Source organism: Anas platyrhynchos, chromosome 6 (genome assembly GCF_047663525.1).
Source record: "Anas platyrhynchos isolate ZD024472 breed Pekin duck chromosome 6, IASCAAS_PekinDuck_T2T, whole genome shotgun sequence".
Lineage (NCBI taxonomy): Eukaryota > Metazoa > Chordata > Aves > Anseriformes > Anatidae > Anas > Anas platyrhynchos.
This window is the reverse complement of record NC_092592.1, coordinates 22993833-23059745: the sequence shown is the minus strand read 5'-3', so window position 1 is coordinate 23059745 and position 65913 is coordinate 22993833. Positions and strand designations below refer to the sequence as shown.

General features: G+C 45.4%; 1 protein-coding gene and 1 long non-coding RNA gene across 2 annotated transcripts; both read left to right on the top strand.

Moving 5' to 3' along the window:
• Positions 1-9966: 9966 nt before the first annotated feature.
• On the top strand, positions 9967-27604 carry CXCL12 (C-X-C motif chemokine ligand 12). The gene is made up of 5 exons (XM_027459880.2): positions 9967-10127; positions 14276-14393; positions 17754-17840; positions 21490-21587; positions 23683-27604. The coding sequence occupies exons 1-5, from the start codon at positions 10067-10069 to the stop codon at positions 23712-23714; spliced, it is 396 nt and encodes a 131-aa protein (XP_027315681.1). The 5' UTR covers positions 9967-10066; the 3' UTR covers positions 23715-27604.
• A 181-nt stretch (positions 27605-27785) lies between these two features.
• Positions 27786-30039, top strand: LOC140002840 (uncharacterized). Its single transcript, XR_011810374.1, has 2 exons — positions 27786-28939; positions 29650-30039. It is a non-coding gene; the product is annotated as an uncharacterized lncRNA (long non-coding RNA).
• Positions 30040-65913: the final 35874 nt, after the last annotated feature.

Below are 65913 nucleotides of genomic sequence, written 5' to 3'. Positions count from 1 at the left end.
ATATTGCTGCTGCCTTGCGTATGTGCAGGCCAGAAACTTTAGGTTTCCCTGTAGACACCCAAGATACTTTCCCAGGGCCATTGGATGTAAACTGCATAGATCATTGCAACATGCCTTGCCCTGCTCCCCAAGCATGGAACTAAAACGAAATTGGGCTTAGGCAGAGCTGAAGGTGCACAGCAGTTAAATGGTACTTGCTGAGCTGTATGAGTAAATGTGTGTGTGTTTGTGGGGGTTAAATGTACGGTGGACCTGATCAGGGCAAGTCAGTGCAGTAGGCAAGAGCATGCATGCTCTATGTGTTTTTGCGGGGGCTTGGGGTCAGTTCCATCATTTGTAGTAGGTAAATGGAAGACAGGATATTAATTACCTCTGGCAACATCTGCAAGTGTCCCAGCTTTCACAAGAAGCTATTGTAGCTCCAGATCACTGCAGCTATTGCAGTAAACTGTACCGCATGAGAGTATGGGCTTTAATACAGGCTTTCTGTGTAATCTCAAATTCCATAAATAGCTTTCGGTGCCATAGCACTCCTCCAGCAGCTGTTTGCAAAAAGCTGGAACAGTTGTACCAAAACCCGAGGTCAGCTGGAGCCAGCAGCTCTCAGCATCTTCAGCAAGCAAGGCTCAGTGTCCCAGGCAATGCTTCCCCCAGAACAAGAGGACGCTCCTGCAGCCATTGTCCAGAATAGCGACCTGCCTTGGTTCCTCCATCCTTAAAATAGGAATAAGAAGCAAGGACAGAGTCCTTTGGGTGAGTTTTCAGTGCTTAGATATAGGCTTCTAGTGTCACACAGGCCTACGAAGACCAGATGTCCATGTGCAGGGAACTGACCCCTTCTCCTAAGGTCCATGAGGTGCTAAGACATTCCCATAAGGAACCCCACTGTGGTAATGTCTAAATAAAGATACATTTTATATAGCCAGCCCAGCTGATTTCTTCTTCACCTGTAGTGTAGACACGTCTCAGGCAGGTTCGCTCTCACTGGCACTTGTAGGAGTAGTGCAGAGAAGCATCTGCTACCACTTTTTTTTTTTTTTTTTTCACAAATAAAAGCTGGGCCCAAGGGTTTTTATGACCTTTAAACAACTCAGTCTTGCTCCTGCATCCCAGCTGCAGGCAGTCCACCTGGTCAGGGTGTTTGCTTGGGAGGAAGAAGCTGCCTTCTGTAGGAGATCTGAGAGGCTTTTGTTTCCCCATTTCTGTATCAGATCTGCTGTTTGAGAGCACATGCAACACCTCCACAAAATGTAAAAGGGAAAACTACAGCCCCCCACAGAATGAATGAGGCTGTAAATCCAGGGAAAATCTTCCTGTGTCATTTACGAGCCTGCACATCAGATACTGGCCTCTTGTGCAGAATTGCTTGGTCCAGACACATTCCTTCCTCTCCTTCCCCCAGTTATAGGAGCAGAGAAAATTTTCTGTGTTGCTGTTCTGGGAAAGGAGATTGCAAGAAATAGCATTTATGTCCTTAGATGGTCACACTGAAGAAATTCTGTTTGTTCTTTGCAGGAAAAACTGGTTAACTATAATCTGCTGTCTAGTCATAGGAAGAAACTCCATCATAATGCTCTGGATTTAGTATTTTTAGGACCAATTCTGCAAACCTAAAGCCTTTCTCTGATGTGAATTCCCTGTCTTTCTGGTGTATGCTGTCCAGGTAACTCCACTATTTTAGCTTTTCCCATGAGATTATCAATAAGTATTTTATTGCATAGGGATACTGTAGTCAGCTTCTGCTGGAAAAGCAAAGTTCAATATCATTCTTATCTCCAGGTATTCCTGACTTTATCTTCCAGACAAATATTTAATATGTCCATAAATGCCTTCTGTGGTTTTTCAGATAATGCAGGAGTTCAAAAAAATATTTAAAAGTGTGTGGGGGGGGGGGGTTGGGGAGGGGGAAATGAAGCGTTGAGTTGTTTTTCAGAGACAGTGGAGCGAAGTCACAGAGTTCCTTATTTTTTATTGAAGTTTCTGATGCTGTACAGAAATCAAATGATGTGACACCTGCTCAGAACTGCCAAAATCCATGGCAATTCAGGAGCTCCACATCCTCATTGAGGCTGAGCCCAGAGTCTTGGCCACGTGCCCAGCAGGCACACTGCAGGCAGTTTCAGCCATGCTTGCCCTCCACCCTTGAACATCTGCTGTTGACCATTGCTGGAGGCAGGCTTCTGGGCTACGCAGACCTTTGATCTGAAATAGTGTGGCCTTTGTGCTGCTCTCATGCATCTTCCTCTGGGTTCTTCATAACCGTTGTAGTGCGAGTTAGCTAATTGTGCTCTGTCACTGGTGTCCTGCCCCCTGAAGGCTGTAACACAGCCAGCCTGGGGCCAGCACCAGTCCTGCCCAAACCACCACTGAGGGAGCTACAGGGCAGGGTAAGAGCTAAGGCACCAGGTAGACTAGCACTGGGTTCCTCATCACACGGGGAATTCCTGCTGCGGAGCTCAAACAAATGTTGACGCCTCTGTGCTGTGTTTGCTGTGTGGAGGCAGAGCAGAGCCATGGATTGGGCCCTCAGCCTGGAATACGCAGGCAGAGCTTCGTGTACATGCTAAGTTAACACACACCAAGCAAGCTGTAAGTCAACTGTGATACAGATGTCGGGGAACTGATTGTATACATGTGTGAAGGGGGTGGCCATGCCAAATTTAAACACCTACTTTACTCCCTCGTGGGAGGCTGATGTTAGCGTTTAACTTAAGGTATATGTCATGAAACAAGACAACTCTCACATTTCTCATAAGAGCGAAGGTGCAAGGGTGAACGTACATATGAGCACTTTGAGCTGTCTCCTTCCTGAAAGTGTGAACAACAGCATAAATGAAGAGTAAGGTGAAACTGAAGTATTTTCTTCCAAATTGCCTTGTTGTTTTCATTTCAGTGTTTTTTACTGAATGGCGGAAGTCTGGAGGAACCAATTCCTGCACTCATATAGTTGTGAATATGCTGTTTTTTTCTGAGGTCAGTGATTTTGAATTGACTGCAGCCCCTACAACTGAGATTACAAGAGCTCATCAAATGTTCATCATTTGCACAACTGTATTCCAGTCTGGTTAATTAAAATCATAGGTGAACTTCTTGGCATGAAATTCAGACTGGATGAGTTCCTTACCTTAATGCTCTTTGCCTAGTTGAAAATAGCATGCCAAACTGCCTTTGGTGAGCTAGCAAAGACACAAGTGCTTACCGCCTGCATATCAATAACTGTCGGTCCCTGTTTGAGAAATGAGATCAACAAAAACATTTTATGGACTCATGATATAAGATAATGAAATGACACTGACAGTTATGATTTGGTTGTGTTAGTCAAAGAGGAAATAGAAAGCATCTCCAGAGACGGATTTTGTAAGGTAGTAAATGAGTATAAACAGAATTTATACACTCCAGGAGGGAGGAGTGAAAAATAGAGACATTGGGAAAAAAAAAAAAAAAAGGAGGTACAGTCTGTGGGACTATAGAAAGGACTCCCAAGGGAAGAAATAGAAGCTGTATCTATAAAAACTTTTAAGAACAGATTGAACACAATGCCAATAAATATTCTAGCAGAAACAACCCTGCGCTGAGACAAGTTGGTTAGACGGCTTTACTGTACTTCTCTAGGTCTTGTAACCGAGAGACTCTTTGATGTTATTTGTGGATGGTCGAAGTTTTATAAGCACCTGGGGATCCATTAGGATGAAAGATCTGTAGAAGCACCAACTGGTCCCATTCCCTCTGTGTTCCAGGATGTATGGTGATAATCTCTTGAACCCAGATTCTGAGGTAGTGAGGAAGAATAGCTGCAGCCACAAGACCAGACCTACTCAAAAGGGGAGAAACAAGGAGCTGATATTTCTAATATACTGGGAGAGAGTCAGGTCATGGGTTTGTACTTCAGGGACTTATTTCTGACCAACTATTTCCCTCCAAGTGAAGAAAAGTTTTAGGAGATGGCTTTGAAAACCTGGGTTTACACAGTCGGCTGTTGGTTATGAGATCTGGTAAGGCTCGGAGCAAAGCGCACATCCAGTGAGTGATCAAACGATCAGGATTTGACACATCACAGCCACACCCCAGTTAGCTCTGGTCCTGTATGACACATGTCCTTGTCCTGTGAGTGAGACATATGTTAAGTGATGTTAATGAATGTTTGTTACAAACTAAACATGTTTACCATCTGGCAACTCTAGACGATGAGTGTCAGAACAGTTCCAGCAAGTGAGAGGTTTCCATCACCACAAACAAGCCATTGCTGGACCTCACTTCAGTGCAGGAGTAATTCAGCTGCCTGTAGCCCAGAGAACAACTCTGTAAATGCAGTATGGATTTAGTTACAATATCTGCCTCCTCAGCCCTCCCTGTACCTGCTGCCTGAGCACTACGCCCAGCTGCTGGCACACAGCGTGCCTTCCTTCCCCTTCCCCAGACAAAGCCTCCTACCTGATTTATTTTTTTCCTCGCTTTTATCTTACCTACTAATCTGGGCTTTTATGTGATATAACTCCATGGTTACTCTTTTCTTGGATGGCTATTATTCAGTTTTAATAGCTGATAATATTTTTTAAAACACCACTAAAATAATGGACTTCTTAAATGATAAGAACGCATTTAAAAGAAAAAAAAATTAATTTTTCGACATTTCCTGAATATTAATCGAAAGAAAAAAAAATCAAAACCAAAAGCAGAAACAGAACGAAAGTTTGAGTCTGTCTCCAGATGCTGCCAGGCTTTGTATGATGTTGGGTTTTCAAGCAGTGCCTGGTGTCCAGTCGCTAGAGGGCACCAAAATACACCTAAACCGCCGGCCCCCGCCTCCCCGAGCCGCTGCAGCAGCTCCGGGCGGGTGCCCTGGGGATGCAGGTGGGTGATGGACCTCGGCTTTCTTGGCCCTGGGGTTGCACTCACGTTAGGACTTTAAATGGGATCAGGAATGTACCCTTGGAGTGGACGTCCTGAAGCCATATCCCTACTTACTTTGCATCGCAGAGTTGTCTCTGTGTCTTCAGTGTGAACTGCTCTGCGTTGGGATGAAACAAAATCGGGAAAGCTGCTGCAGAAGGGCACGTCCTACAGTCACTGAGCAGGCCTTCAGTCTGGGACCAGACTACAACTATGCTGAAATAAACTCTTGAAATGGGCTGGAGTGACTGCTTTGCTCTCTAAGTCTGTTCTTACTACACCACACAAGTTGCTAATGTAGACAAAGCCATGAGGCCCCTAGACCTTGCTGAGGGAGAAGGCAGCTGGAAAGTTTGTTTCAGAGCCTGAAAATCCCTGTGGTGTATAGATATTTGGGTTATGGCTTTTTGTTCATGCCTATCTTAAATTAAAAACAAACTTAAAAAGTCCCAAGAGACAGACGACTTGTATTTGTGCAGTCAAGGGAAATCCTAAATGAAATGAGATGGGTGCCATAGGACCTCTGACCATTTTGATCTGGCAGTTGGGCTTAGATCTTTTCCCTTCAGACACAAGTCTGTTCTGTTGTGATGCTTTGGTCTTCTCTGCACCAGTTTCCCATGGAGAGAGCATAAAGGCAGCACTGAGCTCGGCCCTGGCCAAGCATCCCAGGTGCCTCTTCTTGCTGGGAACAGCGAACCTTTATTGCTGAGGTCTAGGTTCCTTGAAGTGGCCTGCAAGCTCAGTGAACCTGAAAACTCCAAGCGAAACCCAAGCAAAGCCACACAGTTTTAAGCGCTCTTGGAACCAAATCCCCTCCACAGCGTCGGGGAGAGGCAGAGCACGCCAAACTTGGCTCTGCTCTACCCCAAGCTTTCAGGAAACTCCTCACAGTGAGGCCAAGAACGATGTTTGTAACAAAACCTAAAACCAAGCAAAATTTATCACGTTTTGAGTTTCTTCATGAAAGGTTAGACCATCTTGGGATGTGCTCTGCTGGGATGAGAGGAGGGATGAATTCTGCCCTTAAGGGCCAATTTCACATGCACTGGAATCACATGCAAAGCTCCCAGGGAAGCAAGCTTAAACCTTTTAAACTGTTAGAAAAGCAGCTACCACAGTTCTCTGTCACTCTAGTTAACCAACTATAAACAGTTACTCACTTGACCTCTATTTGATCTCTCCCTCTGCCCTCCAAGGAATCTTTTGGGGCCAACACGCGTTATGGATCTCTCTGCATACACGAATATTTGAGGCTATTCTACTGCAATGAGAGCAGACCTCTTGCGATTCTGTTTGAAAATTGGTGATCTGGGGAGATTATTTTTTTTTCCTTCTGCAGGGCAGACAGATCCAACAAATCACTTCTTGTAGTTCATGCTACTTTGCTGCAAATACTTAATACTAAAAGCTCTGTTCACATTTGTAAAAGAGGAGGCTGGAACCTTGACAGGACAATAGGGAGGGAAAATAATCTTTATTTTAAGCACTTCAAACAAGAAGGTCAAAGACAGGAGTCAGGAAAGATCTTCAAGCTACTCCAGAGTTGTCCTCTTATGGCTGCTGCTTGAGTGCTCAGCAATACTGGAAAGCTTTCAAGCTTTCACCTGGTTACTAGTGCAGACAAAAAATATCACCCATGTAGGAAAGTTGCAAAAACAAGGCTTATTTAAAAAACAAAAGAAATCAAAACTCTTAATCAACACAAGAACGACAGTAAGCAGTAAGATGGAGGTAAATGTAAAGATACATAGTGAGTAACTAAAGAAGAGCTTTGTGTGGATGCTTTTTTATTATTATTGTTTGAAAGTATGGTAACACAAGGAATTTCAGTGTTAGATTGAGTTAGAAAAGAATATAAACACACAGAAATATCAGAACGCTGAAATTCTCCAAACACTCTCAGCTCTGCACTCTAAGGATGCCATGCAATAGTTAAACAATTTCGATGTTAACATTTTAGCTTCTTTCATTTATTTTCTGTCACAGCTTCGTAGCATGTGGAAATAAGCAGTTTAAACATTCTTTAAAAAACCGTGCCTTGAAAAGAATCTGCATCAAAGATACTAATCTGTGCTAGTTGTTATCGTCAGGGCTCTTGCATGATGTTACAGCAAAGCAGAGATAAGGTTGATTTGGTATCTTAATTGTGCAGTCCCACAGCCTAATACATAGAGATTTCTAAATGTAAATTACCTTAACTCTAGATCACTGAATTTCCTGGGATTTACATGCTTGATTTGTAATGTATTTTATTCTCAATTGCTGAGATGCACAGTGAATCTTAACTCCATTTAAACAGAAATCCTTCATGAAAACTGTGGCCATCCAAAAAATGATACGTTTAGTTACAGATAATAAGCCCAGGAAATATTATGGGAGATCACAGTCAAATAGCATTAGTGAGAACAAGATGAAATCAGGGATATTATTTTCCCAACTCAAGGACACTTAGCTTAATCCTTAACTCACAAAAAAACAAAACAAAACAAAAAACAAACAAACAACAACAACAACAAAAATTAATAATACTGAGTGGTGGTGTACTGGCCAGAAATGGCTTACTGTGGATATAATCTGTGGGGATCTAAAGCGAGCTCAGACGATAATGATTTCAGTGCTGAGTTATGCCAGTCTAAAATTCTAAGCAGCAGAAATGTTATCATCTTCCCGTTTAAGAAGAAATGTAATTTGATGCAAATAGGCTAAAAATTTGTAATATGGTATTATTAGAAAAGGCTCTTAAGCTGCATTGAAATCACCAGCAGGTCTATTTTTAAGATTTCTGAATTCATCCTTTCTTTGTTAGTGTTCAGATAAGAGATTAAAGTTAGTGACCGCCAGGAAGCTCTGGCTGCCGTTGGTTTGGGAATGGGGTGGGATTCGGCTCACCGAGGGCTCAGGCTGCCTGTTCTGAGCCTTCAGAAGAGCATGAGGTACTTCTGTGGGGGTTAACATGAAGTTAAAACGAGCTTTTTGTGGGATTTAACCCTTACCAAGTCACTCAACTTTCTTTTCAGTGTATAAATCATTTAGATTTCCCTGAGATCATAGTTTTAGATTGGGGGGCAAATGACAAGACCCTCATTGAGTTTCTTTTTTCACTTTTTGATTTGTTTTGCTTTGTGTTTGTTATTTTCCTGCTGCTTAAATCTTAAACACAGAATCGTTGTGCTGTAGGTAATGATTTGTTCTCAGTGGAAAAAGTATCGCAGCTTGCACAAATTGCTCGTTGTTCGGGTGAGCTCAGTTCTTTTACGAAGATTTTTTCTTCATCCCAGCAGCAGGACTGCATCGGCAAAGCAATGCAGGCAGCGCTGGGTGCGGGTCAGCTCCCCCAGCTTGCCCCTGCAGCCCGTCTGGGGGAGCTGTTTGAAGCTAACCGTGGGTGGAGGTGTAGGGGACCCCTGTATCTGTGTGCTGCAGCTCTTGCAGTCGGCTCTGAAGGGCACCAGGCACCTCCGAGGGTCCCAGCAGTTTTCCGCTTCGGCTGCAGCACATGTGCGTGTTTGGGGGAGCAGGGGGGAGGGAGACCACTACTCAGATGTAACTCTGAGCTCACTCTGTGTCCATCCAGCCCCTTCGATGAGATCCTGGGGCTGTGTGTTTTCGCCGTGCCGGTAGCAGCTGCAGCAGACACTCGTTTATGGCATGGTGGACGTCCCCGTGTGCCAGGCGGAGCGCTGGCGGGACAGCAGTGCTCCTAGCAGTGTTTGCGCTGGGATTAAGCCTGCACTTCTCCCATCCCTGCAGAATGTCACAACTGTCAGAGCACCCGCAGCGAGCACCAGTGGCGATTATTGGCCCCTTCAGTGCTTCGGGTTCCTATGCTACTGTGCTATTTCGCCTAGGGAGAGGGGGAGAGCAAGGATCAGCCTGAGCAAATTCAGGGCTCCTTGGCAAACAGAGCCAAGGAAATACAAATAGCTAGGTTTAGGGGAGCTGGGTGTGAGAAGTGCCTTTCAGCTTGTGTCCCGGTGGAGGAAACCAGCCCGGTGTCAGTGCAGGCATTTCCCTCGGGCCAATGCCTCCAGCCTGCTGTGCTGTGGCAGAGAGAGCTTTACCCGGGGTAAAATCTGACTGTGCTGCTGGCTTTGGTGCCTTCGTGGACCTGTCCTTTGAACACCTCCAGGCCAGGATTAGCTTTACCCGGTGGTCCCCTCCCCATCCCAACCTTTCTGAGGGCGCCTGTTTTAAATGCAGCTGAGGGGTCCCAGCTCAACTAAAGCCTCGATGTTTATTTGAAGTATTGAATGCCAACAAACAGGGCCCCATGGTCTCGGACTGCAGGCAGCGAGGACATGCTTAGGTCAATTACACTTGACAATGCTGCGATAGCTCAAGGGAAGCGCACCCTTGGGACCTCGGGGCTCTCGATGCTCTGGGGGTTTTCAGCCGAGGTGCCAGGGAGCCCAGCAGCATCTGCAACACAAAGGGGGCGAAATGGGGCAGCAGATGGAGAACTGGGACCGGCTAATACGGTGAAAAGGTGGTATTTAGAACTAAGCATGCAGAAGCAAAACTGAAAGCTTCCTTCTCTTTGACCCCCCCCCCCCAAAAAAAAAAAAAAAGGAAAAAAAAAAGAAAAAAAAAAAGAAAAAAAAAAAAGAAAAAATCCCCGAGAAAAACTTCTTCGAGGATACTTCATATGAGGCGCTGGATGTGATGTCCGGGGCGCCGGTGTAAGCCTAGATTCTCGCCCACGGGAGCGAAGGGGGATTTTTCTCCTCCGGGTGCGGAGGCCGAGCCGTGGCAGGATGCGTCCCCGGGGGGAGCCTGGCGGCTCGGGGCCGGGACCTGCCGGGTCGGGACGCCCGGAGCCGGCCGAGGCTGGGGTTTTGGAGCAGTAGCTTTCTGCCCCGGCCCGGGCTGGCTGCAGTGCTTGAGATCCCAGCCCCGTCGGCCAGGATGGGGTGGGGGGGAGCGGGGAAGGCTCTTTGCTTCCCGGGGAGGGGGGAGACCGCGGTGCTGGCGGAGCGAGAAAGCCCTCGCTCTTTTTTTGGTCCCTTTCCAAGCATTTTTTAACAGAGGAAGGATGTAATAACATGCCACGGGCAATAAATCATAGGCTGGCTACTCCCCCTGCTCCCCTCCCCCGGCCCCTCTATAGAGGCAGGGGAGGAGGGGACTCGCTCAGAGCGCGGCCGCCGCCGGGACGAGCAGCATAGCGCCCAGCATGGAGCTCCGCGCCCTCGCCCTGCTCGCCTTCGCCCTGGCCCTCGTCTCCCTCTCGGAGGGTAAGTGGGATGCCGCCGGGACCCCCCTGCCCGCCGGAAAGCCCCCGGCAGAGCAGGAGGGCGAGGGGATGCGGGGGGTGCTGGAGCTGAGAGCCTCCGACAGCGCTCGCTCCGCAGGGAGGCGTTTGGGCTGCAAAATGTGCGCCTTGATTTCCACTAAAGAGAGAGAAAAAAATAAAAAAGTTGCAAGAAATGAGAACCAGGCGGCCGGTCCCGTGCCTCGTCTGTCCCCGTTCCCTCGATCGGGGCAGGGCTGAGCAGCAGCGGGCGCTCGGAGGGCATCCCCTGCTCGCTCCCGCAGCCCCGCGGGGAGGTTTTGGGGGGCTCTGAGAATGAGGAGCAAAAAGGGGACCCCGGACTGCACCGGGACTATACGGGCAGCACACCGACGAGCGCCACAGGGCACTGCCACCGCGGCCGCCTGTCCCCGCAGGGTCCCCGGACCGGGCGGGGGCTTCTGAGCCGCGGGACCCCTGCCCGCAGCCTCCGAGGGTCTCTCGGCCTCGGAAACCCCGGTCCTCCCTTGGTACAGGTGTGCCACATTTGTCCCCTCTTCGGCACCGAGCGTCCCCAGCAGCCGCCGGTCCCGTCGCGTTGGCCCGTTTCGGGGACCGAAACTTGGGTGTTCTCCCCCCCCCGGGGCGGGGAAGGGTCCCCTCCCAGTGCCCCTTTGTTTAGCCGGAGCGAGATAATTGCTCCCGATGATCCCAATAGCTCGGTGCCGAAGGCGGGGGCAGGCCGTGTGGCCGGGGCGCTCCGCTGCGGTGTCTTCATGGCAGGGCGAGCGTGGGGGGCCCGGCTGCTCGGGCGAGGAACGGCTTAGAGCTGTCGGAGAAAAACTGGTGTAAGGGGACTGACACCACAGGCTTGTGGTGCTAACAGCTTTTTGCCTGTTTCTTTGCACATCAAGTAGTGCTCTCAACCCTGATCCAGATGCAGGGCTGTCTTGTCCTGGAGGGCAGGTGAGCTCCAAGTTCTCGGCTGTCCTGGTAAAGCTGGTTTTGCCTATCCCCATCTTATCCCCCAGGGAACTGGAGCTGTTCTGGACTTAAAAAGTTGTCAGTCCTCTCCTGATACCACCAAATGTAGTCTTGGATGAACAGGAGTAAAACGATGCTTGCATCATTTCAAATGGTTTGTCTTCTCGTGCCCAGCCTGCTTTCCTGGTCAGAGCTTCCCTCGCTCTGACCAGCCAGCCTTGATAAGCGTCCACCCTGCAGGGCAGATTTCAGTGAGCACATCGGGTTAGAGAGAATTTGTCAGCAGGGGTGGGTGTTCAGAGCCAGCAAAACTCAGCTCTGGGTCAGAAAACAGTCAAACTATTAAAAACATAAGTCCTGCTAGTCAAGAGCCAAAAAAGTTGCTTTCTTTTTCTTTTTGTCTAAGGATGTGTGGCTGCAGGAGTGACAGTGAGGTGTCTGAATAGCGTCTAGCTCTTCTGTCACCCATTTCAAGCGAATGTGCTAGACAGATAAAGTTCCCAAAAGCTTTATGCACAATCAGTTTCATGAAAGCCAAGCTGGTGTTTTCATGTAACAGTACAATTAACAGACCATACAAGAGAGTAGCCTCACCTTGTGCTCAGTGTTCATTAGACATCGGGGAACCCATGGAGCATCCACTCCTGCAGTACAAGTCCATAGAGTTACTGGCTTAGTCAGCTTTACTACATGTGGAACAATTTGTTTCAAATTTTGAAATGTGATAAAGAAATATGCGCTTGTCAGCCACGGGGCAGGACCAGCAGTGTCCCGTTTGCTTCTTGCTGTAGGGGTTCCCGTGTCGGGGAGCACTGTGTGCGCTGGGTTTCCCTGGCAGGAGGTTTGCTGTGAGCACAGTGAGCCACAGCCACACTCCGAGAGCCGGGCAGAGGCAGGGGATGTCGGCTCCCTGGGAATGGTGCTGAGAGCTGCCCCGGTGCCTGTGCTGCCATCCCTGCTGATCCATGCCTCTTGCTGGTCAGCAAGCAAGGAACACAGAAATGCCAAAGGGATTCTTGTGCTGGCATGGGAACTGTCACTGCGCCTTGCTTTGGGTGACAGAGCACCCGGTGCTGGGTACCCCCTCTGCCTCGCGGTGCTGGATGCCTTTTCCTGGGCAGGAAACAGCTTCGGGATTTAGAGACATGTTGGTCATGGTTAAGCTTTCTCTCCTGATTTCAAGTGAGTGGGATGGGATCGAAAGTCGCTCTCCTGGTCTCAGAGAAGATGGGATTGCATCCTCAAGTCACAGATCTGAATGCTGTTTAGGGTAAAGCTTAAACTCACTTCGTCAGTACGAGCCTGCAGAGGTGCTTCCTCTTCAGCTGTGCTGAGAGTTGCTATATGACTGCATGCAGTTTCAGCCTCCCTTTCCTATATACATGTAAGTGCACTGATGCATAGCTCTCAGGCACAGATAAGCAGTGAGAAATCCTAGTGCGCTTCTCCCTCCCTTCTTCACTAGCACCGGTCCGTATAGCACTTGTTTGGGGGCTCACCCTGCAGCCCTCCTGCTCCCTTCACATGACAGACGGGAGCTCCTTCTCCCATTTATTCACTCATAAATGATATCGTTATTTGGACTGATGTATTGCCATGAAACTGGTGGAAAATGTCCTCCAATTTTGTTAACTTCTAGTCCTGGTTCAGGTGTGAATCTGGAAGAACCCCACTGATGAATTTCTCTGTGTTTGCCTGTCTGCCAATGGGATAAAACCCTGGCTCTTCTCTCATTAGAAGTGCTCAGGAGAAAAAAAGGATTTTCCTTCCTGAGGACAGGGTAATGTCACCAGGTTGTCTGTGGTTATGTGTGCTAGGGACAGGTGTTAGTAAATATATATGTGCAGATCAGTTGCACTTCAAAAAGCTGTGTCATTTCTCACCTTCCTAGAAGAGAGCTTAGGGATTCCAGGCCTTTTCCTGCTCTTTAGCTCTTCATCTAACGGAGCAGGGCTTGGATGCTGCTAGTGCTCCCGTGTGGCTACATATACAGGATGGCAGATTGCTGCGTGGGATCTAAAGCTCTGTCAGATACAGATCTGACCATCAACACCATGAGCCAGACCTCGTGGCTTAGGACCTTCTCTATGAATTCACTTCTTCCCAGAGGCTGAAAACTGCTCCAGTGTTACCATTTAAAATGTTAGGCGGCTCCTTCTAGACTCCTAGGCAAAGGTGCTGTGTTTGTGTTGTATTGCGCATGGGGCTTCGAAGCTTCCACACAGAGCAAGGACTTCATTTACGTGCACTTGGTTGCCAGTGATTAAGTCCTTCCATGGAGAAATCATCTAGCAGGGCTGCATCATCAGATGCTGTGTTGAAAGCCAGGCAGCTTTCCTCAGTTCTGCATGCATATATATTGCTGACTTTTAACCCAGGGGATAAACTTAATTCTGAGCCTCGTGATGCTGCTGATGAGACTCTCCTCCAGCCCGGTGGTCCCTGATGAGTGCCCGGGGAACTCAGCGCCAGATAGCTGTCTCCTCGAGTTGCTGTTACTTTGCCATGGGCTGGAGGAAGTTCAAAAGACCCCAAATCTCTCCTGCAAAACCACTGTGATCCTACGTCTCCCGCTCACACCTCCTTGTGCGAGCATCTCCGAAAGTAAGGGTTGGCTGCGGTGGGGAAAGGTCAGCCACCGGGCCCTGGGAAAGGCTGAAGGACTCGGGGCTTTTCTGTAGCAAGTCCCTCCTGAAAGCCTGCACCTGAGCTGAGCCGGTTTGATCTGATCTCTTTGGAATTCATCGCTTTCTTCTGGCTACCTTCTAATTTGGCCTCGGGTCAAAATCATTTGGCAAGAACAACACTGAGGACAAGTGCCCCCTCTTTTGGCCTTTATCTTGTCTAATTACCAGGAGCATCCCCGCACAATGGAGGGGCTCCTTATTCTAATCTCTTCTTCTTTTCTTATCTCCATTTTCTCTCCCTCTTCTTTTGTCTTCCAAAATCCCACGCACCAGGATTAAAAGGCTGGGTAGTGGGGTGAAAGAATTGAGCTGTGAGACAAATGCTCTTCCAAAGCTACAGCTTTTCTACTTTTTTTTTTTTTTTTTCCACCTGCATATTTGGGAGGCAAGAGAGGACTTTGTCGTGCCTGGTCTGTGTGTCTGTGCTGCTGCCCCAGAGCAGGAGGCAGTAACATGTCTTTTCTCTCCCTGTGTCCCACAGAGAAACCCGTCAGCCTGACTTACCGATGTCCCTGTCGATTCTACGAGAGCAACGTGGCCAGAGCCAACATTAAGCACCTCAAAATCCTCTCCACCCCCAACTGCTCACTTCAGATTGTGTAAGTCTCTCACTCTTTCCAGCTGGGTGCAAATCTAGGGGGTCAAAAGGGAGAATCACAGAGCTGGTTCCTGCTCTGCTTGCTGGTCAGCTCTTCCCCTTGCTGCAGTTAGGTCAGTGTCTCATGCCGTGATTCCCAGCTCACCTTTTTAACCTGTACACTGCTTTACCCCCCAGCCTGCCCCCAAAGCCCAGCTCTTGATGTGTCTAGTGGTGTTCCATCTCTGAGCTCCCCGTGATCCCATGTTTCTCCCACAGGTATGTGAGTAGGAACATCAGGCAGGCAGTCCCTTGCCTTGTACATACAGCTTCACACCTTAACTGAAAAAATTTTACAGTGATCTGAGTCTGGTCACACTTAGCAGGCAGTGTCTGGCTCCAGTATGTCACAGATCACAGCAGGAGAGAAAAGGTGCATTCCCAATGGAAAATCACCTCTCCCTTTTTGCTAAAAAGAAACACTGGTTTTCAGAAAAATGAGGTTGTTGATTTTTATTTTCTGTGTGTGATTTTAAGGGGGTCTTTTGGGTTCATTTTTTCATGGGTGAATCCCTCCTTCAGAGGGACAAAAATCAGCATTCATCTTTTCATTGCAAGGGAGCATTACTACCATCAACTTCTACTGACCTTGGAAGGGGGGGTCTCAGTGACTGCACTGGGTTTCTGTGTGGATTCACGTTGAGCTGTTCCAGTTGTAAATTAAATGCTGTAAAAATCCATTCTTTGTCATCCAAAACATTTCTGCATTGAGAAAACTGATGTGATATTTCTCAGGAATATACAGATGTATTTAAGGGTGTGCATCAATTCATGAACATTTTTTTATTCATATGATTTATTTTTTTTAAAACCACTTTTGTGTAGATCATCTACATTTTCACATGTGTGGTTCTGCCTTAGGACTTGGTGGAGGACAGTAAGAAAAAATGTAAAACCCAGCTGAGAAATAATTTCCATTCAGAAAAATGGCAAAACCAGCTGTGACTAACTCTGATCTCTACCTATAAACAATTTTGGAGGCAAGCATCCAAAAGGCAAATAGTGTATGGATTTGTGTTCTGGGACTGTCAGTCGGTGTCATAAGGGTCCCAATGCTAAGGCTTTGTAGAAGATCTGGAATTTTCTGAAGTAGATTCAAGAAAACAGCAGGCACTTAATATTGGATACAGTATATAGTTTTTCTTTTAATTAATGTGGGATCATAGTCATTAGAGAATGGTTAAGAGCATGAAATACAGAAACACAGTGTGTGTTCTTGCCCCATTCCTGATCCAAGTGTGTCTGTTTGGAACAGGATCCAGTAGCAGACAGAACACATGAACCTACAGGTCACCATCTTTCTGTTACTTACAGATGTGAGGTACTTAAACCAAAAACTTCCCTCCAAATGCTCCTGAAAGTTTGAGTTTTGCTAAAAGAGGAGTTGAAATGGAATCAAAACTAATTTATCGTTTTGATGCTTGAAATGGTTTCTCAGCTCAACCACACTCTGAATTCATTAGATACATGTTACACAGTGAAAGTCTGAGTGACTTAAAAGCTGTTTGCAAGAGTAGAGAATGTCACTGAATGCATATAGGTTTTTAAGGAAAGAGCTCAGGCTTTTTCAATCAAGTACATTTCCCTTTATATTTGAGGGGAATTGTACCTGAACAAAAAGCCTAAGAGCAGGCCTTTGTCTCCAGTTCCACCGGGAGTCATCTCCCCAGATCCAGAGCTCTCCTTTGTGGATGTCTGCTTCTACGAAGCCCATCCCAATTTCCCTGCTTTTCAACACATGGAAATAGGCATTTTTAGCATGCACTTAATTGCATCCTAAAGAATACACCAAAGCCCATTCAGACGAACACTCCTTACACATGCCACAGCCATGCAAGCAGCAGGGGCTGCCAGACTCTGAAATAAATGTCTAAAAAATCAATGTCTTAATCCTTGATGAGGGGAGTTCCATCTCCTGTGGCGGGAGGGTGGTTACGTGTGCTTTTGGTTCTGTACTCCATACGGCCAGCTTAGTACTTGCCCAGCACTGCTAACATCAGCAAATCCATTCTCACTGTTGGTATCACTTCACTGGAAATTCTCCAGCTTGGCACTACTGTAAGGGAAATATGAATTAGGCCCATTCATCACTTTATTGGCACGGGGCTTGCAGGACTGGATCTTCAATGTGTTTATGTTACAACTGTGTTGTTGCATAACTTCAGACCAAGGAGCCTTTTTGACCTCTTCTTACTCCACATTTTTATATTCTGCAGACTTCGCTTTATGAAGTCGGGAACATTTTGGCCTTGATTCAACAAAATGCTTAAGCAAGAACTGAACTTACTCCTATGGGCATTTCCATGAAATTGCTGTTCTTGGCACTTTTACATGGCAAGGCTGTTTAAGGGGAGGCTTCTGAGCAGCTGGGGCAGAGGCAGGGCCTTCCGAGGAAAGCGAGGGATCACCACACTCTTCAGAGGCCCTGGAGGGTCAGACCTCCTCGTATGGGTGGCAAGCTGTTCATACTGCTCCTGTATGAAAAATGCAGGTAGCCCAAACCCCAGGTCATCACAGGGAATTTTCTTCTGACAGGTGTCCCCTTTTCTGTGACTTCTTAGCAGATTCAAATTAGCTAAAGTATGGCTGGGAAGGAGCAGCTCAGACATGCAGGAGAAGCCCCTCAAGAAATTTCTGCTTTTTTTTTTTTTTTTTTTTTTCCAGTGCTGACTGAATATATATTCAGGGAAAATTTGTCTCTGGTACTATGGTGGAACACAGTTATCTTCCTGCATGTAGCCTGATAGCCTTGTATAGAGCCTTGTAGCCTTTGAGTAGCCTTAGAGTAAAACAAAAAGTGAAGGGGTGACCAAACCCTTTCAGGACACTCAGGAGAAATGGTTTGGTGTCCATCTTCAAAACGTGCAAACATTTACTTTGTGGTTGAATCTGAAAGATGTTCTTAATTAACTCCTTGCAGAAATGACCTGTATTTACCACACTAATCTTTTCAAATGAAATTTAGCTGTTCCCAGCACTGAACATGTAGCAGCCTAGATAGGAATTGGAAAACTTAGATTCAAGTTCTGCATGTCATCTCCTCAGCACGCACCCCAGCACAGGAATCAGCACTGGGGATGACAAACCCTACCAGTGCTCCGAACTGTATTTAGAGCAGGTTCATTGAGAGTGGCAGGGATCTCCCAGCCTCTTCAGAAGTCATCTGAGAGCAGCACTGACACCCAGGGAAGTCAGACACAGCTCTACTGTGTGTAATAGGGTTGCAAACCTGTGTGCAGAATAAGGTGTGCGGGGGGGGGGGGGGGGTGTGGGCTGAGGGGTGCCACACACAAGACTCACCCTGACTTTTCTCCTTTGGCAGTGCAAGGCTTAAGAGCAACAGCAAGCAAGTGTGCATTGATCCCAAGCTAAAGTGGATCCAGGAATATCTGGAGAAAGCTTTAAACAAGTAAGGCAAGAGACAAATGGACTTAACAGCTAACACATCCTGAGTTATTCAAGGGTAGAACATTAAGGGCTGGCTTTAACCATGCGGACAAAGTACTCGTGGAATCAGATATTGTTTTGAAGATGGGTTTGGAGTTGACCTAGTCTGTATTAAAACAACAGCTTCTCGCATATCCTAAATGTTAAACTAAGAGTTTTGCCGGGATTTGAGGCAAAATCCATCCTAAAGATTCTGTGCTGAGGTCCCCAACTCATCCTTTTTTAAAAAGAGCCGTTCTCCCAAGGAAAATGCTTCCTTTACACCTCCTCTTCCCCAAGCAAAACTACAATTACTTCAAAATCTGTAATGTTCCAATTTCTTTGGAGCCCCTTCTCCATGTTACACTGGGGGTCTGCTTGCACAGGCGGATGAAACTGAGTGCATCTTGGCAATAAAAATTGTTTCTCTGCTGGCCATTGTGGAGTGCTAATAATCTCGGCCAAGGCAAGATGTGCTGCCATGAGTAAGGCTCTCCCACAAAGCCAGCCATGCTTGGCGAATTCATACTCTTCCTCCAACTTTATTCCTCTTGTGAGTGGCTGGTCATGGCTATCCTGAGGAGGACCCAGCCTATCTCAGTCAAATTTTACGGTGAGCAAGAGCAGCACAGAGAGCATTTCTGTGCTGAGTTGCAGGGGAGTGCTCCAGCTTTGCTGGAGTAGATGAGAAGAAGCAATGGGCCCCAGGGCCCCAGGCTGCAGTGGCAGTTTGGCCAGCGAGCCCACCTGTGCACTCAGAGTCCCTCCCACCACTGCCACCACATTGCCACCCCTCAGTAACCTGCTGTAACCGTGCTGAACCTTGTCCCCGCTGCCTCTGTAGGGTAAAGGCAGGGTTGGAATCAAGTCATTTGCAAACGCAGTGAGTTCTTGGAGAAAGGTGGGGAAGGGTACAGCCCCAGGGCAGGTGTGAGGCCGTACAGGTAGCTGAACGCCCTCCACTGTCTGCTATGCACACACATCCTCCAAGAGAGGAGTAAAGGAAGAAAAAGTCTTTGTTCCCCTGTGGTTTTACAATAACCAAGGGGAAAAATGGTACCAAAGGCAGAGACATTTTTCTATCTGGCCTTTTTGGGATCAAGAGTGAGGAGGAGGAGGGAGGAAAGCCAGCTACCAACTGACTGTGATTCCAGCCCTGCCAGCTCTCCCCATCTCATCCGATGCTCAGTGCCTTCTTTGCTGCCAGCACTTGGCCCTCTCATCCTTCGGGCAAATTCTCTGCAGAGGTAATCCATGTTAATGCTGGCAGGATGGCTTTGGATTTGGGCACAGCTGAATCTAAGAGCAGGATGTGGCCCATGCTGACTATTCCAGGGGCTTGGGCTACTTTTTTCCCCGTCCTTGGAAAATCCTCAAGTCCCTGCCTAAGTTTCTGTTTGCTGTCAGCCCCAGTGAAGCCTTTGGTGCTGTTCATAAGACTTGAAACTTAGGAGGCACTTAAGAAATTTGCAGGGTTGGCTAAATGTGATTATAAGCTCACATCCTGCCTGCCAGCCATGGGGAACAACACAGCTGGAGCACCTTCTGCTCTCACTTACACTGGTGAAGATCTGGGGCCAGCTCTACTGAAACCAGTGAGCCTACACCTGATCTCCAACCAGTTTCTGGTTTTTGGTTAACCTAACTTTCATCCAGAAGCAACTCTGCTATTTCTGTGGATTTCATCCTGATTTACATTGATTAACAGAAAAGAATTTGGTCCCAATTCTATTAAATAAGATCACAGCATACATCTCCATCACCTAATCCCAGTAATCATGGCATTATTTTCATTTTCCAACTATTAATGCTAGCATCAGTGGCATTTTCATACTCCATAGACAGTCAGGGCTCTGTCTGTAGCATTTTCACGAGGCATGTTTTTGATATATTTTAGTGCACAGCTTTGACTTCTTCAACAAAATGTATTTGGAATATATTTATAGCGCATCAAGCAATTCATATATTTGAATTGGAGCCATATGAATGTTGGTAGTTTAAAACACCGATATCCTTCTAAACTACTAACAGCTTGTAAAATAAATCTATATAGATCTATAAATGTTAATGTAGCTATCAGTTTCAATCAGCCATATATTATATTTTTTCACTTGTACTGAAATTGTATGAAATGTGACATTACCCTATATGCACTAGCAATAAAATGGCTAATTGTTTCATGTTATGAAAACCCAATTGTACATGGGAATTTATTTTTCTGGAATAAAATCAATACGTTTTGTAGAAAGGGCTCTTGTAATTGCTTAAGTAAAATCCAAACTGTCAAGACATCTTAATCAATACCAGTGCTTCCACTTGAGAGTATATTCTGTGCTATAATTTACAGCTAAAGGCAATCAAAAGGTCATAGGGCATAGTAGTCTAATACAGGTGATTATGAAAGTAGATATGGTTTTTAGTAGGGAATTATTTTGCTCATTAATCCTGCTTAGCCTTTATTATTGCTTGATATTCATCACATCTCCATGTAATATACGTACTTACGAGACATCAGTAAAATACATTCAAGCTGTCAGGAGTCCAAACTCCTTAACTGGCTTTAAAAATCATTGTGCAACTGCTGTGGCCAACATCATCCAACACTCATCCATTTTAAAGACAAGGGGCAAATCAGTCCTTTCTTGAATCAGCTAGCAAATCCTTTACCACTTCGAGGCAATCCCAGTCCTCATTTACAGTCCCACCTTGACTGTCTTTCCCTTTTCCCTTCATGCAAGGATTTGCAAAATCAGGCCCTTGTGGAGTTAACAGAGCCCAAAATAAGCAGAGATCAGAGAATGATCCTGGCTTGTCCATTGTCACGTTGACTTAGTCCCAGCTCAAAACTTCCCCTCAGCCCAAGATGTTGGAGTCCATTAAGCTCAGTTGTTACTTCTGGCACAGACAAGAGAGTTGATGGATCTGGAGAAAATAACAAAGCCAAATAGGAAAAGCTTTTCCTCCAAGCCCTTTGGGAGAAAGGAAAGGAAACTCCTGACTTCCAGGGGCTGGTTATGAGGAAAGCTAAGCCCTGTTGCTGCCTTCCTCTGTAGCACTTGTAAACCCAAGTGTGGCAGCTCTTCCTCGTTTCTAATCTCGTTACTAAATAAGGGCCGGAGTGCAAGACACCAAAACAACAGCCTCCTGGTACTTCCACCAAGCATGTGCTGGGTGGCTGCTCTGCACAGTGGGGTACAGTGTAGGCTAATGTTTCCACAGCCTCATTTTAAGGCACTGACTGCCCATAAATCCCATAGGAAAACAACCGGCTCATGTGGATATTGGTGGAAATGGTGGGTGGGAAGCCAGAAATCCAGCCCCCTCCAATCTCGTTGTACCTCATTGGGTGCCATGTTGATAGAGAGGCTCCTGGCTAACAAGTTCTGGCAGGCATCTGGGGAGGTGTCAGTGTTTTGGGGAAAAACTTCTGGCCCCAGGACTTGCAAATGGCCTGTCACCAGGGCACTTCCATTTGCCTTGTGTTCCTCCGAGGCAGAGGGCATGTGGAGGGGGATGTTATCTTCATTTTCACCCTGCCAGCAAGATGTGAAGGGGACATAGAATAAACGTGAATAAGGCCTTTGTATATGGATAATTTACGGCAGTCTCTTTGTATTTTTCTTTTAATTTAGACCACGTCATCGCACTCATAAAAAAAAGCAACAGAAGAAACGGGGCCCACTCTGCCCTTCCCGTGCAACACCACTAAAGTCTCCAGGGAGAAAGAATGGTAGGAGGCATTAGTTTCTGAGCTGGGATACCCCAGGTTCACATCCCTGCTCTTCCACAGACCATCCTATATGATACTGGGCAAATACATTAGCCTGTCCAGGCCTCCATTTTTCCCCATGTTTGTTGAAGATAACAACTCTACCCTCCCTGCAAAGGGGTATTATATAGATAAAGCTCTTAGAGCAGGGGAAAAGTTCAGCCACAGTGGTGGTGGGGGTGAATGGGACAGAATTTTTGAACCCTTGTGTAAAGCTGTAGTGTGGCTGTGTTGATGTCAGTTTTGTCACACCAAGGGGGAGTTTGGCTAAGTTATTTCATTTCAAAGTGGCCATGCTTTAATGGCACTGCATATTTCAGTTTTCTAAGGGACACGAGGAATGCAATAAAATATTTGGCTGTTTCTCACTAGGTTGCAATCATACGTAGAGTAGGACATTGATTCCTGTCCAATCTGTATGCCTGATTTCCTCCACAGGGAGACCAGGGCAAGGAGGGGACTGGGCAAAAACATTTGGGATAATGCATTTTACCCATATTGAACTTCCCAGAGGGATCTGTGCAATATCCCCATGGTTTCTAATGTCAGCAGTCTCTGGGCATGATCTGCCTCATTCTTGCAGTCTCCTTTGTAGAGATGCTGCCTAAAGCCTGGCCATCCCATTTTACAGATGGGAGAACTGTTACCCAAAGAGGCCAAAGAGCCCTGAAGCAAGGCCAAAGTCAAAAGTATAGTAAAAGTTGGGATGTCCTCTGTCTTTTAAGCTGTTCTTATTCCTCCACTACTAAAGTGACAGAGTTAAACTATAAATAACAGCTGTGAATTTGGCACTGGTGTTTTTCAATGACAAATGCAGCATTGGGCAGTGACAGCATGAAACGTTGCATCAGTGGTGAGTTAACACCTCTCTTGTAGGAGATTTGAGACAAATCTCAGAGATTGGTGTTACCTACACCAACCCTCTGGGTGTCCCAGGTTGTTTTGTACCATCAGGATAGTGTGTCCTGCCTTTCTGCACCAAAAGAATTAGGGCTACCGGTGTGGGATACTGGAAAGAATATTTTCAAAAGGAAAATCTTTCTTATGGTTTAGTCACCCTCTTTATGCCTAGATGAATTTTCTGAGGCTACCTTCACCAAGAGTAGCCACAACCATTGCTGGCTGTGTTTACACAGTCTTACTTGCCCAGCAGGCATTGAAAGGGATCTTTGTCTAGCTCCTGTAGGCGAGGCAAGACATCAAGACATCAGGGTTTTTTGAATACCTGGTGTTTACCCTCTGACACTTGTAGCTCAGCTTTAGTAACCTCGTCTGGATGGTAAAAGATCAATCAGTTGGAGCAGGAATAGGGGTCACTTCGGACAAAAGCTGGAGGCCACCAGCACAGCCTGGCTCCTTGTTCTGAGTGAATCTGGTCCACATCCACGCCCACAAAACACTTGCACTGTGCTGTGATCCCTAACCCACCACTCTTCCTGGGTACCGTGCTCACACTGGTCTGAGGCCTCCGCTCTCCATCCTCCCCATCACGGGAGCTGAACAAGAGCAGAGCGTGGGCTGTCCTCTGTGTTCCTCCACCCACACAGACACCTGGCACCCTTGCAGACCCCTGTGGAGCACAAGAGATGCAGTCCAGGTTCTCCAGCAGAGCTGTGGGGTGGGGAAGGAGAGGAGGCACTCCCAGTGCCACTCACTCCGTTACTGGGACCTCTCACAGATGATTAATCCCTCCTTTTCCTGCCTTTTTTTTTTCTAAGTGTCTTTGCCCACCGATAATTCTCTGCTCTGGCTTTCAAGTCCAGAATAAGCTTCCTAGCCAGCCTTCCTCTTATATTAGCTCTGAACACCTTACTAACTGTGACGAGCACAACCTGCCCAAAATAACTCCCGTGGCTGGGTTTGCCCTTCTGGGCCCCAGCAGCTCCTTGTGGAGAACTTTTCCCAAACTGTTTGGTGCATACTGGTTGGAGGGACTGCAAAAGAAATGCCTTTGGGTTAGTCCAGATGCAAATTTGCTGTTTGACTAGGCCTGATATCAAAGCTTTTGCAACTGAAATAGACCTTAATAGTGTTTCACTCTGTTCTTCATCAACAGGAGGTTCAAGATGTAAGAGGCAAGCATTGTAAGCCGTCTACAGGAGTTCTTACTGTAGGACCCAGAGAACAGATAACCAGTATTAGGGAATGAATACATTTCACTGTTATCATGCAGCACAAAAGCAACGCTTCATGCATTTCCAAAGGTGTTTTTATTTTATTATTATTTTTTTTCACAAATTGGCTTGCTTTCACAGTGCTATTTTTATATAGTAAGATGTATTTGATTTCGAGAAAAATATGTTTTTATACAGTTGGTTGATTACCTAGCACTGAGGGCAAATATGAATTTAAACTAACCCTATGTTATTATATAATATTTTATTTCCTTTGCTATGTAGAGGTCCTGCTTTATTTAACTTTCTTTGGTTCATGCAAGTCTCCTGGAGATTTAAACCTAGAAGGACATGAACTGTACAGTGCAATGTTGTTGTGTAAGTAGTGGAAGAGTTCCTTTTCCCCAGAAGTCATTGAGGCCAAGAACATAGGAAGGCTAAAAAGCATCAGATAGCAATGCAAGTGGGCAGCATTATTAGGGGTGGTGATTATAGGTATTTTGGCTGGAGGATTGAATTCAAGGCTGCAGGGCTAAGCCATTCTCTGAAGACCATAGACCTCGGTGGCAATTATGAGCAGCCGGGGCAAAGCACATCTGGTACTGCACAGTGCTAGTACTCGGTTTGTAGTAGCTGAGCGTGTTAGGAGTCACAACACTGATCTGATGTCACTTGGCATTTCCTATGTTCCTGTGTTTCCGATGACAAATTTTAGCACAAAAAAGGAATGGGTTATTAAAGATCTAACAGCTGGATCATGTTGCAAACTGCTGGAGGAGTCAAAGATGCTGCCATGCACCAGGTGTCTGTTCCCACCCGTCCACAGAAGGTGATTTCAGATCGGCTGGCTTTGTGCTGAAGTAGATGGAGGAGCTTTCGTGTGACCCTTCACCAACAGCCTCAGATACTGAACAGTCACACCTGCCTGAGGGTGGTAACATTTTTGATTGCTCTGTGTAGATCTCAGAGAGGTTGTCTGCCATGTCTTTGGAGGAAAGAGATAACTGGGGCAAGAGAGGAAATACTGAGTGTCTGCCCAGTTTGGGTGCTTCTTGGGTGTGGAGATGAAGGCTAACAATCACTGTTCACTGGTGGTCATGCTTCTGCTTGCTGGTGAGTGGCACAGCCTCTGGGATTTTCTTTGCAAAGTACACCTGGGAACAAATACCACTTCTTGCACCAGTTCCCTCTCTCAGCCAGAAATCTCTTTCTCCTGATTCCCACCTGTGTGAGGAAGTACCTTTGCTATATAGTATATGGCAAAAGACACCTAAAGTACCATGATAACCACGTTGTGTTGCACACAGAGATCTGGGGGGAAGCACATCTGTGCAGCACAATACTTGTGTTTGTATGTATCTGTGTCTGTATTGTAAACAAAAAATGTTGTAACTTGTATGTTTTTTTGGAGGGTTGCTTCAAACAGGATCTTCCCTCTTACCTACAGCCTGTGTCAGGAACACTGAAAGGGGTGTTTCATTAGATGCTCCTTTCTGTGGCAGACACCTTTAATGCCAAAGAGGCACTTTGGCTACCCGGGGACTACCTTATTTCCATGTGGATTCAGGTAAAAATCTTGTAAGTACTTTCCTCTCTGCAAAAGGGTGCTATTAGAGAGAGTGCTTCAGCTGGGACCACATCACCTCGTTTACTTTGAAGTAGAAATCAACTCCTGTGCCTAAAATATGTGTGTGCGACTTTGACATTCCTTCTATTGTTACCATCACCACACTGGTGCTTTAAATGTTTTTGTCTCCAGTTTGGAAGGTCTGGCACTGCTGCACTTGGTGAGAATAGAGCTGCTGATTTCTATGTGAATAGGGTCAGCACCTCAGTTGTCAAGATAAAGACAGGAAGATGTTCTGTGAGAAAACTAGAGTTTCTTGTATTCTCCCTGGGCTGTGCTATATATCCTAGGGTCCACCTGCTGTCCCTGCACACACATCTTCAACAGCTAGTGGTTTGCCAAGAGGAGAACAGGACTGGCTTTGGGGAAAGTGGGCGAATCTTGGTGCTGACACAGACATAAAGTGTGTCCTTCTCACCCAGGAAGGTGCATCCTTCACGAGCTCACATCCTTTGCTTCTAAGGGGCACACCGGCTGACCAGTGACTGGCTGTGGCTCTACAGCCTTGCCAGTGCCCTGCTGCAGTCCCAGTTAACAGGGAATGAGGTCAATGCCAGCAGGGAAGGGCCCCTGGGGACAGGCCAAACTCACATTGCAGCCTGGGCGAACAAACTCCTCTTCTAGGGGCAAACCTGTGGGCATTGCAGGGGCAGACTGTGCTAAAGGCAGGACATTTGCTCTTGAGTGGGGAGGAGGGGACCCCCTGCGATGCTACAGAACATTTACAGCCAGGTGACATTCTTCTGGGTGCCTGTGGGCTGTCTGTCCTCAGGCATTTATTGAGACTCTGTGAGCAGGGCCGATGACAATTCATTGCTCATGTAGCTAAGACCACTCAGGGCATGGGGCTGTTCCTGGGGCCAGCACTGTGTCCCTTGCTCAGCTGGAGCACAGCTCCACAGGGGTGAGTTCAGGCACAGAGCGAACGCAGGGGTGGCACAGACCTGGCCAGGAGTAACTGAAGACTTACATGAGAACCTCATCAAAGCTTTTTCTTTCTTTAGTCCAAACTCTAACCCTGAGAGGGAAGCTTTGCTTTTTGCTTGGCATTACTTGCAAGAGAATCATTGTATCAGGAAGAGCAGCCGTGCCCTGCACACAAGGGACATTGATCACACAGCTGCATCACACTTCCTCACTGCCCTGTGCCCTATTATTCCTCCTGTGCACACCGCAGTCCCAGCAGGCCGAGAAGCTGCACTAACACAGCCCCCCTCAGGGAGAGCACTAGGTTTTCCTTTCTGCCTCTAACTGTTGACCAAAGACCGAATCAGGGAAAGGAAGCATGTGGAGATGGGAGTGATGTAGGGACCACACGTGAAGGGAAGGAGGGAAAAGAGATAACACTGAACTGGTGCTGAAAAAGCAGCTTCCATAAATGTGAAACTGTCGTGTCACGTGTGGTATATTTCAAAGTGCAGCTGTCAAATCCTAAGGTTGTTTTTTTTTTCTTTTTTTTTCTTTTTTTTTCTTTTTTGTCCGTTTGTTTGTTTAAAGAAGAATAGTTGGTATTTATTGCTGTGCCATTTTTTTAATTATTTATAGTAGCTTTATACTTGTATGTATGAATATTTTATCTGAATTCTGCCTGAGGAAGGATGAAGGATCACTTCTTGATGTGTTTTTAACTAATGTGGTGTTTGAGCAAATGTTCATTGGTCTTTTACAATGAAGGCTATATTCCAAGTAAAATGTACATATTTTGTTGAAAATGCAGTTCCTACAGAAGTTTTTGTTGATATTTTCCCTTTGTCAGAAACAGAGGGTCCTTCTTTTCTCTGGCAATTTGTTTTGAGTGATGTGATTTTACAGTAATCAGGGGTGTCTGAGAACTTATTATCTAAAAATCTATTTTATTTTTTTAACCAACTTCCCACTGACACAAGTCTTGCCTGCAAACATGAAACTGGTGGCCAGAGAAAAATATTTATCATGAGGAAAGGGCTGCATGAACCTCCCATCTTCCACTCCTTAAGAGCTCAGTGTTGTCAGAATGTGGTGAATACTGTACTTTATATTTTTATTAAGTAAAAAAAAAAAACTTCCCAAATAATGTGAAAAGGTTTTTGTATTTGTGTTCCTGTAAGGCAGCTTTTATGAAGGAGTTTTATTATGCTTCTGAAATTACTCCTTTCATAGAATATTTTGAAAATAAACACTTTTATATTGTTGTAATTTCTCCAGTAAATGTGTATGCACTTAACATTTTCTTAATAAAAAAGGCTATCTAAATGAGACGATTACTTGCTTTTCATGGTTTGTCATCACACACGAACAGCTAAACACTTCCCATGAGAAATCCATTTGGATGTAGCACAAGCATCCACTTTCAAGGACATTTCCAAGCAGCCTTCTGGGCTCTGACCCTTCAGGAAACCTAAGGCCTAAGGCAAAGTGCCCAGTGGATTGCAGGGAGCAGCAGCCTACCAGACTGACGGTACCAGTGCTATCTTCAGAAGGAAAAGCTTAAACACTTCCTTCCTAGACAGATGCCTATGCTTTTTTTTTTTTTTTTTTAACAACTTTTCTCTCACATTAAGTTGACTACAGTGGGTACAGTGGGAAATGGCTCATCATTTTTGCTCCAGCATCCCAGTCTCCCCAGCGAAAAGAGGTCATCATCAGCCAGCTCCATGCTGGGGAAGGGATGGTTTCTCTGAAGACCCTGAGGAATACCAAAAGAGCAGGTGTTGTATAAAATGCCCTTCTGGGGGCTGCTTTTTCCAGGACCCAGCAGGGTCAAGGCAGGCAGGCAGCAGGCTATGGGGCAGATAGCATGCTCCCTCTGCAGCTGCCCTGCTCGAACATACCAGTCCTCAGCTCATCACAACAGCACAGGTAAATCCCATCCCCATGTACAGTTCTGGGTAGAGCAAAGGCTGGAGATAATTAAGTATCTCACGACAGTGAAACAGCACTTGAGTCTTACTGACCTTATTCAATAAATATTGGACAAATTGACACAAGGCAAAAGACATGCAAAAAAGGGAAAAGGAAGCTCAGATGCTTGATGGTCCCCTTGCAAATCCAGCAATGATTTAGTAAGAGATTATGAAAAACTGAGCAGGTAATTGTGTGTGCAGATGTTCCGTGAAAGATTCCCAGGCCACCAGGAAGTGCACTGGGAGTAATTAGCTACAAAATTACACATTAATATTAAGGAAAGGCCGCATGTTCAGTGGAGCATTGTGCTGTGTCATTCATCAATTATTTTCTCTAGAATGTGAAGGTTTGGTTTCTTAATTCCTTGGCAAAACATCATGGCAATGTATCCATGAATTGCACATTCAAGGGGCTGCCTGGAATTAGTGGTGAACCCACCTTTATTAGCACATCTGGCCCTCTTCAGGGGCAGCTTTCCAATATTAACAAGCTGAAGGAAATCAGCTGCACTCATGGCTTCAGCCATCTTGACACTGATTAGAAGCAAGATAAATTAGGCCCAAGCAGGTCAGAAGACAGCATTGGAAATGTCCCTCCTGTTTATCCAGGATCATCGCCCATGTGAAGGCCTGGTCCTGCAGGCAGAGCAATCCTGATAGATCCCTGTGCTCTTTAGGAGCCTGACTAAGGTGAGAGAGCCTGCTTTACAGTCTAGTACAGCAAGGACAAGACACATAGGGAAGGTGCTTGCAGAATAGGATTTAAAGTTTCTTGGAAGGAGTGACAGAGTTGCTGTCTTCACATTTTAAACAAGGAGCCTGATTTGAGTAAGAAAACTCCTGTTGCTTGTCTACATATCTTTCATAAAAGTGCTTGTTCCCCATTTCCCCGTTTTGAGCAACAGAAATAAAGAGCGCTTGTGTCAAGGGAAAACAGGACTCCCTTTCTTGAAGTTGTGGGTTAAATGTACAGAGCAAGAGAAAAAGGTAAAATCTTTTTGATGGGTGATGTGAAAAGAAGTGAGCTGGAGAAGCATGGCTGACAGCAAGCTTGAATGGGAAGATAGGGATGTGTCCATGGTGGTGAGATGCATAGGGTGAAATCCTCTGTCACTAGAAAAAAGGAGGATATGGGAGACCGGAGACAGGGGGCAGAGAAGGGCATGGGGCCCACCTCAGAAAAGGGAGAAAGATGAGGACTTGTAAAGAGAGGTGTGGAGGACACTGCAAGAGATGGCGAGGATGGAGTCAAGGGAAGAAGTCAAGACTAAGGTAGGCAAAGAGAGAGACAGAGGAGAGTTAGGAGAGAGTAAGGAAGCAGCCTGTGGAGAGGTAGGGTAGCACTGCGAGATTCAACAACCGGGCTGAATAGGAGCCTGAAATGCCCCGTGTTTCCCCAGCCCTGTCCTGCATCAAGGGGTGCCACAAACGAAGAGCCAGGAAGGAAAACTGCTAAAAGCACAGAAGCAGAACTTCATCCTCTTGGAAAGACGAAGTGCTGAGGATGTCACCTAGGAGCTGCTGTGATGCTACATGATGAGGGTCAGTCCTGCCTTCCAGTGAACATCTTCCTGTTTTACTAAACTACTTGCTTTCGGTTCATCCAGAGCCTCTCAGACAAAACAAATAAGTAGTTTTGAGATTAGCAAAGGCAAAATAAAAAAAAAATAATAAAAAAAAGCAAGATCTTGAAGCTGAAGCTAGAGACATTAAACTGAAAACAGATTTCTAAGCGTGGAACTGATTAGCCTTTGGAACAAGTTCCTCAAGGGGGAGGGGGGAAAACCCAATTTTTTCTCTGTCTCTAGAGCAGTGCTGAATGCCACTCTGGTGTTAGCCACATACAGCTTGATGGGCTCTCAGGGGACACTGGGTGAAGTTCTCTTGCCTCTGTTATGGATGGGGTCAGACCCGATAAGCTAACAATCCCTCTGGCCTTAGAAACCCATCTACAGAAAGCCCCTGCTCTGAGGGAGCATTCCTCAGCCTGCCTGTGATTAATAACACCAGTACATCAGCCGTCCCAGCTCTACTTGGACCGAGGCTGAGGATGGCTCCTGCTGTTACACAGGAGACAGCTCTGGGGTAAAAGGCCCGTGCTTTTTGTCAGGATGGTTGCCCTCCAGCTGAAGGGGCACAGGCATGGCAGAGAGGTAAGGCCATGGCCCTATCCCTGATCCACAGGTCCTGCCCACGTAGGTGCTCTCTGGCAGGAGTGCTCACACTGGTGGTCTTGTAGGAGCATCTTCCTCTGTCTCTTTTAGCCCTAGACCCTTATTTGTCCTTCATTCTGTTCTCTGACTCTTTGGAGATCACTTCTTGCCTCCCAAGCCTGGCAGCCACAGCTCGTGTGGCAAGTCTTGGTGACTCAGGGTCATCTGTCACTCTGCCACCCAGCAGTACCACCCTGTGTCCTCACCCTTGTCGGTGCTCTCCGGAACAGGGCCAGGGCTCTGTTTCCAGAGGTGGTGGGACATTTCCATTTCTCCTTTGTATCTGCTGTATCAGAGCAGGATCAGAGTCCTTTCAGAGAGGAGCTGCCTGAATATTGCTGCTGAATTGCTTGGCTTATGTTCTTGGGTCCATTCCCACCAGTGAAGTTTGATCCATCTTTCACTGCCTGCCACAGTACCACCCTTTGGCAAATCAGCATGTCCTCAGCTCACATTCCTTCCAGCTTCACCCTCCACAGCCATTCCTCACAGAAGCTGCCTAAGAGAAGCAGTGACCTCTTATGATTTCCTTCTGTCTGCCAGCACCCTGGCAGCATGACCCTGGCCTGCTGGCCTTGTGAGCTGGCAGAGCCCAGAGGGTGCTTCAGGCTTTTGTCAAGCCCAGATGGGACCACATTGGCCCACCTCCAGTTTGAACTGAGGGCAATGTCTAGCATAGGCTGTCAAAAGGCAGAAAACATAACCTAAGAACAGGGCAGAGGTTTAAAATGCTGCTGTAGCTGACTGAAACCTCAAAAGCTTGTGTGAGTCTTCCACCCAAAGATCCACAATCACTTCCAGCTGCCGAACGTGCTGCATGATTTATTGCAGCGCCTGGAAGAAGATTTTGGCTGTGGTGAAACATGTTTGTACATTGCCTGTAAAAACAGAGAAGCTGAAGAAAGGAGGCTCTGGATGTTGTTCGGAGTGTGTAACAAAACTCGAGTTGCCAGATTGCCAACTCCTTCAACATGCAGTGCCACAGCTACACATAAAACCAACAGAAGTTTAATATTCGGCACACGCTATCTGCCTACTTCTGAGCACCACAGAGGCACATAAAAGACTTCAGATTATACAGTACAATTCCTACGCAAAGGGAAGATGACTTACGTGAGCAAATGCCAAGCCCCATTGTATAGGCGGGCCCATGTTTTCCAAATTAGAGCCTTCCCACAGGGCAGAGCACTAGTAAAATAGTTCTATGTAAACTATTTGGAAGAGAAGGAAGAAAAAGAAAGGATTTTTTTTTTTCTTTCAAAATATAAATACTATGAATGCTAATAGGAATCAAATGCTGCATGCCAGAATCTACAGCCACGACAGCAGATGGATGACTGCCATTATGCTGTGTCCACATTCAAAAAAGGTCCTTATAGTAACTTTCAGTCCTTTCCTTAGCCCAGCTGTTCCAGTGTTTCTCTTGATTGCCTGCAAAGCAATCTACCCCTACGTACTGTACCAGTCTGCACTCTCCTCTTCTTGTATTTCATCTACCAGTCTGATTTTGTCTCTGTCCATTTTTCCTGTAGCTGTGATAAGGCCGCATTGTGCAGGAGTTGCACAAAAACAGAATGATAAAGAAAGTCCCTACCTGACAAGTCTCATGGTCGAAGATCTGCTCTTCTGGGCTATTAATCGAGCTTACCTGTTGCAAGGAATGCAAGTCTCTAATCTCCTCGTTGGGTGCTGGAGAAGCATTGCACCAGCTGTGGGATGGCATGTCAAGCAAGCAAATACAGAACATCTCATTTCATATTCTCCTTTTTCACCATCTGCAAGACTTGGCTAACAGGAAGTATTTCAGTCCCTTGGAGAGGTGGAGTAATGCAAAAAGATAACAGAGAAGTGACACGGAGAAGCAGGGCTTCCCAGTCATTCAGTTACAAGAGATAAAAGCCTGGAGAGGGGTACTTGCAGCAGGCGATGAGCAGGTCTGTGTCGTGCAGCTCGCTCTGCACAGCTCCCGTGTGGCCTGCTCCCCTGTGAGTCTCAGCAGCGCTCACCCTGAGTATCACTGCTTTGGGCACCCAGCCATCCTGGCTCCTCCTCTCTTCCCCTTCCCCTTCCCCTCCCTCCTTCCTCACTTTTAACTGCTTTAAGATTTCTCTTTCCTGCTGCCATATTATTTGTTGCTGACTTTGGACATTCTTTATCGCCTTTCATCAGGCTTCCCAGTGCTCACACACTGTATGCTGGTTTGGCCTGCTCTGCCTTTTGTCTGTGCAAAAACAAAAGTTTTATCTGCTGCCCAGAGACCGCGGGGACTTCAGGGCTTTCCCAGTGCCAGCACCTAATTGCAAACAAATGGAAGTCCCCAGCTACATCTCCAGCAATACTGTGTCTTGGGTGGGAGGGCCTGATTCTGCTCATTTTGTGTTTTGGGATTGGTGAAATGCTCTCGATTCACAGCAGTGTGTCTTGGAGTGCCATCTGGCCTTCAGCAATCTATCTGCCTTGGAAGAGAAGGCAGAAAAGCCACAAGATGCTCGTGACATGAGTATCTCAAATGTCTGGTTTCCCTTAACCTCAATGAATAAAGGGTAGTTGATTGCAATGAGCAATCTGGACACTGTTCTGAAAACCCTCGCAGGGCACAGCAGCAAACGGTACAACATTCCACTCCAGTTTTGTCTCCCTTTAAAAGCCTCAGAGGGATATTTGCTATGTGGCAGGGACTGCCAGAGAGAGACGCACAGAGCAGGGCATCAGGCTGGGAGCGTGTGGCTCACATGCATGCAGACACTCCTCAGCCCAGCCAGCAGGCAGAGCTGCTTGACGGTTCAACTTTCATCCAGGAGAAAGAAGTTCAACTTTCATCCAGGAGAAAGAAGGAGAGACTCCCAATACTCGGATATTTGTTTTCATTCCAAATTAGGACAGAAGTCTGAATTTAATGTTTTCTAGTACAATGAAGAGTTTGGAAAGAATTCAGTCAGGAGATGACAAAATTGTTTGTTCTGTTCAAATTATCAGAGAATTGCATCTGTCTACATATCAGAGTGACTCATAGGAACTGTAGTTCCAGCAATCCACCCTGATCTTGGTTTCCCAGGCTGGACCATCTCCTGTGCTGCACTGCTGTTGTGGCCCATCTGTGGCTTATTGGAACAAGTGGGGTTCATGGGGTTTATAGTTTCTCCACAGTGCCTAGCTCAAGAGAGACACCGAGAGCATGAAGAAAGATCTGGGAGCTTGTACAGGCACCGAGCAGGGTCCATTTCATCTGCAATCTTTCATTTATGATTTTATTCCCTAACACAAAGTATAAACATTTCTCTAAACTTCCCCTGAAAAACCTGACTTTCACAAAAACTATTTTTAATTGCATAAATATTCCAGCAGGAATTCTCATTTACCTCAGCTGCTATTCACTTTTTTTATTTGCCATTCTTCAGATTATTCTACTTTGCTGGGGGAACCATTCACAGATATTGATCATCAGGTAAACAATCCCACTTCCTGACAACATATTTCTTCCTCTGTTGCTCTTAAGCACCTCCTCCATCTAAGAGGCTTCCCAGCCCTCATGTGAAGTGCACTTCACAGAGAGAAATCACTCCTGAGCCCCTTACTGCTCCTCTACCTCTGTCCCATGGCACCTGCATGTGCTTATTCTGAGGGTCTGTCTGCACAGGCTCATCCCAAATAGCAATGCCATCACCCTCTGAGGGCAGGTAGCACAAAGACAAGAGGGAGGATTATACTTGCAGAACGTGTAGCAAACAGATCTTAAAGGAATGGTTATCTGCCAGACTGATTTCCTTGGAAAGCAGCATTCAGTGGGAACATGGCCATGCTGGTTAACCTGCAGTGGGAAAGCCAAAAGGCTCCAAGGTGACCATTTCGGTGCCTTTCAATAGTGCTTGAATGTTTCATATTCTACATGATGACACCTGTAGTTTTGATGAGGTAAAATGGCTTGTTTTGACTTCATGATTTCAAATATGATCTAACAAAATAACATAGCAGAGCAACATAAAAAGTAGATGTTTTTATCTTTCTGTAATGAAATATATTCTTGAATCACATATTTTTTTTTGCAGAAATTATCTTCCTGCAAGAAGTTATGGTATTCTGACTTCCCCTGAGCCAACTAGTAATGGCACGAAATGGCAAAACATCAGCAGTTCTCAGGAAGAGATTTATTTTATTTTATTTTATTTATTTATTTATTTTTCACTGGTTCTAACAGCCTCCCACAACCATGGAAGAGAGGGTCTGCAGAGGAGCATAAGACCAGTTATTCCACCTAGCCATGCTGAAGCACTGAGGGCAACTCACTGCAGAGCTGCTGGAATCTGTCCCTAGCAGCAGTGAGCCTTAGTGGTTAGAAGGTGAAGGTATGAGGGTGCCCAGAAGTGATGCTTTGGCAACATCAGTGCCTGAAAACCATGGAAAGAAGTATGTGCAGCAGCCAACCCAGACAAGTCTTTTATGTACATTTTCCTTCAGGGACTGTTCTGTGATGGATTTGAATTAGGCTCAAGATATGAATCTATAAATGTGGTATTTTTGGTCACGCTGCCTGTTTTGTATTAAACCTCTGCAGCTTGCTTTTTTTCTTCTCTTTTTTTTTTTTTTTTTTTTTATTTATTTTAGCAGCTGTGCAGGGTGCAGAGCACTGCCTCAATATCATCAGAAAAAAAAAGAAAAAAAAGAAAAAAAAAGCAAGACAGCCAGGCGAGTAGGGGAAAGGTACATCATGTGCTTTTATCAGCATGATATTTGTGTCTTGGTGATGGGGCAGAAAATCACTCAATTGTGTTCTGTGGGTTTGGGGAAGGAGCCTGTGTTCAGATCTGCATTTGCCTTTCCTGTACAAGATAGTCACACTGGTTACTGGTAGTTTTTTGTTTTGTTTTGTTTTTTGATTTTTGATTTTTTGTGTGTGTGCTTTGTTTGTTTGTTTGTTTTGTTTCTTTTTGTTGTTGTTGTTTGCTTTGTTTTCTTTTGTTTTATCTCTGGCACAAGATTTCATCAAAAACCAAGGCAAAGAAACAATTTTTAATGCAATTGTATTCCAAGCCAGGAAAAATCTATTCTTTTACCTCACCTGACTTCTCAATCCAATATATTTGTGAAAACCACAGCTCCAAAAACATTGTATCTGAAAAAGAAATTGAGCTAATGCTTTATTCCTTTTACACCAAGAGCTTATCTTTAACACAACTGCATGCTATCACTTGTCATACACACCATGCTCTGTAAAAACAGAATCAGGTTCAAGTGACTGCAAGTCATTTTCTCCATCTTGAAAAAAGATAATTAAAAAGAAGCCCAAATAGTTTCAGGTATGTGGATTTAATGACATAGAAGACAAAGTCTGTGGGCTTATTTTGGATTTATGCTGTATAACCAATGTTAGAACTTGGCCAAGAATGCTCCCCTTGGACTTTTCAGTTGCTTTGTTTTACTAGTTACTTAGGACCTGCAGACCCAAGCTCTTTGAACATTTGCTTTCAGAGGAATTAAATTAGATTATCTCTGCCTTTCATGCTGCAGTCCCAATTGCTCAGACTTTGGCAAATGTCCTTCCACAGAGGAACAACCTTGGGGATCTGCGGAGCCCCTCACCGCCCAGACACAGACTCCGGGTCAGGATTTCTTGTCAGGCCAAGCGCATGCTCTGTGTCTGGTAAAAAGTGAAGCGCAGGGAAGGCTGAGATGAAACCCATGCTGATACCCTATGAGGAGCTTGTCTCTGGTAGCAAAACAGTGAGGGTTGGAAGACTTCCTGCAGCTCAAACACAGCAGCAGGCCAGGTCTCTTTCTGGAATCTTCCTCTGAATCTCTGTAGCTCGTGCTGCAAAAAATCCCAGTGCTTGTAAGGTTGTGGGGTGGGATTTCTGTAGGTGGATAGCACACGTAAGCGCAGTTCGCTCTCACCTTGTTTCTCCCAGGGGCTGCACATTCAGCAAAATGGTGCAGCCAGGTGCTGAATGTCTCTGCACTGCCTCACCATGTCTCACCGCCGCTTCTTGCTCTGACCACAAGCATTTCTAGAGAAGACACAATCCGCTTTTCTAACACATTGTCTGAGCTCGCATGAGCAAGTCACTTTAAAGAATTGCTAAAGGAAGTCATTTAGGAAAATTCCTACGGAAATGAAGTGTTGTGTGACCCCCTCGGCGAGCAGCGCTCGCAGCATTGCGAGGCACCGGAAGGCTTTGCTCCCCTCAGAGATGTCTTCTCCTGGAAGCTGGCCCGGAGCAGGGTGGGAGCAGCCAGCGCCTCTTGGCAAGATTTCTGCAGATCCCTCACAACTCTGCAGAGATAAGCCATCAAACTCTTTGGAAAAGTCCAAGCCATGCTGCTGTGGAGTGGCAGCACGCAGTGATGACCCAAGTGGTGTGTCCCACCACCATCACTGCCAGCTCGCGAGGTGCCTGCATGTCTGTGGCGCAGCGGGAGCTCCTCCTCTCTGTGCTGATTCACCAAACAGTTATTAAACTCTTAAAATCTCCTTTACTTGCCTCCGGTGTCCTGGAGCAGCACCTCTCAATCTCCCACCAGAGAACTACCCAAGTGCTAAGGTTATGAAGTGGCTGCTGAATATGAAAAGAGTCAGGAACTGACATGCTCAGCAGAACACATCAGCTGGGGACTTTATATTTCCTGCCCACTGAAAGACGGGGAATATTTACAACTTCTTTAATTTCGTTATTTTATTTTATTTTATTTTATTTTATTTTATTTTATTTTATTTTATTTTATTTTATTTTATTTTATTTATTTTATTTTATTTTATTTTATTTTATTTTATTTTATTTTTTATTTTCCAAGCAACAAAAAAGAACAACTTCATGACAATTTACTTCTTTGTTGTTCTGTTAAAATTTATTTATAATATCACCTATGCATAAGTGCTGCCATACCAGAAAGGGCCCAGATGCAAATGAAAGGCACAACTTTAGGTCCTGGGAACAAAGGGCCCAGATGCAAATGAAAGGCACAACTTTAGGTCCTGGGAACAAACACAGAGACTGGCCTTTGCTTTGCTTTCAGGAGTGCAGGCAACCCTTCAGTGAGCCTGAACCAAATACAGCAGAGCAAAGGGCACAGCAACCCAAGGAGCGCAGCATTTTACATATGCATAATAACACTACTACTACTACTACTACTACTACTACTACTACAGGTGAAGCATTCCTAGAACAGTGAGAGGAAGAAGGAGCAGTGCAAGTAGAGGCCTCCTATTGCAGTGGGCAAGGCCTGGGAACTCTGGGAGCCCCTTTTCTGTTGTACTGTCTGCAGGGATCTACAGCAGCAAGCCTTGCATTTAGTTTCCAGGCACTGGTGAGTGTGCCTGGTTCTGCAGATTTCCTCACAGGCACCTTAGTTTCTTGCAATAGGCATCTCCCTCCTACCACAAGCTCCCCCTGCATCTTCCTACACGCATGGCTACAGCCCACATGGCAGTGAGACCATGACAGCTCTGGGAAATGCAGAGGGGATGCAGCAGTTGACAGGAGCTGCACCGTGAGTGGGAGATGATAAGAAAGTGGAAGAGCAAGGAGCAGATGGCACATGAGGTGAAGTTACTTCTTTCATTTGGCCCTTGGATTTTCAAGTCACCCTGTAGCTTCAGTTCAGTTTGGTTTTGACTCTGCCAGTTGGCATGCTATGAATGTTAAGAAAACAAACTGATCAGTCCTGATTTCTTTCCCACTTACAGAAGCAGGTCTGAGTTTATTGTTCTGAAATTTGCATTTATGTGTGTGACTTTAAGCAAGGTCACTGCATACTTCAACACTCACTGCCTGCTCAGTTGTAAAGAAACAGGAAGCCATAAGTAAAATGTGTGTATTAGAGTCATATGTGTATACATACATACACGAATGTGTGCATATACATATGTTTGTATGTGTAGACAGTCCTACATATAACCTGTTTTATATTTGTATAAAAGGTGTTTGTAAAAGGCAGCTAGCACTCTAAAAGCCCAATAAAATCACACCCTGGGTGCTCCAGCTAGGAAGCAAAGAGAATTTTATTAAATCTGCTATTGAGCTTGGCGTGTAAATCAACTCTTACCTAGCGCTACCCATAATATTAATCAAGAAATGGCACCGTAGAGAAATTTGAGCTTCACTCCTTGGAAGGGACACATGAGATCTATATTAGAACATCCAGTGGGAGCATAATGGAGAATGTAAACTCCCCGGCAGAGCTGTTCTAGGGATCTGCTGGAAATTAATGCTTTTTCCCATTGGAAATCGGAGCTGTGTCAAGATTGACGTCTTTTGTGGAAATAGATTGATTTTGGCAGCATTTTCCCTCTGGGAAAAGTGAAGTGAAAATGGCTTGTTTGGAAGCAGCAGTGTCTCATCCATGCCAGTCATCCTGTGCCTCGCATAGCTGGTTTTCTCGTGGGGCACTGTGGCAGGGCTGAGGGGGGGATAGTGCTGCAGTCAGGGGGTGGGAGGCCACTGGAGACTGAATCCAGTATGAGCAGAGCTGGGGAAGGCTGTAGGACAGGCAGAGAACATCGTGTCAGCCAACGGCAAACAGCTCCCCTGTGCCAAAAAGGGCTCTTTAGTTGACCTCCTGTTCTCTGACATTACTTTTCCTCACGGTTCTGGATGAAACAATGTACAAAATACCGGGATTGCCGGAGGGGGGTATTATTTCTTAGTTAGGCTCTAGCTGTTAAGGCATTTGAAGAATTGTGTTGTCTGTGCAAGAGTACTGGGCGGGGGGAGGCTCACTTGGTTTAGAATTAAACAGATGTGTATATGAGGCTATTGTGCTACAAACCCCTCTGTTCTGAAGTGCAAGCAAGTGGACTAATTAAGCTCTGGGTTAGTTTGTGTGTGTAAGGAGCAAGCACCATCTGCTAGGAGAGCCCAGTGTCAGCAGAGAACTCCTGAGTTATTGCAATATTTTGGCTAAGCTGCACCTATCTGTTGTTTCTTGGGTTAGTCTGATCATCCTGAGGAAGTTCACAGCAGCAGAACCAGATTTAGGAGTGATCTCGGTATGGCCAGGTCCAAGATATGCTCTGCAGACTACTTTCTGCTTTCAGCTCTGGTCCGTCTCCCTTATGTGCCAAACAGCATCGATTCCAAACATTTTCTGTCCTTGCTTTATCCTTCATTACAGGTTCACCCCAATTGCTCTGACGGGCCTCCCTGAACTGTCCCCCAGTTCCTTTCTCTTCTATACTGTAGACTGCTCTGCAAGGAAAGGAGGAGAGAAAGGGCTGGAGAGAGGGTCATATCATGTACCGTGTAATTTCAAACCTGCTCTTGTATGTGTGCTGCCAAATGGGCTGGGATATGGTGTGCAACAGTGGAAGCAGAACTTCTATGGCACCTAGACCTGCAGGCCATACACACCGCCACCTTCCCAGACAGCTGTCCCGAGGGCAATCTGCTCCAGGTGGGAACTGGCACTAATGTGAGAGGAATGGGGCAAATTTACACCATGTGAAGACATGGACACCTCAATTCCTGGGGAGGGAAAAGTGCTTTTTCTGTCTGACACCTCACTGCGAACAGTTTGCTGTGGTCTGGGAGGCTGCCAGGGACAAGGTGGAGTAGTTGGAGGCACCAGAAATTTGCTTTCTCATCCCATGCAGCGTGTGCTAACACACCCAGTGTTGCTAGTGGAGATCCTGAGCACCTCTCTAGGTATGCCTTTGCCTCTGCAGGTCCTTCCTAGCTTGCTCCTTGTCTGCAGCAGACAGAGCCAGGGCTCCGTGCTGCTCTGACATCCCCAGTCACTGTCTGTGACATCTTCTCCTACAGGGTATCCATGTGTTGGAAACAGCCACTCCACATCTGTCCCACAGTGCTACTGGGCGATGGTTGCCTTTTTTTTTTTTTTAACAAACAACCAAAACTCAGGTAGATTGAAATTAGCCACATGTTCAGCTGAATCCAGCCAATAATTTCGTAAGTAAAAAATGAAGCAAGCCTCAAAAATTCTTCATCATCTCAGTTTGCCATTTTACACTGAAAATAGTCTGATTATTAGAAATCTTCCTTGTCTAAGAGGTATTTGAATCAGAAAGATAATTTGAGGCAAAACAATAGGTTCTGTGTTGATCATTCTGTAAAATCTTTTACTTCTCCTTTCGCTGTTCTATTACAGAAAATCAGCCCAGTCCAAATCCCATTCCTTCCCTAAATTTCCTTATTCATCTACTAAAAAATCCATCCCTTTCCAGCTCTTCTCCATCCACACTCTCACTCAATATCCTCTTGCTGATCTCACCACCTACTGTTTACTGAGTCTGAACAACTGGACTGCAGTGGAAGCTAAATTACTCTGGGTATTTCCCGTCTTCCCTTTCTTGTCAGCAGGATGTATTTCTTCCCTTCATCCCTCCTTTGATGAATGTGTCCCTTCACCACCAGACTTCTTGGTCTCCTCCAATTATTTTTTTCTGAGACCCAAATCTTTTTAGTAACTCTGGTTCAATTTACACATCAAGCATGTGGCTCATGCACACCAGGGCGGAGTATGTCCAGAGGAATGGTCATTCACAGAAGATCCTTTTACTTGTGAGCGTGAAAATGGCCAGACCCTCAACTGCTGTGACCTGGCACATCCCCAACACATTCATATGGGTCTGAAGTGTTTTACACTCCTCTGAAGAGATGGTTCATCCAGAAAGACCACGAGATACTTTACAGGAGGAGAGCTAAGGGTCACTTTGCCTGTGGCTGATGTGTAGCCAGCTCTGCTCTGTTATGTCTATCACTTTTATTAGACTTGCTTTCCTTACAGGCAAACCTCTTAGAAGCCTCCTATTTGGGTAATCTGCTCTTCATCACCCAGTGCGTTTCAATCCACATATTTACACGATTGGAGCTATATGGGAAATAAGATCCACATCAGCCCACATCTGTACTCCCACTCTGGAAAATATTTCACTGCTGGGCTGTCAGGAATCATTACAAATCCGAGGAGCCAATGCCCTCATATGAATGCCGTCAACTAGCCTCCAGGACCAGAGATGATGTATGAGCTGCGTTAGGCTCTTTACTTTCCCCGGTGCTCAGAAATGCAGCTCCTCTCTGGGAAGGAGGATGCTTTTTGCTGCAAAAGTCTAAACACATCTGCACTCAAGGAGCAGAGAGAGATAAAGCCCCTGAGCCTCCCATGGCTGTGAAGTGCTCCATGGGCTGTGCAAATCAATACACCCCAAGAGCAGGATAGCCATGCAAATGGTGCCCCCAGTTAGGGAGGGGACAGACACTGGTGAGACACATCCTCTTTGCCTCCTGGGTAGAACGGGAATGACAGTGTGTCATCACAGCATAAAGGCATTCGGAAAGTAAATGACCTAAAGAATGAGAACGTTAAAGCCCACATGAGTACTTCAGGCAGATGCAGCTTCTGTAGTTGTCTTTTAAATACAAAGCAAACAAACAAACAAACAAACACAACAACAGCAACAACAAAAATGTTTGGATTTTTGCTCCTGTTTCTCCCATTCATTTTGAAAGATAAAACCTCTCCCTTTCAACACTTTTTTTTCTTCTGATAATTGTCTATAAAAAAGAAGGACATGGAGAAGGATGAAGATCATTGAGAGAAGGCAGATTATTTCCCCACTTTGATAGTCTTCAGTGTCTCTTTCTTCATTGAGAAGAAATTGTGAAGAAGTTTCGAAGCAAATAATATTTTAAATAGATTTTTTTAATTACCTTTTTGGGGGAGAAGGGGAAAAACGGTTGGACTAGATGATCTTGGAGGTCTTTTCCAACCTTAATTATTCTATGAAAAATCCACAGAAGCACAAGCTTTATGTCTATGTTTATGTCTAGCCATGGGATGTCCTCAGGGCCCTCTGCTACCTGCAGCCTAGGACTGAGGTGGCTTGTCTGCAAAACGCATTGCCCTCAGCAGCTCCCTGCTGTGCACAGTGGCAAGGGTGTCCCCTCATCAGCCCCTTGTGCTCAGATTTACATCTTCTCTTTCTCACCACTCACCGTGAGAAGGCGTAAAAAAAAAATGGGGGAGGGGGCTTCTGTGTGACTTGGAAGGCATTCAGGTATGGTCACCCTCAGTTTTCTATCAGCACATGAAATCCAAGCCTTTTTTTCCCTGAGTTTATTGCCCATTTAAAAGGGTTTCCCTGTTTTATGTCAGCTCACGGATGACACAATGTTACATTCAGAATTAACGAGGCCAGTGAGGACGAGAGAATGTCATTAGACTAAATGCAAATGCAGTACTCAGAACTGGCTCAGACCTTTGCCCCAAAGCCAAATGAATTCAAGGCTAAATCCTGGATCCAAATAGCCCAGGGCATGACCCATTTCTTGTTCAGACTAAATCCAGACCTTGAACTTGAGAAACTTTGTTAGTTTTTTGCTTTTAATTTTCATGCACTACTTAGTTTCTGTCTGTATGCCAGATATGAAAGAAGAAATGCAGAAATACTGCAAAGGAGGTCATCCTTCAGCTCCCACCAGCCAGACCAGAAAGGGAAGTGGCTAGAAAGTCTAGATGCGTTTGAAAGGTTTCCAGCACTCATTTGCAGACTCCTCAAATCTGGATCCATTCCCAGTGATCATCCAATCTGCTAGGCCTTTCATGCAAATTGATCTCAGGAAGGTCTACTCCTTTGCATGGAAAGACACCCTGTCTTTTCTGTCTAAATGATGTCTCCAGGGGCTGAGACCAGAAGGAATGGAAGTGGAGGTTCTGAGGAAAGCTGTGTGCATGGTTTCTACCTGATGTGTTGCCTCTGAAATTAACTCAGAATGGCCACAGCCTCCAAGCAGTCCACAGCTTCTTTTGTGGTGTAGGTGGGCAGAAGCAATGTTTTGCAGTTTAAACATAATTCACCTTTTTTTTTTCTTCATTCTGAAATGGAGCTAAACCAAAAATAAAACATCAGAAAAGAATACTGAAAAACAATAATGAAAAGGAAAGACCATTTTTGTTTTTTTTTTTTTTTTTTGTTTGTCTGTTTGTTTGTTTGTTTTTTGTTTCTTTTTTTGTTTCTTTTTTCTTTTCATAGATGTGCAAGTTCCTGGTGACTTATTATGGCCAAGGGTTTCACTTCCACATTGGCAGTTTTCAAAAAAGGACAATAAATGCCATTCATCTTCTGTGATTTTTTATTTGCTATAAAATCCAGAGGGTTAAAGCTTACTTCTTCCTTATGGTTGCTGATTTCACTTCATGTCTTTCTTTTCCTCTCAGACAGCTTGAGTATTTGCTATGTTGAAACCATTGTTTTTGCCTTTCCAGTATAATTTCTTTCCTTCCCCACACAGCAATCTCTGTTGCTGGCCCAGGGCTGAGCAAATGATCCTGCATTCCCAGAGCATCCACAATTGCTACTGACATCAGCATCTTCACTGAAGCTAAACTGCAAAGTAGAGAATTAACATAAGGTTCAGATTTCAGCTATACTGTTTGGAAGATGGGTTGAGTTTTAAATGTGTTCAAAATGCAGGGCCAGACATAGGGCTCTCAGCTGTTAGACACCATGCTCTAAGAGCTTTGCCTAGCACTGCCCCACGTACAGAAATCCTGTGTCTGGGGGCTGCTGGATGGATAACTCAGCGCACAAGGAAGCTGGTTCTTTCTCAGAACACTGGATAAAGCTTGCATCTGTGCATATCCTTCTTATTTTCAGGTCTGCATTTTTTCCTGATGGCTGACTGCCAGGTCAGGGTTTACTAGTGAAACTCACGTGGGAGTAGTTTTGAGAGCCTAAAAATCCATCATGACTTTTAGCTTTTTACCCCACTTTTCCACAGGAATAACACCCCTCCAGCACCCTGCCTTCTCCCCAGTTTGCATTGCTCTGGTAAGTTATTTATCAATAAAAATTCCTTAGCCAACACATAATTGGATTTCTATAAAACTTTCAAAACTGAGCTGCACCAAGCTGTGAGAGGCTGACAATTAACCTGACAGAGGGGTTAACACTTCCAGCTTTGCATCTGTTCTCACTGCCTGCTTCTTTCAGAGCAATTGTTTTCTCACTTTATTCTGGTTGCAGAAGGAGCAGGTGAAAACAAGCCCCAGTTTTTAGCAGACAGCTAGCTCTGGTGGTTGGCCGATACTTGGTGGAGTGGCAGCAGAAAATGCACTAGGAACTGCTACTGGCAAAGGCTTTTAAGCTTGTGTTTATTGAGAAAGGGTGTGGGGAAAGAGAGGAATATGCAACAGGCTTCAGAAGAATTTAAAGGATTCTCTGTTTAAGGGTTCCCCTCATCTGGACAATCTGGCGTCATAGGTGAGACAGTCTATGGAAGCTGGGAGGCATGAATTGTTTGGGCTTTACCTGCAGCATTGGCATGGGTTTGGATGAGAGCAGCCTCCTCTGATGATGGTGCGAAGTACAACCACAGAGCAATGTATCCTCATGTCCACCACCACAGAAATTTCTGCAGCACAGAAGAGATATCTGGACTGCTCAAGCCAAGTTGCCAGCAAAAACAGCTCAAACAACACGAAAGATCTGTCTTTCCAAGTTGCTTTCCCTTTCTTGCCTCCAGTCCATCTTTTCAAGCCTTTGCATTGGGTGGGGGAGGCTACACTCTTCCCTGAGGCAAGTAAGTGATAGAGATGATGGAGATGGAAGGCACTGGGATTTTGCTATTCTCCCCACGACACTGTCCTGACTCCAGCTGGGCTCGGCACAGCCCAAGGGCAGAGGTTCCCAAACCATGGGGTTTGTACCACCAGGGTGCACAGGCAATCCAGATGGTGCTTGGCCTTACAAAAGTCAGGGTGTCACCAGCGTCACAGCCAGCAGTGTAACTAGTCACTAATGTCACCACCCCACGATGCCCAGCAAAAGACCTGCTGTGCTACGCTGTGCGATGAGCTGTCAGACTTCATTATAATTGCAAGAAAGGAGAAGCAAAGCTGGGAGTTACTTTGTGCTGCTGGGTGGGTCTGTCTCAGACCGCAGGGTGAGCTCTGCCTCTGCTCCCAAACACAGCTCTTGTGTGGAATTGGTGTTTTGTCTCACTGGGGCTGGGCTGGGTCTCCTGCAAGACAACATAACCTGTGTCTCCCATCCTTCATGGCCCGCTCCATCAGTTCCCTGCAGTGACCATCAGATGTTCCCCTATCCATTACCTGTTTCATCAATTTTTCTTTCTCAATTCAGGCCTGAAGGTGACAGCTCTTCCTGTTATCAACATCCTCCAGACATTCACTCTTTTCTGCCTGTCAGCTTCTATGATCCCAAATCTGTCTCCTTTTCATGTTTCTCACAGCCAGCTCATCCATCATCCCTGAAGCTCTGACAAGGGCTGGGTCTGAGTTTGATTTCCTAGCTGGCACCAGAAAGGAGCAGACCACCTTGGGGCTGCAGGGACGTGCAGACATTTCTGATGAAGCAGATGGAGCTCACAAATTAGATTCAGGTCTAAACCAAACTCCAAACGCCTCTGAAATGAAGCTTGAGACTGAGTCTGAGCTTAAGGTTTAGCTTGGTTCCTGCTGTGAAAGGGATCTAGAGAGCAAAGCACTCCAAGCACTGAGCTGGGCTGTCTTGGACCCTCCAAATGAAACACACTGAGCATTTCTTGACTTGTCTGTCTGAGGGCAAAGAGCTGGAGGCTGGGGCAGGGAAGATGCGAGGTCTGGGTGGTGTAAGATGGAAGGTGGAAGGTCTACCCAACGCCACTGTCTTGGCCTGGGCCACCCACCTCCACGTCCAGCAAGCGCTGCATGAGAGAGAGACCTGTTCTGCTGCAGGAAATGTAATTGCTTTACACTTTGCTTCCTGTTTGAACAAAACCAGAAGACCAAATTACTAAACCATTTTAAATGCAAAGGATTTCAGGAGAATTGAATTAGGGGCATGGAAACTGTATTTTCTGAGGCATTCTCAACAAAGAAAAACAACGGCAAAACCGATGAGAACAGCTTTTTCCATCTTGTATGAATGTTTTGAAACAAAATAACTTTATTTTGCTCCAAAGCTCAAGTGGAGGCAAGTTTTCTTTTTGCTTCATTTCATCTCTCTGGAATATTGAAAAACATCTGCCACGATGGCCAGATCCCCTCTGTCTCCCCTTAAATATTGCTTCACTTAAAACTACGTTTTTTGATAGGGAGAAATTTTCAGGCAAAAAGTCTCTCTTGGTGAGAATGGGCCCGGAGCTGTCTGGGAACAAGCTGTAGCTCAGTGCAACATCTCCGTTCATGGAGAACTTCCCTGGGCACTTGGTTCCCCTCTGCACACAGGCTTGTAAATAAAACAGAAAGGCCTCCTGCCCCTGCAGCCTGAGCAGATGGAAATAATCTCCGTTGGTTTCGTATCATTTTACATTCTGGGGAAATCAGGCAGGTGGTGACACCGTTACCTTTCACCAGGACTTTAAAGCAGTCCCCTTTGTGCCCAAGGACAGCCTCCCCTGCCAGCAGGCAGAGCAGGATGTAAGTAACAGAAGGAATGGATGGATAATATACACATTTTTGGCAGCCCCCTTCTGGTCTTCTGAAGCTGTCTGTCTGTGTGGGGACAGGGGGCTGGCAGCATATTGGAGACTGTGCCACCTGAGGAGACAGCTGCCTGCAGCACCCACAGCCTTCAAGGGGACTTCACCTTCCAGCGCCAAGTACAGACAAGGCTGAATCACAGATTCTGCTTCCAGCCTCTAAACTCATCCTTTTTGCCTGATTTCAGCATGCCAATTCCCAGTCTAGAAGTGTTACATTTCCTTACTGAAAAATTCCTCTTGGCTACAAGACTATTCTTCCCCTGCAATAAATGTTATTTTACTTATTCATGTATTACTGGAAGGTCAGCCCAGAAGGCAAGGGTTAAGTTATGTGGTGATTTGCAGGGGAGACCACGCAGCTTTGGCAGGGGCTGAGCTCTCCACCCCTGCTCCCCGTGTCTGGTGAAGTTCAGGTCAGGGGTAACCGGTGCAGAGTCAGCGTAGGGAGGAGGAGATCTGGGATCTGCTCACCTCCTTAGCTGCTCGATTATGGAAGATTTCAGAGATTCCCCATCTCTGACCCTCTGGCTGTGTTTAAAATGTTCCATGGGATCTGGAGGGAAAAGACAATTATGTTTCATAAAAGCATCAGCTGGTTTTATAAAACAATTTTACAGTCTCTTCTCCTTCCTCATTTTTTCAAGGAGTCACAGAAAGGGAAAGAACAAATGAGTGGGCTTTTTAAAAAGCTTTTAAAGAAAATGTTTCAGGTTTTGACTTTCAGTTAAAAATAAATAAATAAATATATATCTCTAAAATCAAAAAGAAAGGAATATGGGGGAGGGAGGATGCAGAGGAGGGGGAAATTCACATTCACTTTTGACGAAACCAAAATCCACTTTAAACAGTGAAAATCATGCAACCAATCCCTCTGCCCATCATTCCCTTTTCAAGCACAGAAACAAACCAAACCTTTACTTATATGCGATCTCTCCACGTGTTGTTTTGAGAGAACAAATAAGCTGCACATATCTCAAGAAATTTCCTTTTTTTTTTTTTTTTCCTTACAGAAACACACCTTTGTGGATCATTCATTCCAGCATACATCTGGGGATACACTATTCATTTATAATTTTGTCCATACCAGGTGTTTTGTTGCATGGCCTTCTGGCTCCTATCTCACATAGACCAGGAAAGCATTAGGCCAAAGTGTATTTCCCCTGGTGAAAGAAGCTCTATCAAGCAGATACTACCAGCACAGCACCAAGAAAAGGCTGCTTGTCTTGCACAGCCTGCTGCACTGCTCCTTTCAGCACAGTTGATATGATGGAGAATAATACAGTCAATAGCATAATGCTACTGCATGTATCAGGGGGCCCCGATCCCAAAAGGAAGCTCTGAAATCAGAAGTGCAATTAGAGGCAGGAAGAGTGATTAGAGCCCAAGAGAACACGTCGTGTGAGAAGATACTGCGAGCACTGGGACTTTACAGAGGAGATAAAAAAACAGGGGACATTATGGAAGCAGACAGGGACATATCGAGGCCAGATCGTCACAGAGCTTCTGTTGCTGTGTCTCCTGATGCTTGAATATCCTGGATGTGCACAGACACTCATGAAGTTGAGCCACTGCATGTGAATGTTAAGTAGGGGAATGGCTTCTCCACTCCTTGCAAATAAATATGAGGCTTCCGATGCCTGGAGATTAGTGAGGTTCAGAGTGAAATAGGACATTCCTCAAAGCTAAGGGGAGTATTCACAGTGATATTAATTAAGTTTCAAATACAAGAGTTTGGGGAAAGTTATAAAATATATTGGCAGACAACTGCTAATAAAGAAAATTAGTAAGGCACTTCCCCAGCGGGCAGTTTCTCTCTTTCTTAGCAGCACCTGGTTCTGAATGTAACTGGAGTTGAGATATTGGCCCAGATGTCTCAGGCAATTTGGCAAGCCTGAGCTTCTTCCCTTCTGAATTTACTCCTATAAGTCAGCTAAGGTTCAAATGCTCAGTTTCTGTCTTCCCTGCCGTGCATTTTCTCAGCATCCGTAGCTGGTTTCCTTATTTACACACCCAAGGCTAGTGTTTACACACCAGTGTCCTCTAACCAGCACTCGTGCGTCTATGAACTGCAGAGTCTGAGTTTGCAGAGGGGTGAAGAACTTTTTTTATGGATTTTTGGTCTTAGGCAAGACTGGGTCCTTCTTGTGGCATTTCCAGGCCAATCAGAAACCTCTGGAGGAAGCAGGGGCTTGAGAGATTTGCAGCTTAGCTTTGCTCACTGTAGAAGTTGGAATAACTTGGATAAACATTGGTTAATCAGCACAGCTCCTTGGTGCTTATCGCCGCAAACCCAGACTGCTTACTCCTTACTATTCCCCCAGCCCTAGTTTTCGCCAGACATAATCACAAACATTCCTGTTTCCTGATAACACGGAGAGAAGCAAAGTTGATTCAGAAAAAAAAACTTCGGTGTGTGCGAGAGCACAGGCAGCTGGCGCTGCTGCTCGCACCCTGTGGCTGGTGTTGGGTGTGGACTCACCAGAGCCAGCCCCACTTCCAGCCCAGCGGCAGCTGGGGAGATAGGGAGCAGGGGAAGCGTGACTTCTGAAGAGCACAGATAGCCCGGGATAATCCCTGCTTGTCAGCCACTGAAGGAGGTCTCTTGAATTTCACTTCCTGACAGCGCTGCAAAGTGTGTGCGTGAGATGGTGACGCAAGGGAGAGGAGCGAGTGACTGGTAGGAGCTGGATGCTTCTGAGTAGATGCCAGACTGTTGCAGATTTTTGGCAAGCCTGGTGAACTCAGCAGATTTTAGCTTTACAGAGAATTATTTTTTTTTCACAATCATTGTTTTTCGAGAAATAGGAAGGTAGCTCTGATACACCAGTTGTTGCTAAAACTCCCCCCCACCAGATGTGCTGCTGTGCTGGGAAAACAACGGGCACTTCAACCCTCCTGTCCCCTCATCTCTGAGCATTCTTTGATGCCATCCTCAGAGCCAGACCCATGTCCATGGACAGTGGGAACACTGGAGCACAATTCCTGAACTGCAGGAGAGTACATCTTCACACACATCCATGTCTTGAGTGACGTGTCTACAGTTCTCTTGGCTTTTTTGAGGACATTTCTACTAATCTATTTTCTCATGTTACTAGTGACATTAATAGCCTCGCAGCAGCTGCTGCCAAAAGAATGATCCAGTTTATAGGCACAGTGAAGAACAGCTTTTTACATTGTTTGAGATAAATAAATCTTTGTTCCCCAAGCAGAAGAAATGATTTGATTCAGGAAGGTAACTCAGCAGAGAAATACTTTCCCTCAAAAGTGTTCAAGAAGTGCTAGTAATAAAGAATGCAATCACCACAGCAGATTTATTTATCCATTTTCCCTCCATCACTTGTCATATACTTCTAAAATGGAGCTGACTCCCAAAGGGACCAATTCACAAGACATTTATAGTAAAAGTTATGTCCAGCCAAGACAGATGGAGAGCAGATAGTGCAGTACACGGCGGGGGAGCAGATGTTTTCTAATCATTCCCGCATCGTTCCTGGTCACTAGCCAGTTGTATTGGGATTACCCAGTCCCCATCCAAAAGCAGTATGGCTTTGTGCTCTGCCGAGACACATGCTAATCCAGATGCCTGCTTGGGAGAAAAATCAGGAGACTCAGCACTGGTGTTTTTATGATGCCTTGCTGTTGCACCTCATTTAATTTTTGTGTTGATGGTAAACAAAGGGAACGAGCATCAGAGCTGAAATCACACTTTTTGCAGCCATCTCCACCACTGGTATGGCCGCTCGGGAGCTCTCTGCATCTCCAGATCTCCCTGCAAGGCTGTGTGTGGCTCCACGCCGGCTGCAGCCTGTTTTACATGGACCTGAGGACAATTGGCAGGAAAGCAGGCGTGATGGCAAACGCCTCAGCAGGTTGTGCTCAGGATCTCCAGGGCTCTCTGCAAGCTGCTACAGCCTGAGGAAAACAACAAACAAACAAAAAAGCCAACCAAACCCGGCTGCCTTCTGAGTTGGAGCTGGAGCAGTCTTAGGTCCCGGGTGCCAGGATTGCAGAGGGGGCCTGAGACACCTCAGGTGGTATGAGAGCAAGCAGGCACAAAAAATATGAGGGACAAAAAACATTTTTTTTGCATACTCACTCTCATTTCTAAGTCACCTTGAATTCTATTATTATTATTTTATTTTATTTTATTTTATTTTATTTTATTTTATTTTATTTTATTTTATTTTTATTTTATTTTATTTTATTTTATTTTATTTTATTTTATTTTATTTTATTTTATTTTATTTTATTTTATTTTTGTGAGGGCTGAATACTTCTTCTATCTGAATTCTGAGAATAAATTGCTTTTGTCTTCATTTAGACAGTGGATAAGGTCCAAGTGATTCCTGGAAGAGAAAGATTTATTCCAGACGGACCTGCTGTGAAATCCTCCCATCCATTTACACACATACATATATGTAGGGATAGACATGCATAGGTGCCTGTGTACATCCTCTATATCTTTATCTATATCTGTATCTATATTTATATACATAATCACACCCCATGTGCTGTAAAGATATATAGAGACAAATCCATTGCATTAGAGCTTGTATTATGCTGGAATCAAACCAGGATGACATTTCCTGAGTTAAGACAGAGCTGCTTTCATGCAAGAGGTCATATGGAGTAGACAACATTTATTTTTTTCCTTGGGAAGCCATGATTTTCTCAGGCAATCTCATTCATGTGTCTGTGACCCACATTTTACTGTATTATGGCTACTGTATGTTTACATTCCATTGGCACCTGAAGTGGGAAAACTGACTTGTTTTTTCACAGGATCCTGGGTAAGTTGGTGCCTTCTGGGCTGAAGACTATGTGTGGTGCCTCCCTCATATCAGTCCCTCATCCAGCTCATCCCAGCTGTGCCTGTGGGTATTGTGCTCAAACCTCAGGGCTGCAGAGCTGCTACAGGCTGAGGGCTGTGCCTGGTTTAGGCACTTCTGAAAATAGTCCTGGTGACTTCTTTATAGTGCACTATGCACATACACATACATATACAGATACACGTAAAAATACTTAGGTAGTTTTTCCCTTAAGGAGGCCACCTGACAATTTTCTGCTTCTAAAACAAATCCAGAAATGCTCATAACACTTCGCATGTGAAGGACTGTGATTTTGGTGCAGACAAGAACCAGTCTGAGAAACATCCCTGAAGGAGGTGCCTGCATTAAGGATACTAGATACTGCAGAGAAAGGAGCTGGTGGCCCACTGTATTCTTTCATATTGTGAGTGCATTTATTCTCTTCTTTATCTTTCCTGCCTTATTCAGCTAGGGAAGGGCCTCAGCACTGAGGATGCTTTGTAACAGGCTCTCACCACCTCCAGGTAGAAGGGGATTGCTGGGCAAATGGGATGGAGGGTCTAGCAGCCAGCTTCAGCACAGAGATATTGGGCTGCTTGGGAAAAGGCAGGAAGTCAAAATCCTCGTGCTCAGGAGCCCAGCAGTATTTACACTGCTGATATGGAGACACAAAGGGCCGAGAGCAGCTGGATTTGTTCTGTGCAATCTATGCTGGGGCTGCATAGGTCTAACTGTTTCCATCCCTTAGCTGGATTCATCTGGGACTTGGCTCTCAGTAAGCCATCATCAACATATGTTCCTTTACACTGCTCTGCTAGGGAGGAAAGTGGATGGCACACTCCATCCCCTTACCCCATATTTGTTGGGAAACACTCCCAGGGAGTGAAGGGTGTTCAAGTGCTCTCCTGTCCCCAGCAGGAGGCTTGAGATGCCAGCTGGCAGGGGCAGAGTGTGCTGGGGGTAGATGGAGCATCATGTTTGGTTAGTGCCTTGCATCAGGCCTCTCCTGGTACTCAGAAATCTTTGCTCATTAGGCCCCTCGGCCAAGCAGTGCTCATGAGGGTGCAATTTACAGCAGACGTTGTGTGGGTGGGACTCCTCAGAGAAGAATGATACTAACCCAAGCACAGAGCCAAACAGCTTTGCTTTCCCGAGTATGACGTGAAGATAAAGCAAGTTATGGCTAAAAGATATTTTGCAACATGAAATCTGGAAGCTGTCATGGACATGGAATTGCAATTAAAATTCTGTACTGCTTGCAGCCTCACCATTAAAGAGCGGGTCACCAGGATCCCTCTGCTGATGACAGCCAGGACATTTGTCTATTACTCTCAGTGTGGTGGCTGCAAGAATCTCATTAGGCAGAGGAATTTCTTTGCAGAGAATGATTTCATTATTTCAATCTAGGAAATGCTGCTCATCTTAAGAGTTAGGCCCATCAGAAGGAATAAACTCTGCAAGGGTGATAGACCTGGCTTGAAAAATTCATACCCACACCCGACCTTTCTAGTTTCATCTCTGAGAGATTGTTTTCCAGGGGATAAATAACATAGCGTTTCATCTGCTGGGCAAATACAGCCCTTGTATGGTCTTCCTGAAAACTTCCGTTGTCCAGAGCTGATGAAGATAAGCCAGCATCTCAGGCAGGGGTTGCAGTGGGTAGAGCAGGGGACAAATAAAAAAGTCCCTTAGGTATTGCCTATGGCTTTAATTCAGGAAAACACTGAGGCATGTGCTCAGCCTAAGACTGTAATACTAGCAATAGTCACTTGTCTGCTTAAAGGTAGGCATGCGGTTAAGTACTCTGTTGGACCAAGGCCAGCACATACAGCACGATGCTGCTGGACAAGCAGTCAGCAGCAGGGACTGCATGCATACATCGCGGCTGAAGGCATGCCCCCGGCCTGCCAGCTGAGCTCCGCAGGCAGCCCTTTGGGGCTGGAAGCTGTGACACTAACCCCTAGGAGACAGCCTACCTGCTGCCCTGGGGATGCCTTCCAAAAAGGATGAAGCCCTCTGTGTGACCTGCATGTCTGGGTAGCTGCACCGGGGGTCCCATGAGCAGAGCAGTACCAGGAACAGGAATAGCTCTGCTGGAGAAGCACGCTGACATGCTCTCGAGCCAGGGAGCATGGCTCTGCACCAGACATTGCCACCTGAGCCACAGAGGTGTAACCACATGGTGCAAATGTCGGGGGAAATTGTTCAATACACCTACCCACTGCTGCTGTGTTTGAGGTCCATAGCTTAGGCCATGATGCTTTGGGCTGCCTCGTCCTTTTAGCTGTGTGGGTGTACTATAGCAGAGCACAGAGTATGTGGGAGAAGCTGAGAGCGAATGTAACAAGGATATAGCTCAGTACTTGAGCTTTGGGTGCTGGCCTGGAGAAAAACCAAAATGGCAGGGGCCACCTGGCACTGGAGCTGAGAACAGAGAGACCTCTTCCTGCCATGCTCAGGGAAAGAGGAGTTTTGCTCAGTGTCTGCAAATCTGTGGATGGGCAGGCTGTAGTACAAATAGTACAAACATAACTCTCAGCAGCACTGTGTTGCTGTTTAGCAGCACTGTGTTGCTGTTGTTTTTTTTTTTGTTTTTTTTTTTTTTTTTTTTTTTTTTGTTTGTTTTTTTTTTTTGTTTGTTTTTTGTTTTTCTTTTTCTTTTTCTTTTTTTTCTTCTTGCCAGAAGTAACACTCCTCTTGAGCACTGCCGAATGCTCGGGACAGGGCAGGCTGCCACTGCTTTAGCACCCAGACATTTCAGGTGTGTTTGATGCTATCCTTTGGGGCAAGGATGTGCTTGGAGGTTGGCTGCCATGCAGAGGTTGTGCTGGGATCCCTGGAGCTGTGCAAAGGGATGGATCCTGCTCTGTGAACATGGCAAGTAGTCAAAGGAGGGGGAAACTTTTTTCATGAAGAAGCCATGGTGTGTTTTTTACTGCTCCACAACAACAATGACCAATTGAAAGAAAAACAGTCTTTTGTCAGTAAGAAAATGAGATGCATTTGCCCATTTAAACACATATGAGATTAGACAAATGTGCATTCCATTAAGAAAAGTTTTCTTTGAGGAAAATACCTCGTGTTAGCAGAGAAAAAAATAGCTCAAGGAAGTAACTTCTAGTATTACACTGTGTCGCCCGAGTATTCTAGGTGACGGAGTGCCAAAAGCTAGATTTCATTCATTAGAAACCATGCACAGTTCGACTGAAGTCTCTGAATGAGCAAGGATCTGGCTTTTGAGTCTTATGGAAAATTCAGCATGGGATGTCAAAAATATTTATGTTCTAAAGTGATATAAATAAAGACAAATTTGGGATTGCTAAAGCAGTGTGTGAAAAGATTCAAATTATTTCATTTTGCCTTTTTAATTTATATATTTTTAAATAAAAGGACTTTCAAAAAGAAAAATTAATCTTTCCCTGAAGTGGTATCATTTTAAAAAGATGTTTCCATACTTTTGAAATGTTTCATTTTGGAGTTTCTACCTTAAACAAAATGCTAAAATCATCTTCTAGATATTTTCCATGTTGAAGGAAATACATTTCTTAGCTAACAATTCTTTCATTAAAGAATATGAAGCATACTCTGAAAGTGTACTTGATGAAAGATGGGCTTATTTCACTGCACACTGGAAAGCAGTCAGTTCTGGCAAGGGCAGTGTGAAGGTTTTCAAGGGCTCAGGAATTCACAACGATTAGACACTTAAGCTAAGATGCTTCCCAAAAGGGATTTGGAGTATGGTGCTCTCAGCTATGTTTGGTCATAAATATTACTCCGATTTTAATACCATGTGTGGTAAGCAATCTTAGACTTCGGTGAAACTCAGAAAGACTGTCTTGTGTGCCTAAAAGAGATCTTTACTGCCAAATACTATGTCTTAAAAATGTATTTGAGAATAGCTCTAGCTTGGATTTAGCTGAGTGTATTGGGATACAGCTTGCCCAACAAAATAAAGATGTATTCCATCAGGAGATTTGAGACTAGTCCGTTTTTTTTGTTTGCATGTGTACATTTCTTTGGGTGGAAAAGTAATATATATAGCAAAGGTGAAAAAACAGAAAAACAGAAGTTGCCAGAACAAATCTTTCAGCTAAATTCGTTTTGGTGAATGATATCCAAACTCAGTATTTTTTGTTTTTATATATATATATATATTTATATTTTTTTAAAGCTATACACACACACATATATATATTGCTTTCAGATACAAAGTGCTCTTTGTTAGGAAACTTTCTGATTTAACCCTGATCTTAGACAGAGGTCTTTTATCTACACAGTACCCAGTAATGGAATAATCCAATTAAAAGCATTTCAGATACAGGTAATTTTAGGAAAAGCACTGAGCTATTCCAGGGCAGGACTCCTATCTCACCATTTAATTATATTTTCTTTCTCTACAGAAATACAGCTATCTGCAAGTGTAATGAAGTTCTTGCTGTGAGGAAGGGACGCTCACTGGTTCATTAGCAAAGCAAATGATTTGCCTTTGGCATTGGTTAACCCTAAGGGCCATATGCCACTCTCAAGTACAGCGACATGAAAAAAAAAAACAGGAGGCAGTCTGGATTTACAGTGCTTGGAGTGCGAGAAAACTTTGGTCCTTACCCTTCAGTGGGAAAGTAAATACAATATTGCTGCTTTCCATCCATCATGTCAGGTAGCTAGATGGCCTGACTAGATTACAGAGGCCACACTAACAGTTATGTATATTAGATCAAATTGAAAAATGCCCATTAAAATGGGATTCCTGGAATTTAGCTGGAAAACAAAATATTTCCTCTCCAAACTCATTATACTTACAGAAAAATAAAATAAAATGGGGTGAGTAAATGAGAAAGCCTTAAGGGACCCTCCTATCTGTTTTAAGATTGAAACCATATAAATATAGTTGGGTGTTTGATTTCTTTCATGGATTTGTCACAATTGTTTGGATATTTCTGGCTTAATTTTGGGAAAACTTGTAAATGTTAAACCTTTCAAAACTACACATTTTTATCATCTTCTCATGTAGAGTATATACAGAACATAATGTTTATCCCAGATCTGGAAGATGGAATAGATCTTCCAGTGCTGGCTTCTTGGTGGGAGAGACATTCTTGTCCTGATAATTTGTTGATTTTTCATTCGAAATGCTCCACACATGGCCCCGATTTTGACACTGCTCAGGAACAGCTGAGCACTTGCCTGCTTTTCAGCCAGCTCACTTTCCTTGGCTGAGGGCTGGAGGCCCAAAATTTTGGGCATGCACCACTCATAACAGCTGACCCTTCTCCTTCACACCAGGGCAAATGGGCTGCCAAATTGCAGACGGAAGACAAGGGGATGAAACAGGCCTTGGACAGACCTGCAGGCCCTTGGCTCACTTGCACCAAGTGTGACTCAGAAGAGCAAGGGGCACCAATCACCGAGATTGGCAGTGGCTTTCAGGACGTTTCAGAGCACCACACAGGGTGTGCAGCAGTCATGGCTTCTCAAACTGGATCAGGATTTTTGCTTGTTTCCTCAAAAGTTTCCAACATCCATGTTTTAAACTCTTGAGAGTCATCCCACCATCAGTCTCCCAGTTCTCACCTGAGGCTTCCTAAACTCTCAAGTTTTCCTTCCCTCTGTTCAAGCGTCATATCCATCTACATATCCGTTTACACAGCAGCCCCCCAAAATGCAGAGGATTTCACCAAACTGAATTTATCTAGAAGTCAGGCCAAACAAAAGGGATTGCTAAGTCCATGCAGGGCTTTCTGTACCAAATCAGGGAAGTATGAGTCTTTCTGCTCTATTTCTGCAATGTTAAGTTTATATTTCAGTATCGCTCTGCATGTGAAACCAGCATGGAAACATCTCACTGTGAACACAGACAAGGAAAAGTTGGTTGTCAGCAGAGAGTGGAAAGGAGCCAAGGAGGTGAAGATACGTGGTGGTGGAAAGAACACCAAGTCATTTTTAGTCATTGGTTTTGAAGGTCAGAAGTCACTTCTAGGCCATCTGGGCACTGTAAAAAAGAACACCAGTATGTGGTGGGCACTGAAAATCTCACCCTCTTTTTTGAAGTTTTCTACTAATATATTTTTCTTGATTTAGGCTTCCCCTCTGTATGCCCTTGCATATATCCCCTTGTGTAAGGTTTCCCTTTCATTCCCATGTGCATTTTCCCTGTCTTCATTCTTGTCCACATACACACAGCAGGTGGGCAGAGATTTATCATCCAGTGTGATTTTTAAAGGTACACAGGGAAGAATTCCAATATTATTAAGCTTTCTCACATTAAACAGTCTAATTTATTGCTAATATGTTACGGTTTTCTCTTGGACTCACAGTCCTTTTGCATGTTGTGTTTGAATCCCTTTACTGCCAGCGCAGTAAAACTTTGACTACATCTAAAAGCATTCCTAATAAATAATCTAGAACTCCACTTATTTCCTATTAAAAAGGTCTCTGTTTGTAAAATTCTTTTCTTCTTTAATGGATTTTTTCTTGCATTCAGCATTTCCATCATTTGTAACTGGATCCAGTGCAAAACCTTGAGGAATAAATTTTAATCCCACTGTATAAGCTGAGAGCAATTTAAGTGTCATCTGAAGGGCTACTCCAGATTTGCACAAGTGTAACTCTGAGAAAAGTCCATTGAAAAAGCAAACTGAAGATCTGAATTTGCAAAATAATGCTTCACAAGAACTACAAAGCTGCAAACAGACAATTCAGGTGCAGTTTGCAATGCAGCTAAAGACAGTGTTTCCTAAGGGCAAGCCAGTGACTTAATCAAGGATCTAAAACAGCCCAAATACTGAGATATATTTGGGTGGTCAGATATACTTGCTTCTCCAGCCCATTCCTAGAGGTTTCCAGCTTCTTGTGCAAGAGGAAAGCAGGAGCTGTGGGTCCTTGCCACTTTGCAGCACCCACAAGGGCAGGTGGAGCCCTGAAGAAGCTCCCATACAACAGAGCCAGATATCTCAGCTGTGCTGAGTTCTAGTTCCTCATCCCCTCCAGACCCCAGGGGCTGAATTACTGGGAAGTGAAAAACAGAAAGATCCCTCCTCACTGATTCCTCTTGTGTCCTTATTTTCCTTTGGGACAAAGCCCTCGATGAGTGTGCAGATGTATGTATAGCCACCTAGGAGCAGAAATGCAGGAAAACCCACCTCCCTTCCCCACAGCTGCCTGACCCTGCCCTCTGAGCCCCCCTCGGTTGGATCCACTGGTTCTGCATCTGTCACCAGGTGGTTTCTGCAGTCAGTACAAACATCTCAGAGGCAGTACAAACATTTAAAAGTTTTGCTTTGTCTTATGCCAAAATATTCATTTTCTGCATTTAGGAAAGCAAATGAGGAATAATGAAGAAGAGCTACCTGAAGAATAGATACTTGTACCAGCAACATCATACCACAGGAATGCAAACATGCTTTAATCCCAAAATCATACAGGTCTTCTTTCTGCTGTTGTTGCCACCCTGTTTGAAAGAGGATATCTAAACCCTGTTGTTTGCAATTTCCCCAAATTCTAACAATTCTGAAAACTTTCATTTAAAATTTTAAATTATTGTAGCAAGAGCACATGCCCTCCCAGTGAAAATCCTAGGCTTTGGGCAAATCCAGAGTTTCTTAAAATTACATCTCACAAAGATTCAAAAGCAATATACTTGAAATCAGTACAAATGTACATGTATGTGTGGGGAGAGGAGGGTGAGCAAGTGTCTGAAGTGATTGACAAAGGAAGATTGCATCCAGATGATTGACTTCACCAAACAGCCAAGATTGGATCCTTCTTAACTCCCAGGAGTTTGACTTCATGATTTTTCTAACTTAACTTATTTGGAGGTAATGTAAGAGACATATCTGTAGTTACAGATAGCTCAATAATAAAGCAAATTTCAGAAGATTGCTGAAGTGTGTTATTAATGATGGCCTGTTCCCTGCCTCTACAAATGGCTCTGCAGACAAGTCTCATGAAGGAGGAGGAGCACGGCAGTGTGGCGGTACCTGTCACCAGCCTTTGTAAGCAATGCAAAGAAGAGAAATTAAAGCACAGATTGTTACAGTCCAAGCTCTCAGAGGAAAGACTTCTCACAGACACCGTCTGTTTACCATCCTTGAGCAGTGCACAGCAGTCTGGTGCATGCAGTCCCACTGTCTGCAGGCACTCAGGAGATACGTGGCAGACCTTCAGAACCTCGCAGCGTCTTATGGAACAGCACTGCAAACTGCAGTGTGCACAGCTGCCAGTATCTCCTCTTCTGGTACCTTTTACATACATATTTTCAAGCCTTTCTGCAGCAATGCAAGGTCTATAAAATACCTCAGGGGAAGAAAAAGCTAGTTGAATTCCCTGTAGAACCACATTATTTTGGGACCTTGGACTTTACACAGCTTCAGTGACTGCAGGATCAGCCGATAGACCCTCTGCAGGTGGGTCAGTATGGTGTGGTGGCCTCTCTTGGTTCTGGTATTGAAGAATGACTGACCAGTTGCTTGTGGCTCAGTGTGTCCCTGCAGAGGCTCTCAGGGCATGTGCTAACCTCACCCTCCCAAGCTATGAAGCCCCAAAACGTCACCTCCCCTTCAGAGCATATGTGGCAGGAGACAGGCATGCTTTAGGTATTATTGGCCACATGAGACATCTGTGTATTTCCAGTTCTACCCCACATCTACGCATCCCTCTTTTTTGCTTACTAGACTGAATAGGAATATTTACGGCTCCTGGAGATTATTGTTGGCTTTCTCTCTTGCCATCTATCTATGTGGGGTGAATAAATCCCAGGTCTTGTCTCAAAGGAAAGGATATCTGTTCATCATTTTACAGTGAATGCAAATCTTCTTCCTTTTAAAGTCTCTCTTAACCACATAGTCTCCAGCTTTGGCTAGCTCAGGGCCACGAGCCCAGTGCACATTTGGATAATGTTAATCTCTGTGGATCTTCTGTGCAAGCCATTTCCTTATGCATGTTCAGCAATAGAGACACTAGTGATGAGTTGGTGATTGCATTAGCAAACACTGTATTTTCAAGCTCCTATGGGGCTAAGAAGACTCTGATAGACCAGGAGAAAAACAGGTCCAAATAAGCATCTCCTAGGCCATTATCCTGGCTCACAAGCAGTTGGGTCTATGTTCTTTCCTTTCATCTGTTTGTACCATGACAGCTTTTAGGACTGTTTTTAAGGTGAGATCCCTCAGACAATTGGGCTCAAAGTACGATCACAACTACAGTTACAGGTGCTGGCCCAAGCCACAGCTCCAGCAGCACCAGCGTTACTGCCAGATAACAGGTACAAGGTTTTCCTGGCAGCCAAGAAGAGAATAGGATTTAACAGAAAGCAAGATACAGATAATTGCTTTTCTCTGCCAGATATCACCATCCACCCTGATCTGCAGCCAGAGCAGCTTCTGAGGCTGCTTCTTAAATAGCTCCTCCAAACCAACCTCCCGCTGCCAGTCTTTTGTGCTGAGTCTGACTCGTTTGGAAAGAAATAACTTGGAGGGGAGCCTGCTGAGCAGCTTTGCAGGCGGACCTGAGTGCTGGCACCCTGCAAGGTGGTGGCAAGCAGAAGCCTCTGCTGTGTCCCAGCTGCCTGCAGTGCGTACATCTGTCTGCAGCATGCACAGCTGTCTGCTGGGAGCACAGCTGTCTGCAGGAGCACAGCTGTCCACAGGGCATGCAGCTCTCCACATGGCACACAGCTGTCTGCATGGTGCGCAGCCTGCAGGTTGTCCTGACACGCACATGGCACGCAGCTCTCCGCATGGCGCACCGCTTTTGCAGGGCACACATCTGGTGCAGAATGAACATCTGGCACGGGTTGTACAGCTGTCTCATCCAAGCTTGGGGTGCACATCTGGATCAGGGCACACAGCTGTCTGCAGCTGCAGAATCCCAGTAACCTCATTCCTCCCTAAGCAGATTCACCTTAATGCAGTTTAATTGAGCCTATCCAAATTCACGCTTTCCTTTAGATGGGGTTGACTTTTTGGGGGTTCCCAGTAGCTGAGCCACCAGGCACACAGCCCTGGAGCCGGGCAAGGTGTGCGGAATGTGCTTGCTGAGGGATGCCAGACATTTCAGCTGGCATCAGCCACTGCATAGCCCATAGTTGCAGACTGCCAAAACCTTGGCAGAAGCCTCAGTTACCTTCCCATGACATCATGCAGGTCAAAAACTTGAAAGGACAGACCCTGAGAACAGGAACTGGATGTGACAAACTAATGTGACATGTGTCAGCAAGGCTTTAGATAAAGCTGGTCCTGCCCTGGGCAGGAGAAAAGATTAGATGATCTGTCAAAGTCCCTCTCAGCACTGCGAGAAAGAAAAGAAATCCTCAAACGAAGTACAGAATGTAACTTGTTATATATGGCTATGAACAAAATGTTTAATAATACTGAATAATTAATGATACCACTGCCAGTTGGCTCAGTGACTCACTGGAGATGGGTGAGATGCCAAATCCTTTTCCACCCTCCCTGCTTTCCCACCTTCCCCGCACGTGTGACAGTAATTCGCAGTGCAATGGAGGCTGCCTGGCCGGTGAGAGCACGACAGCCTTTATGGGGTCTGGTTTGAGTTTTCTCAGGACCAAAGCATCCCAGTATGGATAGTCATCTGATGAAGAGAGCAGCTGCACTCTGCATTCGGGCGAGCAGTAATCCCGTGGCACAGCACACCTTCTGCAGGCTTGTTAACTTCAGACCTCTGCTCTCCACATAATGAACTGCTCTTTATGGACTGGCAGCTGGGTTACCTGCTCCGTAGGTGGCAGCACCTCCCAGGTGTGCAGGGGACCCAAGGCAGGAAACCTGGAAAGGTGCTGCAACTCAGACCAGGCAGGAGAGCAGGGCCAGGGAGCAGGGAGGGAGGATGGGACAGGCAGCAGGGGTCCAGGCTGATGGGGAAGATGGGTCCCGGGAGATGGCGATGCAGGACATGATGCTGGTGCCTGTTCCAGCTGGTGGCACACCAGGTTGGGACCAAATGTCATCAACAGGATTTAATCCCTTCCAGTTGCTAAATCCACTTGCAGAGGAAATAGGAAGCACTGCTCTGCCCTAGGCATGCAGAAAACCATCTCCTGCTTTCTGTGTTGCGTTGGCAGTCGTGCGCCAAATCCCCCCCAGTGTGGGCTTGCAGAGGGGCCAAGCTGTGGGAATGACAAAGAGGGGACAGGAACAGTGGCTGCAGCTGGGCATGTGGCAGGGCTGGTCTGCGACGGAAGCTGCTAAACTTAGGGCCCAGCAAAGGCAGGAGTTCAGGAGAAGGGTGTTGTTCTGCTCCTGAAACTGCTGAATAAACAGACTTTCTGCTGGATCAGGGAAGCACAGTTTGTCCAAAGTATCCCAGGCTTAGATTTAATGGTTTGCATCCATTGCCTACTTCATTTACATATTGCAGCAATTGACTCAGATCCAGGTGAAATTCAAAACTGCAGGCCAGTATTATTTTGTTCCTCGGGGTTTCCTTGGCAATCACATGACATTTAATAAAATAGCTGGAGGTGAAATAATCCTATCATAATCCTAGAATAGTCCCAGCAGCTCCATAATGCCGGAATGCAGATCTATTCCAGGGGATATTTCCTTTGCAGTAGGCAAGGCACTGGTACCTAGAGGGTGGAGGAGACGTGATGAAAAGGGCTTGGCATTTGATGTGAAGGCTTAGAGAGTGTTCAGCTCTGCTGTGGCTGAGCTCATTCTTGATTGAGGACAAGAGGGTAAAAGCAGCCAAGAAAAGATTTGTTTTTGAAAGTGATGGTTTCCAGCCCTCCTTACAGGTGCCACAAGTGTCCGGGTCTATCCTTCCTGTCCCTAGCGTAGCGTCTGAATTTCAAGTGAGCACTTGTTCTCTTAAAAGTTTGAAGATTTCCAGCATCACCTCCTGAGTGACTTTCAGCTGCTGTTTAGTACTGGTGGAGCAGAGACAAGCTTCTCAAGGAGTTGTGCTGTGATGCATTAGAGGAACAAAATTCCCCTCAAAATGGTCAAGTTGACCAAATCCTTCCTGGAAGTGTAAATATATCTCACTTTCTCCCTTGCCTCACACTGCTGGTGGAGTAAGGAACTTATTGAATGCCCCCTGCACTGTGCAATGTTAGATAAGACAACAGCAGAAGGGTCTTTTCCTTTTGCCCCCGTCGTGGGCAAGCCCACACCACCAGATAGAGCCATCCCACAGTGATCTGTTGTCGTCCCTGCCAGAGATTATTAGGAGTATTCAGATCTGTGTTAGTACATGCAAACATTAATGAGAGACACCTGAAAACACTGAACCTCTGTCCTATGGGGACTGTGGGTATTCTAGCTTCTGCTTTAATCTTGAGACAAAAATGAAAGAAAGAAAAAAAAGAACAAAGTGGAAAGACAAGTCACAAGAATTAACATTTTTGTTGGATGGGAAGTCTCCAGAGATGTCATCTGAAACCTCACATATGTTAATTTTCTACAGATAAGGAAATGCTGAATGCTTTGATGTGAGAAAGCCTCTAGTAGAAGTAAGATTTGGTGTTTTAAAGGGGTGATGTGAAAATGGGGTAGGAGCACAGTTCTGGTGCTCAGCTCCACTTTGCTGCTACCAGAGGCATGTGTACTGTACCCCCAGTATTTGTTTAAACACACTAAGCCCAGTTTTAAAGTAGATTTATTTTCTGAATTTGTTACATTTGGAATGCCTGATCTTGAACACATTCTTTCCCATTTCTAGTGAAAATACATTTATGCTTATTAGCTCTTGTACCAGCACTGCTCTTTGGCTCTTCCTCCTTTGCAGTTTCTGCCCACCAGCATCCAGTGCTTGTGGAGGGAACAACCACCCTGCCTTTTCACCTCTGTGTTGTTAACCTATGCAAACCAAGCAGCCTACTTTAGCTCTCTCTCACAGTAGACTCTCCAAGTTCCTAAGCATCTTTGTAGCTTATATGGAAATAGCATTTCTCATTTCTCTCTCCCCAAGCACCCGCTTTCCTCTTTCAGTATTGTAGTGGTGACCAAGACATCCCATATCTGAGAGCTGCAGGGCTGCATGGGTTCTCGGTGATGGGCTGTCCTCTCAAGGTGTAATTCTTGAGCCCAATGCCTATGCAAACAAATCTGTGTGAGGTGTTTTTGTCTCATTTCACTTGTTCTAGTCCTTAAGATCATCTGCTTCTTCCTGCATATCCTATAATTGCACGAAAACTGACACTTTCCTGTGTATGCATTCAATTAAATCTGTTTCATAAGAAGTTTTTAATGGGGTATGTTTCTTATTGTTTTGTTTGTTGACTCAGTTTTCATAATTGTTCTTTTTTTTTTTTTTTTTTTTTTTTAGCTCTTTTTTGTTTTGACAGTATCCTGCCACTGTTCTGGATTAGTCTTTTGGGGTTGATGTCTGCTCTTGGAAAAGCTGTGTATATCTGATGTAATACCACACAAACACAAAACGTGTCTTCAGGTTAGAGCTGGAATAACAGACAGCATCACTGAAATGGTTCTCAGTGTACTGAGTCTGGAATCTGGCCTAGTGATTCCACTGAGATAACCTCTTTGAACAAAAGAAGCAGGACCTTACCCAAAATGTAGATAGCGTTGCACAATAATTTGTTGAAGGCAATGTTGAAGGGGATGTTCCTTCTTCAGTTTAAAGCCAGTGCGAGGCTGCTAGCAAGTTAGACTGAAGATCTGGGATCCTGTTTCTGTCCTAGTCCCTCTGACCAACCATGCAATGGACTAGCCATCAATTTTTCCATGAGTTATTTAAAACCTTCCGAGGACTGGGGCCATGAGTTCAGCTTTTCAACAGATCTGCAGAAATAGCCTCTTGCCTGGTAGGATCTGCAAGAATGGGAATAACCTGCAGGTTCAGGTTATGGGGAAGGGCAGCTAAAAGGGCCATGTGCTCTTCCCACCAGATTTCCAGCTCTCTGCTGATGCTGCAGGTCTTGTGATACGGAGGAAGCCAAGAGCTGCACGGGCTCCCCATGGCTGCATCCAGCCTCGAGATAGATGTAGTCGCTTCTGAAAAAATCTCACTGAGTGTTTGGATGTATTTTTAGGCTCTAAGTATTTCTGGCACTTCAGTCACTTTTCATTTCATCAGCATTTGCAACTGTAAGAGGGAAACAATTTCATTTCTCTGCCAGGGTGGTTGCTAGGATTAGTGCATTCGTGAGCGCAAAGGGCTGAGATACCGTAGCAGGGAAAGTAATAGAAGTCCCTGAGACGTGCATCTCTGTGCAGCGAGCATGGGAATTT

Excerpts from the sequence above, each read along its gene's own strand:
- CXCL12 (XM_027459880.2), top strand. The coding sequence starts at position 10,067 with ATGGAGCTCCGCGCCCTCGCCCTGCTCGCCTTCGCCCTGGCCCTCGTC. Across the intron at positions 17,841-21,489 it reads CTGGAGAAAGCTTTAAACAA|ACCACGTCATCGCACTCATA; the intron begins GTAAGGCAAGAG and ends CTTTTAATTTAG. Across the intron at positions 21,588-23,682 it reads GTCTCCAGGGAGAAAGAATG|GAGGTTCAAGATGTAAGAGG; the intron begins GTAGGAGGCATT and ends CTTCATCAACAG.